The sequence below is a fragment of the Diuraphis noxia genome, unplaced genomic scaffold (assembly GCF_037042655.1).
Source record: "Diuraphis noxia isolate RWA-SAM2 unplaced genomic scaffold, SU_Dnox_SAM2 contig0003, whole genome shotgun sequence".
NCBI lineage: Eukaryota > Metazoa > Arthropoda > Insecta > Hemiptera > Aphididae > Diuraphis > Diuraphis noxia.
Window position 1 is genome coordinate 10103368 of NW_028301713.1, and position 72089 is coordinate 10175456.

Sequence of the window (72089 nt, forward strand, 5' to 3'; positions counted from 1 at the left end):
TCCAGTATCTACGTACGCTTGTACTGGTTTGTCATTAACTAAAACATCAAAAAAATACTTTTCATTAATTCTGTTTGGTGTTGAACTTACTAACGACACAACTTGGGTATTCGTGAAACAAACGTTTTTTTCATGACCATATTTTCCACATTTTTCGCACTTCGTTTTTTTTGGTTTTGTGCAGTATCTTGATACATGTCCATATGTAGAGCAGTTGAAACAGAGTGGCTCGTCTTTGTCATTACGCGGCGGTAATTTGGTAAATGTCTTACGGTTAGTGTCCTTAGATGCAGTAGGCATTTGAGACTTGGTTGTACTGGACGTAACGTGACTTACTTCATTGGTATTTGGACGTTGTGGCTTATCTTTTTTGAAATACTGTGAACGGGCATCATTAATCTGAGCAAACGACGTTAAATCGTAACACAGGTTGTCTTCATCAATGTGATTTCGAGCTAACAAATAATAGCATAAGTCTCGCGACTTTAACCCGGCGACAATTTGCTGCTTCGTCTCATCAAACGGCAATTCTAATTCACGACATAATCTAGCTTTATGGTGAAAATAATCGGCTACCGTTTCCGATTCACTTTGTACTCGTTTCAGCATGTTTTTCATACGTTCGACTATATTCAGTTTCGAACCAACAAATGTATGTTTAAACTGAGTTACGAATTCGTCCCAATTTGTAAATTTCCTACCGGTAAACCAATTGTTCGCTGGTCCGGTCATTCGCGAGCGCGCGCTTTCAATTCTGAACGCGTCGGGCCATCGATGTAGCTTAGCGACACCTTCGATAGCTGCCAACCAATCTTCTGCGGTTTGACTATTACCTCGACCATCGAATTCCGGCAACGTGTTGAGAAAATTTGGCATAACAAGATATTCCGAACTTTCCGACGATGTCGACGATCGATCTCGATATCTCTCGTTTGTAAACAAACCGTTTATCAATGTTTGATTTTGTTCAAGTAGTGCCTTTATCATCGGATCTAAGCCACTAGTAGTTACGGACTGGGTTGGTAACACTGTTTCATCCTTGGGTGTTTGGTCGTTACTTTTGGCGGCATAATTGTGATCAGCGTTTTGGTTCGATTTTTCATTTCGTAATTTTTGTAGGTTATGAGTACTCCCTGTATCCAGCTTTTCGTTGCACGAAGCACGTGACTCTTGTGAACTCGGTTGATCTCCATGGACGTTATGTTCGTTGTTCGGCATAATTGTTCTTAAATCGTCGTTCATTTATTGTTCATTTGTTCATCCCACTTCTGAATATTAACATACACAAGAACTTAGCTCACATTAAACTTTATTAAAGAAAGAAACAAATCGTACACGTACACATAATTTTACAACCGTCCGTCATAGCATACGGGCGACTACTGATAACTCTAAGTTACCCCGACTCCTCGTCTGTATAGTTATCAATACTACTTTTTCCCTTTCCATAACATACATAAACATAAATGATAGTGATAGTATTATATATAAACATAACAAACATAGTTTTTGACATTAGTTAATAATTAATTATTTTATTAATTTTATTTTTATAATTCTAATTATATTAATTGAATATCTTCCAAGGGAACTAGAAACAAATGGTATTATATTTAAATAAAAATAAATAATTATGCAATTAATAGTAAATAATTTATAGAAAGAATACAAGATCATTAGAATTTTATGCTCAACTATTTACCATCAAAGTAGAATATTCTCTTGGGGAACTAAAAAATAAATATAATTTTATTTAAATGATAAATTAATCAAAGGAAAATAAATACATACTTTGTCGAGCATAGTTATGATCCATTTTATCATAGACAAGTATAATATATTATATTAAAATTAAAATATTAAATGTTAAATAATTTACAGGTACTATTATAAATTATAATAATAACAGTGATTACGAGTACAATAATACGATATTTCTTTATATCCATTTTTAATAAAACAGAGGTTGGTGTCGTTAAACTCCCGCCTACTCTGTACCACGGCTATAGATAATATGGTTGCGGAACGAACCGTGAAAATGTGTATTGGCTTTTACACCAGCACACAGCGCTCTCTAGGTGATAAATTGTATGACTTCATTAATAAAATATAATTATTCTAATATTTTGTTTCTGTATTTCTATCATAAATCTTGTTCTTCAATTTATTTATTTTTTTTTATTTGAATTAAGCCTCGGCAACTATGGGCATTGGCAACAATGGGTTTAACTCTAAATTATTTACATGATATATAAGTTTACATTAAATACTATTGATAAGGTTGGACTTAGTAATAAAGGTTTTTATTTGTCTCTTCAATTTATTATACAGAAGTAAAATATAGTAATACAAAAATATTAATGTTCATCTATAAATTCTATATAAATATTATAAATAGGTAGGTCGTAGGTATGCAATAAATAAATATTCAGGTTTATAGTTTATAGCATGAACATTAGAGTACTCTAATGTTCATGGTTTATAGTTTACACAACAATTAGCCATAATGATATATTTTTAAAATACTAAATCAAATATTTATAGCCGTAACCGTAGTCAACTGGTCTATAAAAAAGGTTTATGGTCCGCAAATCTGCATAATATCATAGAACAATAATATAATGATAATATCACAGATTATATAAAATATTTATAAGTTTATTTATTTAAAATATTATATAAGTTTTATATAATCTGTGATAATATATGTACATAAATAGCCGTTGTACAATTAGTTCTATCCACGGCTATAGATAATCCGTGTGTTCCTAAATTCATCACTTATTCCAGCGGATTGATTGGGGTTTAGGAACACCTTTTTGGGGAATTACGTCGGAACAAGTTGGTTAATACATTTGACCACCATCGACCGCTATAATGTTATCATAATATCAATTATATTCAAGCAAGATTGTGATTTTGCATAATTTATTTTTAAATTTTAAAGTTTAAACATTTATTTAAATTATAAATAAAATGGATAATACTTTATCAAAATTTATTTTGTTATTTAGATTAAATCACCTAAAGTGTTTAAACTTTAAATAAATCTTTGGATTGAACTGCTTTTTCAGTTATATTTAAAAACATCAAAAGTGCGTATAAGAAATATTACAAGTTTATATGATGACATTGACTTTAAATGTTGTGACAATTAAATGACATAATATGTTATGATCAGTGACAAATTCAATGACGCTAATTTTGGCGCGAATAATTGTTATCAAATCCATCTGGTTTTATTTCAGTCCATCCGTAAAATAGTGGATTGCTGATAAGTCAATCGGCTTGATTACCTCCCCTCCAGCGGATTGACCAGCTGCTGAAATTAGGAACAGTCAAATCCAGCGGCTGACCAATCTGATGAATTTAGGAACACACGGAATATCTATAGCCGTGGTTCTATCAAATGCCGTAGTTGGCGTAACAGGCTCGTCATTTTAGTCACGTGAGTTTTCAATAAGATTCCGGCTCGGCTTATTGCGTTGTTTAGTATCACGATTTAAGATATCTTAAATCGTGGTTCCTAGCGATGATGGGCGGATAATCAAAATATATAGATAAAGCCACGATTTAAGATATCTATCTTATGACTCCTTGGGTGCCCTTAATAGCATAAAAAACCAGTTCAAACCCGGCGAAATAGCGACAAAAATACTGAACAAATTAAATGAAGCCTTGCATAAAAACAAACAAATCACTCTCATGTGGGTCCCCGGGCACATCGGCATCGAAGGAAATGAACTAGCTGATAAACACGCTAAGCTCGCAGTCACAAGCTCCGTATGTAAAATTATTCTTGGATCCACCTACAACGATCTCAAAAAATACATAAATGACATAACTAACACCAGATGGCTCAATACTTGGAAACAACAAAACACCAAGCTTAACAGAATTAAAAGCAGTACATTTAGGTGGTTAAACAGCTCTTTAAACAGAAAAGAAGAATCGGTACTCAACAGATTGAGAATAGGACACACGCGACTTACACACGGGCACCTAATGGCTAAGGAAGAACCACCATTATGCGAAGTATGTGGTGTCCAAATATCAGTGAAACACATAATAACAGAATGCCTAAAATACCAGCAAGAACGTCAAAACACCGGATTGGACACGACCCTCGACATCGCATTGGGACCCAATGCTGTGGAGAACAACAAGATGATCCTTTTTTTGAAGTCAACAGGTCTTTACAATTTAATTTAATGATTCACATTTGTTTTTTTTCTTTCTTATATAAATACTTAGAAACCATACTGTTATAACTTATCTTTAATATTGTAATCCCCTTTAAAAAAAAAAAAATGTTGTAAAAATCTTAAACCATGTAAACATACCACAACTGTAACTAATGGCCATGTAGTTGCCGAGTTTTTATTTGATCAATAAAATAAAAAAAAAAAAAAAAAGCTGAAGCTGTTATGAATTATGGTTAAAGGTTACTGGTTAGTGCCTAAGCAACTTTACTACTTACCAGCCACACACTTATGTGCCAGTGTGGCTCTTTAAGAAAATCTGAAGGTGGTTAATAGTTGCCTTGGATATAGCAGACGCTGGTACTATGGTTGCACAACGGCCTATATCAAGATTCCAGGCACGGATTGACGGATTGAGCCGGCGGGCTACCAGGCAAAACCCAGCGGGCCGTTAGGCGTTAACAATTTGAAAGATTTGGGTCGGTTTGTTGATATTTTAAATCAGTGGAAATATCTTATACATAGTTTATTAATTATAAATCTTTTTAAGTAAAAAAATTGTTTAAGAACGTGGGTCGGTCTGGAGAGCCCAGTAAGTAATTTCTTCCCATTCCGGCGGCGCTGCCTATATCGGATCACGACGTGGCTAAGCGCCGAATGTTCTCATCAAATCTGACAAAAAGCCGCATACAAGAGCCCTCTACGATGTTGGAATTTCATATTTTTGAAGTTATAGCTATTTCAAATTTGGAGTTGAGTGGTAAATACTAAATACATAGATGATATATTGTCTATGGGTGAATATTAAATAGTATATCGTAGATTCGTAGAGCTAGGCAGCCTAGGCCTTATATGAGAAGATTTTGAGGATTCGACTTCTCCCTCCTCGAAAATTGGTTTCTGCTACGGCCATGTAGAGTATTGATAAGGCTAGCAGCTGCTAGGGTCTAGATAAACGGTTCTCAACCTTTTTATATCTGCAATCTGCATTGACTGCATTCTGCCAGACTGCGTACCACCTGAACAATTTGAAAATTGTTAAGTACTATTAAATTTCGACTAAATAACTTATCTTTTATGTATACATTATTGACTTAATATATTATACTTATAAATATGTGCGATAATTATTAATAATATTAAATAAACCTAATATTAATTATTATAATTTGAGATACATAATGTATCATACATTCCATTTTTTTTTATGAAGGGAGATATTTTAGAGTAGGTATTACCCATGAGATTTTCGCGTACCATAAGTTGAGAAACGCTGGTCTTGGTTATATTTTTCTACTATTTCACATTATAATAAGTGTCAGTACACGTAATAATAATAATCTGCGTCACTTAGTTGACCTACTTGGCTAGTGGTTTCTAACTCAATACTATACATGGACCACTTGTAAATTATCCGTCATGGACCATGACTTTGTTTTAAAACATACAATCTGTAATTTAATATTAACAATAAGTATGTATTCAGTTCATATTAATTTAGACACTTGAAAAAATAAGTCATCCAATGGTGACACTTTATACAGAAATAAATTAGCTTAATTTTTAGAATATTTAACTTTGGTTGGGATCACGACATTATTGTCTCCACTTAACTCTTAAGAGGACGCCACACCCGCATGTGTTGTCTTCGTCGTACAAGTGCATAGCATAGCAAATTTTACGCTCAGCAGATCACGTTTATCTCCGTTATTTTAAAATTTAGAGTGAATTGACCTATTATAAAAATTAAAGGCAAGATTATTACCGAGTGCATCTCATAGGCTTTTTATTATATTTTAATTTTAAGCCGAGTTATGAGTATTTTTAGATATAAAAATTATTTACAATTTTAAAATACTCATTACTTGCTTTAAAATTAAAATATAATAAAAAGCCTTCGAAGGGGATTATCAGGAATGGCGTCAGATATAAGTGCAGAAATCAGGGAATTCGGGTGATTAGTTAGTCGTGACTTCGTGAGCGGAAACGTTTGAATGGTATTTACGCATTTTCATTTACTATGTTAATTCTCAGGTTAGTATGAATAGTGTAATTTGAAACATAGAATGGGGCGTTTGTAATTATGCGAAGAGTTACGGATTGGAAGTTTTGAATTTAAGTTATATTTGATGTTTGGCTGCCCCCATAGTTAGATGCCGACATGACCAGATAGGCATCAATAGCGTTTCTGCCTATAGTGTTTATGAGGATACGTTTAATTTTTATCTGGTTTGTCCAGGTTAGGTGTTGGTTAAGTATTAATATACGCCTAAGTAGCAAAAGCTATAAATATAGTGACTTTTAGGATGTTTTAGGACCGGTAAAAGTCAAATTTAATGATTTTTATTGAGATAAATTTTTTTTTTCTATTTCGTGAACCAGGATGACATGTTATGATTCTATTATTCCATAATGGTAACTGGCTACTATCAATATTATTGTAATCATTGGCATAAAATAAACGTTGAAATAATATTAATGTTTTTTCTATTGGCGAGGACCTCTAATTAGTATTTAAAATATTTAATATCATCTACAATGTTAAATGGTAAGAATTACGTATTAAGTTTACGAAAATTAAATGCAATTTAATTTAAATAATAAAGTAATAAATATAAACTTATAACTAATTGGTATCTAATATGGTACAACTTTAGTATAGTCATGGTAAATATTATGATCTATGGTGATGACGATGATGATTATATAAATAGTTATACTATAGTTTACAGTATTTCACGTCATATTATTCAAATTATATACTCAAAAGTCAAAAGTCAAAAGCATCAAAGCACTGAAAGTCTCAATTTCAATATAAGGTTGGCAATGTTACCTTAAAATATTGTTACTAACTTTACTATGCTAACTACCGTCTACCATCACGGAACAATAATTTACAAGTTAATAGATCTATGCCAGGGGTTCTTAATCGGGGTGAAATTTCACCTAAGGGTGACATAGATCCTATGTAGGGGTCGTAAGAGTACTGTATCAGCTCTTATTTATTAAACATTTATTATTATGATGTTAAGGAGACGTGGTATTATTGAGTTATCGTGGATGACGGTGACACAAACCCAAAAAAGTTGAGAACCACTGGTTTATGCTAACTACTGATAAAAACTTTTTTTAATCTACCGTTATCTATTTTATTACGAAGTTTCATTATTCCATCGTACACCATAATTCATAGATTAAAATTTTATGTTCATGTGATTGTGTCATCAAACGACAAACTTTGAAACTTGCATTAATTTTGTATCATAGATTTCTACTAACGTAGTATATTCATTTCATTTAATAATTAATACACATGTAGGTACTTATATCCCATACTATATTAATGTACTAATGTGAGTTAAATCGTTTAATATATTGTAGGTTTATGTTAAATTATATGTATGTTTAAATACTACCGTTTTTGTATTTTTTAGTTACAATATGTCTTACAATTTTTGATTTTAATCAATAATCTCAGAGATCATTTGTAATCATGGTATTTGAATCTTTGGTGGCTGATGTGCTCAACAGGTTCATTGGTGAATATGTCGAAAATTTAGATAGTTCTCAGCTGAATATTGGAATATGGGGCGGTGAGTATAAATTAGTGCACTTTTAAATAAATTGATTTAAGTAAAAATAAACATTCTGTTACGCTTTTTAACTTAAAACACAATTATTTACCTATTTTACTACTTCAAAAATATTTAGAACATTGAGAAACCACATTACTTTTTTGTTTGTTTAATTTTGAAGGACCTTATTTTTATAAAGCTGCTTTCAAAAGTTAAAAATTTAAATTGAAGTACCTAATGGCTAACACTATTTATTTAAAATATTTTTTAAATGTTTTCATTTTTGTGTTAGTATTTGGGATTAAAACACTTGCTAATATTTCATTGATAATTTTGTCTTAAAATTCATCCATATAATTGATTGATAGATTGATTTGTTTTGTTATTTTTCTAATAATATTATTATTTTTAGCTCTGAAACATGTAAAAATAATCTGTTGATTATTATATGAATTTTCATTTATACAATTATTATTATTATTATATATTAACAATTCAACATTCTTAATAATTTCTATGAATGAAGAATATTTTTCTATTCAGATGAATAGGTATTTTTATATAATAAATTTATCATTTATGATAGGTAGTGATTTTGATTTTAACAGGGAAAAAGGTAGTGATTTTAAAGTTTAAGATCGCTCAATTAAATTATCTATTTTTTTACCTAATAATAAATAAGTCTTAATAATTAATTACAATATTATTTGATTAGCACTATGTAATTCAATTTATTTTGATAATTTTAAATTCTCAAGTCCTGAAAATAATCTGTTTATATAATATAATCTATTGACTATCAAACTTTAACTTTAACCATCATTCATATAAAGTTTCACTGCCTAATGGCTTTATTATTCACTGTGTTGAAAAAATAAATTAATATCAAGCTATTATATTATGCTTGATTATAAACTTTTTTATGTTATATATTTTGATTACACCTAATAAAAATAATATATTATGTAAAAAAAACTATTGTGTTACCTAATTTATTTTAATTCTAAAAACATTATTGAAATGAAAAAGTGTAACTTTATACCCCATTAGGTATACTCAAAAATATTACACTTTTATCCAAAATTCCAAATGTATGAGACATGCCAATTATATATTTTACTTTACTTGTTGACTTGTTGATAGTATTTCTTTATTAATTCTAATAAGTAATAAATGTTATTGTTTTTATCACATTCATTTATTTAACATTTCAGTCACACCCATATTATTATACTACTCTAAATTATTGTTATTGTAGTACCTAAATAATAGTCCATTTATGATATCTGAAACATGTTGATAATTTTTATAAATATGTAACATTAAAGATTGTGTTAAATATTATCAATAAAAACTAATTATATAGTGTTAAAATTTATTTTCTCTTTAAATAATTCTTATCTTTATAAAAACTATTTTTATACCTAATTATTTGTTTCTATAGTTTTTATTATTAAATGCTATAAAAGTCTGTTTGATTTATACACATTAAATAGACTGGACATGGCAGTGCAGGATTTATTTTGCTGGTTTTGTCAAAAATCAATTACCTATCCTTTTAATCTGTCTTTGTTTTTCTAAAAATCCATAATTTTGATTTAAGAAAGCCAAAAGTGATTGTTTATATTATTCCTAGGGTCTGCTTTTAATGTACACTGTAGTATATGCACTGTAATGTTTCTTAACACTGACATAAAATTATGACATCATTCTTAATAAATCAGTGAAATTAGTAGCCTTCATGACTGTGGTTGAGTTTAAAATATATTTATAAATTATGTATAAATATTTAATGCATACAACTATAAGATAAATTGCAATGGTTTAATAAAGAATTATAAATATATTCAATGCCTAATACTTATAATATTTAATATTTATATGTTATAAATAATAATGAATGTTTGTTGTAGGAGATGTTGTTTTAAGAGATCTTAAACTAAAAGAAACATGTTTAGATAGTTTAGATCTACCAATCAGAACTATTTATGGGCATCTTGGTAATTTTAAATATTTATAATATTATATTAAATTTTATTGTATTAAGAACTTATTTAAGTTGGTGTTGTTGTTGTTTATTTTATTTTTAAGTTTTTATTGCTATTGTTTGTTACTTAGGCAAGTTGGTTTTAAAAATACCATGGAAAAATCTATATAGTGGTTCAGTAGAAGCATCCATTGATAGTCTTTTCTTACTTGTGGTTCCAACACAAGATGTTACATATGATGTGGAAAAAGAAGAGAAAAACAAGCAGACAGCAAAACAAAATGAAATTTCAAGAATAGAAAATATTAAGCTGTTGGATCAACAAAAAAATAGTAAGTGCAGTAATCAGAATATCAACTTAAAAATAAAGTATTTATGTTTAAATACTATTAAATGATAATTTGTGACAAACAATTTATTAAGCATTACCAAGCTGTTAATTTATTGTGACATTGAATGTTTCATAATATTTATATATTTATAATTTGGGGGATGAGTTAGGATGATTTATGTAATTCACTATTTCTTTTACATACAGTCACATACTAATGATCACTTTCTTTTTTGCATACATTTACAAGACCCATGTGCATGTAATTTGAAAATCGATTATTTCAAACTACTTAAAAATTCTTTATCACCAATCCCTTTAACTTAATCTAAGTTTTTGAAGAGAGTGAAGAATGTATTGGTGTTAAAATTGTTTATTTATTTTTTCATGTGTGCTACCACATTTTGAAGCTGTAAAAATGATTCAATCTTAAACATTAATGATAAAATGCTAAATAATATTTAAAAATAATTAGAAAAAATAAAAATAAAACAATAGAAAATCATAAATATATTATGCAAAATCAATGTTAGATATCAATTTTTTTTTGTTATTCAAACATAAACAGCGTGGACTTGAAATTTCTACTAAATACTAAAATAGATATTTTTTATAATTTTTAGAATACTATATATCTGTGTTTTCCAAACTTATACAGTTGAAGTTTTTTACTTATTTTTTTAGATTCTGAGCGGAGCATTGAATGTATTGATTTTATCATGATGTGTGTTTTTATTTATTTATTTATTTTTTGTTTCTGTCATCACGTTTTGGGGCAGTAAAAGTGCTTCGATTTTTGACTTCAGTACCTTACTCGATCAGAAAGTGAATCTAGTTGGTACTTTGAGGGGTCCACCTAGCATTTTTTAAAAATTTTCAACTTAAGTTGAACTATTTATAGGCATTTGCAATTTTTGATCATTATTAGTTTTTTTTAAATTAATATTGATAAAAATGTATTTGTTAGGAAGAAAAGCTTGAGAATTTAATGCAAGGCTCTTAACATATTGTTACAATAGCAGTTGAAAAATAAAAAAAATACATAGTCACAATTTTTTTTTACAAGCAATCAAATTTTAATTTTGACAACATACGTAGAAATCATGAAAATTCGCAAATTATTTTAAACTAGAAAATTCATTAAAATTTTTTATTTTAAATCTAAGATTTGAAAATTTTTAAAAATCTATACTATATCCTAGACAGATAAACCGTCTTCGCTCAGAATCGTTTTTCCTATACAATGATATAATATCATTGGATTCAAATTTAATTCCATCCATTACAGTAACCCACTTGTAACCTACTGTACAGCAGAACGACATCCACTTTCCAGCTTTTTTTTTTAAGTTCATGTTTGATTAATTTTTGTTTCTAGGTTATAGTTAATATAAATTGTAAATTAAAAAATATTGAAAATACATCTACAATTTTTTTTCTATAAGTGTTGAAGTTAAAATGTATAAGAAATTCTATAATATTACCTTACTTAATCCAAAATATTTTTAATATAAATCATTTGTATAGATTCATTTAGTTTTACAATGGTGATTCATAAACTAATACATTTCAATCATTTCATAGTTTATTACATTTGTATTGATATTTTATTATATAGTTTTGAAATGTATATTACTCATTAATTTATTATTAATACATTTTAATATTTTATAATTATTTTTTTAGAAATAGATCAAGATAATGTAAAAGATTCTTTTGTTGAAAAGTTGGCTACACAGATTATCAGAAATGTGCAAGTCAATATTAAAACAATCCATATTAGATATGAAGACCGAGTAACGTTTCCTAATAATCCATTTTCTTTTGGTTGTACACTTTATGATATAACTTCTCATTCAACTGATTCAAATTGGAATAGATTTATTGATAAAGGTCAAGATCCTCTAGCAATGATTTTTAAGGTAGGTACATTTCATTTCAAGAAGTATAATTGATAATAATGTATATTATAATGTTTGTATTTTGTTACTGTTTTGTTTTATACCGTTAACATTGACATTTAGATTACCAAAAATCAGTAGATCACAAGTTAAACCAATGCCTGTGTTATAATTTTGTATATGCATTCAACTATTTTATGGTATGTTAATGTATTAAGTCATTTGGAGTTCAACCAATGGCACAGTTATGATTTTTTTGACAATTGATCAATTTACTCTTATAATAAAACTAGAAAAACTTAGGGGCGAACTGGTGAATATAAGTTTGCAATGTTACGCAATTGAAAGACAAGCTGGTGTCTTTATAATTGATTTATTGTGATCATTAATTGTTAATCAATTCTATGGTTCTCTTGATATATCAACTATCCCAATACTTCTGTAGTCAAAATATCTAAATTTAATATGACAATGGTAAATAGGTATAATAACCGTAAAATTGCCATTTGTCAGGTACCAAAACATTCTATAATTTGAAAATTTATTATAAATAACAGCATATATGTAAATTTTATGGTTGCCAGTTAAGATACATTGTTACCTTAATCCCCCTCCATTCTTTTCTTTTATTTTTGAAGGGTTTGTAATTTATTATTATATTTATATAGATTATCTCTATGGAAGGGTATGCTGTTTATTGGAATTCTAAAGGTAACTTATTCACCGAACAACCAAGAGAAACATACAATGATTCTTTCATAAATGGAATACCAAAGAAAGATGTTCTCCCTGATGGTTATGAATATTGTTAGTTATTAAATAAATATTTGTTTATATTAACATTGGTTTTTTAATTACTTAATAATTATTAAAAATATGACTTATTATTTTAGTATTGGGTCCAATTAACGCTAAAGCTAAAATGAAAATGAATCCAAAACCAGAATTAGATGGCAGTGATTATAAAATACCAAAATATTCTATTTTTATTGACATGGAAAGCTTAAACATAAGTAAATTCAATATTTTTAGATAAACTGGTTTTTTATTTTAAACAAGATATTCATATAGTATTATTTTGTGTTTTAGGAATTAGTAAAACTCAATATCAACATTTAATTATGGCTGCAGAATCTTTAGATCGTTTGACTAAAGCAATGCCTTACAGAAAATACCGACCATTAGTTAAAGAATACAAAGGAAACTACAAAGAATGGTAATATTTAAAAACAAACTATATTATTATAAATATTTATTACTTAATGAGTACAATTTTTTAAAATAAATATAAACTTTTACCAAATGGTAATTTTCAGAATGTATGTATGTATATACTAAGATACCAGATGATAATTTTATCAAATAACACTAATTTATACAATTTCTTCTCAACAGCTTAGCGGTCTATGTGGGTCCATCGCTGCCACCACTATCTCATTCCATCGGATCCTATCATTCGCAATCTTCCATTTTTATGTTTTCATGAATCATTTTAAGATCTTTTCCTACTAAATCCTTACATCATGTTTAGGGTCTTCCTATAGGTCTTTTCTTCACAATTCTTCCTTCCATAACTTGTGTTTGTAATTTTTCCTTCTGTCCTCCAAACATTTCCAGCCCATTCTATCCTCTTGATTCTGCTAAACAATAGTATATTTAGTCTTCCATATAAACTTTATAAATCATTATTATGTCTTCTTTCGTATGTTCTCATTTCTATATTTTAGACTAGGCCGAATATTTTTCCGAGCACTTTTCTTTCTGTTGTACATAACTTAACGTAATCGCCTTTTATAGTAGCCCTCATCTCACATCCATATATCAACACAGGTTTTAAGTAACTTGTGTATAGAATTACCTTCGATTCTCTCCGCATTGGTATTCCCCTGATGATCTCTGTTGCATATGGGTTTATTCATTCCAGTTAGCTGTGTCTAATAATGATATACTCTTATCATTTGACACTAACATTGGATCTCTCTTCTTGAAGATGAGTCGTAGTATTGCTGTATTCCACTCCTCTGGCATAGTCTCTCTTTTCCATACTTCATTAATAATACCATATAAGGTGTTTATTAAGTCTTTTCCACCTTTTTTTTAGTAGTTCTGCTGGAATTTCGTTTTTGCTCCGTGACTTGTTGTTCTTCAGTGTTTCTATTATCCTTGCTACTGTTTCCTGTTTGGGTTCTCCAATGTCAGGTTCCATAGTGTGGTACGTCATGTACTTCATTTGTGCTATCTTATCCTTGTCTGTTTAATAGTATTTCAAAATGTTTTTTAAATAGCTCTACTATTTCTTTTTTATCCATAACTAATTCTCCTTTCTCATTTAATAGCATCTTTACTTGCAGTTTAAAACCTTTTTTTAATAATATGATGAATACAAACTGTAAAATTTTAACTATTATAAACTTATAGATAACTTAAATATTAATGTTTTTTTTTCAGCATATCATTATTGCACTTATTATTTGTATATATATTATTTTAATAAAATGATTTTTTATTTATTTAATTGTGTTTTTTGTTAAATTTAGGTGGAAATTTGCATATAAATGTGTATTGGAAGAAGATGTAAGAAGGATCCATAGAAATTGGGATTGGATTCATATGAGTTCACATAGAAAATTAATAAAAGAGTATAGTATTCTTTACAGACAAAAACTAGAATCAAAAAAACCGTCAACCACAACATTGAATAGAATATCTGAATTGGAAAATAATTTAGATGTGATGAATATTATTTTGGCCAGGCAAAGAGTAGAAAATATAGTAAGAATCTTATGTACATAGTAATATTCTTTAAATATCTTCTCCTTTGTCTTATTTTTTCCTAAAATATAATGTTAAATATTAGAGTTATATGTTTTGAATTGTTCTTTTTTGTGTTGTTTAAAAATAATTTTTATTGTTATTTTCTATACATAACAATAGACACATAGTAGCTCAAATTTATAAATTATAAATGTTTATGATTTATAAAATTTAGCTATCATTATTTATGTTGTCATCAATAATAAAAATTTACTCTTAAAATTCTTAAATTTAGTATATGAAAATATTTTTATTATTTTTATTATTCAATCCGTAGATTGGTCTACAATAAATTTTCTCCACGATTCTCTCTCTTGAACTTTATCTTTGAGTTGTTTGTTTGAATTGACTCTTGTATTTTTAATTACTTGACCTATATAACATGTTTTTGGCCTATCTCTTCCGCGTTTCCCTTCAATCATACCTTCCAATATGATGCTATGGAGTTCTTTGTTGTGTCTTAGTGTATGGCCTATCATATTCCAACGCCTTGATCTTAAATTATTTAGCAATGTTCTTTTTTCTTTGACTAAATCTTAAACTTCTTCGTTTGTCTTCATTACTGTCCATTTTATTTTTTTCATTTTACGTCAACACCACGTATCTAAAGTTTCTAGAGTGGTTTTCTCTTTTTTGTTCAATGTCCATGTTTTGCTGCCATATAATGCTGTACTCTATACATATGTTTTAATTAATCATTTTCATGTTCTTAGATCTATGAAAATGTTAAGTGTTTATATTTATATATATGTATATGTATGTATTTACAGGTGGAAAGAGAAGGAAAAATTCAAGAAGAAATAAAAAAAGTAGAATCAGAACGAGGCTGGTTTAGTTTTTGGCGTTCCAAAAATGATGATGATAAGGAAAAAGAAAAAGATATAAGTAATTTATGATTTTATTAAAAGTTAATGCTTATTTTAACTTATTTTTGTATTTCAGTTAAGCAATTTGAAGAAGTTATGAATGTGAGTGAAAAAGAAAAATTATATAAAGCAATAGGTTACCAAGAAAGTTCAGCTACAACCATATACCCCGAAACATTTGTAGACACAATATTTAAATTTTGTTTACATACATTTGAAATTTCTGTGTTTGACGAAGAATTTACATCTACTCAAAAAGTGTTGACAATCTGCTTTAAAGAATTTTCATTGGAACTTCAAAGAAGATTAACAGCTAATGCTATAAAGTATTACAATACAATTATTTACTTATATATTTCATTTATTAACAAAATATTATGATTTTTATTCTAGAGTGGAAGCTTCTGGAGAAACATTATCAGTATTAGGTTTACAACAATTAAATACTATACCAAAACTTATTATCTCTAAATCAGTTGATCAATACAAGAGCGCTCAGGATTTAGCATGTAGTCAAAATATTGATCAAGATACCATTGACAAACAAAAGTATTTATTCAGTTTGTTGTTTGAAACAAATCCTCTTGATCAGAGCTGTGATAGTAGGGTGATAATGTCATTCAGACCTTTAAAAATGGTCTATGATGCCCAAACAATAATTAAAATTATAAATATATTTACAACACAACAATCAAATGTTACAACACAGTATGTTAAGTATACATTTTATTTGGTTAATATTTTAATAGTTAATAACAAAATAATATGTGATATATATTGGGCATATTTACATTTCAATTTATAATATTATTATTTTTTATTATTACGAAGATTACAAGCAGCAGCTGGTACAAAATTAGCTGAGATCAAAGAAAAATCTGCTCTAGGTATGCAACATATCATAGAAGAACATAAAAGACTTGAATTAAAGATTGATATGATGCCATCTTACATTGTTATACCGCATGGTGGATTTTACAGAAAGTAAGAATTTTTTTTATCAGCCACAATCATAAATTTCTATTTCAACAAATATGGCCATTAGCATTTCATTTGTAAATTTTTTTTACAATATTAAAAAAAATCAAAATATTAACTAACATAGTTTTCTTTCTTATAGAAACCAGTCTTTATTGGTTTTTAATTTAGGTTGCTTAAAAATAAAATCCAAACCACAAACTATTGAGGATTTAGTAAGTATACATTCAATGCATAAAAAAGGAGCATCACAATCTGAAGTTTTACAAGAAATAGTCAATCGTAGCTATGATCGCTATTACATTGAATTAGAAAATGCTCAAGTAGGTGAAAATATACACTAAAAATAAAATGAATGTAATAATAATATTAATTATAATTTGTTTATTTTTAGATATTAATTGCTAATAAAGGTGACAAGTGGAAAAATAAATTTAATGAATCGTTTCAAAATGAACTTTATATTCTGAAACCAACCACGTTATCTATTCAAGTTGAAAAATGTTTAATAACAGATGATCCTCGTTTGCCATTACTGAAAGTAACTGGAGAACTTCCAGCAATTGATATAAAAGTTGCAGGTGAATATAAAATTAAAATAGCTTCACTTTTTATTCATACATTTTATTGTTTAAAAAAACAATATTAAATGTGTAGTAGGCGTAAAGGTAAAGCTTATATATTTTCCAACTTTCTACTTTACTTTTCAATAAATAAATTAGTATTAATGATTATTATTTCATTGTTAGTAGGTTTAGTAACACATTATACAACTATTTTATGTATTATTATATGTAATTTGAGCAAACCAACTCTTTACTTGAAATAAACTTGGCTTTTTTAATCAGCAGTAACATATATTAATTCAATATGCAACTACTAAAATATGTGTGAATAATACATTTTATTAAGAGTTTTTTAGAAGTGATAAAATAAAAATAATATATTTATTGAGTTTGTTCAAATAAAATTTATATATATATATATATTAATTTAAATTGATCAGTAACCAGTTTTTTATCTTCAATCCAACTTATCCTAAATTTATGGATATTTGTTTCATGATAAAATGATTAAAAAGCAATATATCTTCTCCAGATTTGTTAAATTCTTTAAAACTTAATGTTCTTCAATATACTGTCAAATATACATAATGTCTATATTTTAAACTCCACGTAATTGTAGTTCTTATGACTGTAATAATCCCTTAATAAAATTAATAATAAAATAAAATATTAATAATAAAATAAAAATAATATATTTATTGAGTTTGTTCAAATAAAATTTATATATATATATATTAATTTAAATTGATCAGTAACCAGTTTTTTATCTTCAATCCAACTTATCCTAAATTTATGGATATTTGTTTCATGATAAAATGATTAAAAAGCAATATATCTTCTCCAGATTTGTTAAATTCTTTAAAACTTAATGTTCTTCAATATACTGTCAAATATACATAATGTCTATATTTTAAACTCCACGTAATTGTAGTTCTTATGACTGTAATAATCCCTTGAATTGTATTGCTAGAGAATGTAATGAATTAAAAATCCTAATTTATCTTATAAATTATAATATTTATTTTTGATAGAGCAAGTTTCCTTAATATATTATTGAAATCTGTTTAAAACTACTAATTTGTCATTATTAAATTACAATTATTAAAAAATGTGTAATGTATAATATAGCTCTATTAATACCATTTTATGTATAATGTATAGTTAAGTTCAATTAATGTTAATTTTCCCATATTGCACTTGAGCCTTACAGATGTTCATAAGTAACCAATAATAATAGAACGTTTTCTAATTAATTATTAAATAATTGAATTTGAAATATTTATTATTTAATAGTAAAATAATATATATAATAATATATTTGCATCTAACTAGTTATAATATTATTTAATTATCTTAGTCTATTCTTTTTTTGTACACATATACATTATACAAGCATGTATATTGTTATTTTATTACAGAAAATCGAATTTTGGATGCTTTGTCAGTGTTTTTAAGTGTTCCTTTACCAAAAAAAACTCAAGGATCAGAAAATAACCCTCATGTAAGTATTTTAATAGATATTTCTCATTTTTTGTGGTAAATTAAATAAATATTATACCACATAAATTATAACCTTTTTTTTTTAACCAAATCTGTAAATTTATTTTTCTTAAGGATTTTGATATACTTGGTTCAGCAATGTCATTGCGTCAAAAAATTGATTCATTCAATATGACCAAAAATTTAACCAGTCAAAGAAAAGAAGCAGAAAAATCTTCTGATATAAATGTGCAATTTACATCATTAGATGTTAAATTAGTTCTTAAACGTAAGATTAATGTATAAAAATTTAATTAATGATATATTTTTTTTAAATTTAAGCTGGTTTGTTTTTTTAACTGGTGTTAAATGTATGTTTTAAAAATATTATTTCTTGTTTTTCATTTTTCTAGGTTTATCAATCAAAGTATTATCTTATGATGATAAAGGTTCTTGGTTAAGTCCATTATTAGACTTTAATTTACTTACCCTAGAACTGTCATTAACACAACAATCATTTAATACGAATATTGCTTTGAAATTGGGTAGACTATTTTTAGCTCAGTATTATAAAGACACCATCATACCTTTAGTTGACACACCAAATGAAGATGAAAACCAGTACCTTTTACTTATGAAGTATACTCTAGTGAGTACACATTTTATATTTAATAATTTTTCAAAAGGTAAACTAGTATTGAATAATTTATTTTTATAGGTCGATAAAAACTCTCCAGAATTTTATACTAATGATAATGTATTGCAACTACTTGAATTAAACTTCACTAAGTTATTAGCAACAGCCAATAGAGATGCGCTGCTTTACTTTTTTGACTGGATGAATAATGTCAGTTCTAATATAACAAACATGCAAAAACAGTATAATTATATCCCAGAACCTTCATTGCAAGTTCAAAAACCTAACAAACTCAAAAGAATGCATTTAGTTTCTAATGCATTGTCAACTATTCTTGAAGAATCTGCTGCAAGTAAAGTTCAACAATGTACGTATTATATCATTTAAATAAAGTATATAAACAATTTGTATTTATTATTTGATTTAAAAAAAAAAATTTAGTGAATAAAATATTAACTGAAGACAAAGATATCAAAGATTTAAAATTAGTAGCTAAAATAGGTGAAATACAACTTATCATTGTATCTGAAGCTGAAGATTTAGCTCATATGCTTATAACTAAACTAGAGTCATGTGTCGAAATTAAAAAATCAGATATTCAAGTTGATGCTAAATTACAAAATATTAGTGTTTTTGATCCATCATCAGATACAATTTATAAACACGTAAGTAACTAGTATTATATAAATTAATTAAAAAATATAGTTTTAATTAATTTTAATATAATTTGTTTAATAAGATTAAATGTTCCTCAGAATTAAAAAAAAACTTCTATGGTCTGTTAAGCGCGAGAACGGGCCGTGTGCTAAATAAATTTTGGTTTTTCTACGCATCCCCACATGACATCCAGCTATAGGGAAGCCAGTTTCAATAGCAGGGTGACGTTTGGGGATGTGAAAAATTAGCGCGTTCTCTCGCTGGACACAGCATATATTAGCAGTTGGTACGATTTCGCTTGTGAATTTTGAGAATTTTGAGAACCACTATTTTATTTTAATATTATGATTTACAAACAGTTTAACTCTTTCACATTTAGATTATTCATGTAGCTGAAAATGATGAAGCTTTCAAATTTAAAATGATCATGTATAATGAACAATATCTTATTGATTATGATTCACCAGAAATTTTTATATCAATTTCATCAGGATGTATAAAATGTGTATTTTTAAATCATTTTACGACCAAGTTATTAGTAAGTATTTTTTATTTTTTTACTTTTAATTAAATATGTATTTGTTATAAGTTTATCAAAAATAAAATGTTTTAAATAAACTTAGCGTTAAAAAAATAACTAGATTATAAAGTTGTTTGTAAAAATGTATTTGTTACTCACAGAGCTTTATAAATCATTTCCAAGCGGGAAAAGCTGCTGTTTATGAAGCAGGGGCTGCTGCAGTAGCTACCGCTAAAATGAATGTGAAATCTGCTACTCGTGTTGCTCTTAAAATTAATCTTAAAGTATGTATTTAAGTTCCTTTTTAATGTTTATAAGTTATTTTAATACTTTTTTTTCATTAACTTTTCTATATTTTTGCTAAAGGCTCCAGTTATTGTAGTACCACAAAATTCTTTTAGTTTGGAAGCATTATGTTTTGATTTTGGATATTTATCTATTACTAACTCATTTTTGGTTATTCCCAAAGGAACTGATCATATTCCAGCAGTTATTGATCAATTGAGCTTAAATTTACAAAATCTTAAAGTATCTAGGTATGATTATTTATAAGATTAAAATATATAGGTATAATAAGTGTTTTTAACATATTATTTTCAGAGTAAAATTGAACGATGCTATTAAATATTTTGTGTTTGACTGTCTATTGTTACAACCTATTACATTTTCTCTTATTGTAAAACGTAATTTGTCATCAGCATGGTATACTGATCATCCAGATTTTGATATTGTGGCTAAATTTGACTCCATCAAAGTATAATTAATAGTTTTCATATATATCCTACTATAAAACTTTTTGTTTAATGTTAACACATTATAACTGTCATAGGTAACTGTTAGTCATATTGATTACATTTTAGTAATGAAGGTATTAAATGAAAATCTGAATGAAGGAAAAGATGATGTGGCTTCTCCTGATAATCAACCATATTTAAGCACATCTCAAAATAATTCAAATGGTTTGTTGTATATCTTGACAATTTTGATATTTAATTTTGTAAATTAAAACATCTTACATATTTTAATTTTATTTTTATTAGAAATCAAAGTAATTGTCGATGTTGAAAAAAACAAATCCCAGTCTCAAGAAATCAGAACATTAGCAAAGTTTGAATTTTCTGTAAAAAATATCATACTAGAGCTATTTAAAGAAGGCCCTGATAAGGTAGTTAATAAATTAAACTCTTTTCATTAAATTTAACACTTTGATATATGTATCGTTTAATTTATAGGTTGTAAGTTTTAATTCTCAAAATAATTAGAATTTAACAGCTTTATTTATTTTAGATTTTATGAGTGATTATAATTTTACAAAATTAAAACTAACTGGCACTAAATAGTACACATGAGTTCTTTTATCTGTCAATGTTTCCATAAAATATGTTCAATATTTTATATTCTGACCGGTGCTATGAATTTATTGATTTTATTGTGGTGTTTTTTAAAATAATTTTTTTTTTGTACTGTCATCACTTTTTGAGGCTTTGATTTTATATTTCATTATATTTTCTATTAGAAAAGTGAACTTAAGTGTGGTAATCTAGGTTTTCATAAAATTAAGTTACGTACTTATCCGTTAAACATACTATATTATATTAAAAGAACGCTACACGCACATGTGTTGTCTCTGTCTTACAAGCGTGTAAATACCAAATTTTACGCTCAGCCAGTCACATTTAGCTTCATCATTTTAAAATTTAGAGTGAATTGACGTCTTATAAAAATTAAAGGTAACATTATTATCTAAGTTATTGCGTGGGCTTTTTATTATATTTTAATTTTAAAGCGAGTTTAAGATATACAAACAATTTACAATTTTAAAAATACTGATAAATTGTTTTAAAATTAAAATATAAATAAAACTTAGAGTAATATTACTTATCTTATAATATTATTACTCTATGAAATAAAATCTCATGTGATAACTTAGATAGTAATGTTATCTTTTTTTTATAAGAGGCCAATTTATTCTATATTTTAAACTAACAGAACTAAACATGACCGGCTGAGTGTAAAATTTGCTATTTACACACTTGTAAGACGGAGACAATACATGCGTCTGTAGCATCCTTTTAATTTTAAATTAAAAGTTTCCTAAAAAAAAGTCGAAAATTATTATTAATTATTATAATATAATGGGTGGGTTTATTTCACGGTAATTTCCCTAGTCAAAATTGTTAGCTTGTCTGCCATAGTTGGTATGTGACTATTTGTTGGCATATTTTTATCACTAGTGATTGATATTTTCTTAATAACATCATGATTTATAATTATAAAACTAATTATTTAATTTAATTATATTTTGTATCTAATTTTAAAAATTATTTTTATTATTATTATTATGATTATGGCTATTTTTTATTTTTATAGAATGGTTTACAAATTAAGAATAATAGTATGGGACAATTTATGTTTTCCTCATTAACTGTGGATGGATCTATGCAGACAGATCTTTCATTAGCTCTGACATTATATTTGTTAGATGTAACACTAGATGACACCCGAGTAAATAAATCTCCTGGAAATAAGGTAGTACGTTATATGGAGAGAAAGAAGAGTAATTTTGAAAATGAAAGTTTGAAAAATACTATTGACATGAAATACAAACAAACCCTTGCTGGATCTGATGGTAATTTTTAATCTTTAATAATCCCTTTAAAATCACTAATTTCCTAATCTTATTGATATTCTAGTTCAACTGAACATTTTTAGTTTTAACTTAATATTTAATGTGGAATATATTCAATACCTGTTGAATTTCTTTATATTGCCATCTCAAAATCAAGATTTAGTAACAAATGATGTAATAAAGAATGCCAAACAAAATATCACGGTAGTAATAAATACACTAAACCACAAATTTGGTAAATTGTTCATTTTTCTAATATGTTATAGAAAGAGAAACCAAATGCCATTCAACAAAAAGAAAACAATAAAACGCTTTTGTTGAAAGTACAATTAGAAAAACCTGATATTATATTGGTTGAAAGTTTGGATGACATTAATACAAATGCAATTATTATGAATGTAATATTTTAACAATATATAGATTAATAACTTAATAACTACCATAAATTAATTCTAGACTGAAGCCACATTGAAACTGCGCATGTCTACTCCAACTCGTCAAACTATAAATGGAGAAATTAAAGATTTACAATTATATTCTTGCTGCTATAATCCTATTAGAAGAAAAGACACAATGAATCAAGTTAATATTAATATTTTGTGTTTTTATAAATTTGTTTTAAGTTAATTTTTTTGTGTATAATATTAAATTTTTATGAAATAGATATTAAGGCCAGTCACCATAAATGTTATTGGTTCAACACCTGATGATACTTGTCTTAACATTGATGTGACAATGACTCCTTTAATAATATCAGTTACACCAGGTAATCATTTTCTAATGTAGCCATTTAAGCTAATTTTTAGTTTCTAGAATATTTTTTTTTTCTCAGCTAATATTGAAATGTTAAATCGTATAAATCAAAGTTTAACTGAAAAAAAAGAAAATTTATCTGAAGAACCAAAGTATGAGGAACAAAAATATGAAGATCTGTGGAATAAAACAATGTTTAATGATTCAGAATTCTGGTTTTTAAAAACTGGTAAGTGTATTATTCAAAGTTATTAAAAATTGTTTACTAATTGATATTACCACAATATTTCAGAGTTAGGTGTTGAAGCTAGTAATTTAGACAAAGATGATGTATTACCTGTATTAAAGAAAAGTGAAGTTTGTATTATATCTATTCCTTCTATAGTTTTTACCATTGAAGCAGGAATTGGTACTAAAACAATGCCAATGTTATTAACCGAGTGTACATTTAATGGTTCTATAAATAATTGGAGCTCAAAGGTAAGCTAAAAATCCTGTTAATTAATTAGACTATTATTTTTATATAATTTTAGTTGGTTATAAATCTATGATTCATTTATTGTGATTCAATGATTTTGATGATTATTTTAAATTAAAAAATTCTTCATATTTTGTAGTTATCTGTAGCAGGAGAATTGACAATGCAAATGAATTATTATAACAGCCGATTAGCTCTTTGGGAGCCATTTATTGAGCCTGTTGAGGTTGAATCTACTATTAGTACTAAATATAAACCATGGTTACTTGAACTGAAGGTAATCAATATAACTTTAAATAATTTTAAATGATAATTTAAATTTAATAAATATTTTAGTTGGAGACTTTTGACCAAAATCGAAGTCCTCAAGAAGAAGTATTTCAAAGGAAGCCAACAATGAAAATTTCTTTGATATCATATGTATGATTTCTCAGTAAATGTTTTGATGACATGAGTATAACAAATATTAATTTTGTTTTTTTTTTCAATTTCAGGAAACTATTGAAATAACTATGACAAAAACTGCTTTAGAAGTTTTGACCAGTTTAGGTAAAGCTTTTAATGAAGCAATTACAGCAGAAATACCACTTTCGAAAAGAATTGAAGCAGCTCCATACGTAGTGCAGAATAATCTTGGATTTGATATAACTATTATGATATCAAATACACCATTTAAAGTAATAATTGAATGTTAACAATTTTTTACATTATATATTCAAATTATTTAAATTTTTAAATTCATAGTTGTATAATGCAAATACCAGTGATGAAGTTGGTGATAATACTGTTCTAAAAGATCGAGAACAGATCAGTCTTTGTCTTAAAAATGATGATTCGGTATCAGATCATTTACGTCAGAATAGAATAACTGAAAGATCTTTAAAAATTAAGGTTTGAATAAATTATTTTAATAAGTATAATCTGAAAAGAGAATTTTAAAATCATACATTTTCTTTTTAGATTCAAGAAAACAATAATGTTACAGAATTTAGTTTACCACTAATAAAGGCAGACAAAAGATATTTTAATATTAAACATAAATTAAGTACTGTAAATGAACCATGGGGATTAGTAACTGACACTCAAGTAATTAATGGCAGCATGGTTGTAACACTGAGAAGTGTTGTACAAGTAATTTTTATATTTGCGAAATAAGATCTGATCATTTTAATAACTACTATTTTATTAATGTAGGTTCATAATCACTTCAATGAAAACATATTTCTTTATTATAAGAAACAAGGGAAATTGAAAATGATCGGTAAAGCAAAACCTAACAAACCATTCAATTTACCCGTTCATTCAATTTATTCACAAACCAAAGAAATATTATTTTGTCCAGAAAAGTAAAAGAATCTACAAAATATTTAATGACAATTTATTATATCAATACTTTTATCTCTAGATATCAAATATGTGTTAAATCTTTTATTTGGAAAGATATCCAACCAGTTATGAAAATACGTGCAATGCTGCAGTGTCCACCAAATCAAGTTGAAGACAGAGACCCATTTTTTATACAAGTAAAATAAATTATAAATATGTTTGAAATACCATTAATAATATTGTATTTTTATTATTAGTTATTAGGAAATATGGAACATATATATTTCGAACACACTGATCGATATTTGATGTCTAGTAATTGCTATAATATTCATTTATATCCTACAGTTATATTAGTCAATGCTCTACCAGTAAATTTGGATTGTTTAATGCAAGGTGATTCTGAATTAAAAACATTGGCTCCTGGAGAAAAAATAAACTTACCAATTGTAGAAATTGGCTATTCTTGTCTTACACTGCAGGTATTTCATATCTTTGATTTGGTTTAAGGTAAACATATAAAGCTGAATTAATTTAGATATATGTGTATAACTAAACAAGACAAATATTTCCAACAAGCATTTATGTGCAAATTAGTGTAGAGATGTATTATAAATACGCATTTAAAACAAATAATTCAGACACTTGTTTGTAGAATTAGTAATATTTTGCTTGCTACTGTATAATTAAGTGGTATGTTTATTCTTAATTTGGAATTATTGATATATTATCTCAGTTATGAATATTTCTTTCATTTGAATGGTTTTATTTTATCTATTTAAATATATTTTGTTTACAACAAAAAACATTAAAAAAATAACAATAAACTAGTATGTACAAAAAACACGAAATATGAAGAAGAAACCATTCATTAAGAGGATATGATACCCACATGAACACATAATCAGGGACGGATTGGGCCATCGGGAAATCGGGAAATTCCCGATGGGCCGCGTGCTAACTAGTTGACGGGGCCGCTGCATGCGTTACCAAACTACGGCTGTAACCTATCGCAAATTAAATTTTAAAATTTATAGATTTTCATAAATACGATTTTAAATTTTATTCATATTATCAATTATTGCAAACTAGAAAGCAATAAGTCAATAACCAAAATACGAATAGTAAATATTACCAAAATCTATGACGCATAATATTATTATATTAATTATTATATTGTATAACAGGATAAATTTTACAAAAACTGAATAATAATTTAAAGTTATAGCAATAATTCTAATCAAAAATAAAACAATCTCCGTGAACAGTAAATCTACAAATAATCTGATATTCCGTCTTTGTTTTGTCGCCTGTCTGCGGGTAACGACGACGAATTTTAACAATGCAAGTCGGCATGGAACTGTAGTCTGAACAATAAAAATGTTTTTATTTTATATTTAGATTATTTATAATATTGTAATAAGTAGTATCGAATTGATATAATTATAAATATACATATTAGTTTACCATCTAAACATGGGGCCGCTAAAAAGTTATTTTCCCGGGCCGGTCCAAAATTCCAATCCGTCCCTGCACATAATACTCCTTAAATGACATAAATCTAAATGTTTAAAATTATGCTCTTTAACTTGACTTAATATTCCTAAAAATCTGAGTTTAAATTAATTAATGATTGAATGATAATAAAAGAAAGATGTAAAGAATTAATCATTAAATTTTCAAAATATCATATAAATTTTTATATTAGTATAAAACATAAATTTGAAGATCTTAGTTTTATGTTTTATTTATTTTTGATCCAAAAAAATGATTTATTTTTATAGATAAAATATTTAGATAAATATTGGGATTGCAAATGTACAGTTGAAGAACATCCAGATGAATTTTCCATTTGGTCATTCTTAAATAATGAAGATAAACCCGATACAAATACAAATATTATACATTTTGGCGTTCGAACAGAATTTCACGAAGGAGGAACACATATCAAAACACTTTATTGTCCATTTTGGATGATCAACAAGACTGGAAAAATTCTTACTTATAAGGTATTGGATCAAAATTGTATTTTAGTATTTTATTTTTAATTAAATGTGTATTCTTAGAAAACTAATTTTGTCTCTTTTATTATTTACAGGCTGTTGATGATGAGGCAAACATGTTACAACATTCTTCAAATCCTACAGAACCTTTAATGTGGTCGTTTAAAAAAAAGATATTTTTTGCGAATAAAAAAGCTTTTGTTAAAATTGAATCAGGTCAATGGTCTGATAAATTTTCTTTGGATGTGGCTGGAAACTCTGGATCAATTATGTGTAAATCAAATAACATTCTATATCAAGTAATATTTTTGTAATACGTTGATCACTATGAATATTATTTCTAAGTATTTTTTTTTTTCAGATGGGTGTACATATCCAACTAACTAACAATTCTTTAACAAAACAAGTTACATTTACTCCATTTTACATCACATATAATCAATGTCCATTTGCTATAGACATTCAAGAAATGAATAAGTTGCAACAAAGTTGGATTAAAGTATACTAAAAATTAATATTTATTCTTTTAAATATTATAATTTGTGCAATTTATTTAAATAGGTGGATCCAAATAGTTGTATGCCATTTTGGCCTCAAAATATTACTGATAAACTGAATTTAGACAAAATATTTATTTTTCGTATAACTGGTACATTAGATGCTTCTACACCATTACCATATTATAAATCAAGAAGTGATTTAATACGGCTCCGAAATAAAGTAAATTATTAAAAATTGTTTTACTGATCAAAACGTTTGTTTTAGTAGATATTTTTAGTTGTTATTATAGAAAAATATTAAATAATAACAAATAATAATAAATATAATAATAGTTTTACTAAGAGGACGCCACACCTGTATGTGTTTTCTCCGTCTTGCATATGTGCAACACTGCAACATAGACTAAACGGATTTATGCAATCTGATTAAGACTCGTTCAATTTTGGTTCTAGAATAAAAATACCTATTACCAAATTGTATTGTGATAATATTTTTGAGGGCAAGACTGCGTTTAAAAAAAAGAAAAATATTTATATTTTAAAAAGTTAAATGTCTTTTAAATGTTAAATTTTTCAATATTTCTAAACAATATATTAAATATCATGATTACAATGCACTGTCTTGCTCTCAAAAATATTATCACTATTCAATTTTTTAATAGGTACTTATAATTTAGAACCAAAATTGAGTGAGTCTTACTCAGACTGCGTAAATACATTTATTCTATGTCATACATATGTAAGGGGGAGAAAACAGATGTGGGTTAAGCGTCCTCTTAATTTAAATAGTATTTAGATTTCTAATATTAAAAATATATTTATAGTATAGTGCTGTTCAAGTGGATATTCAGATGACAGAAGGTGGAACTTATATAACATTTAGTCCATACATGGAGGGGATGGCACCTGCTTTAATTATAAATCACACAGAAAGTTACCTCAAGTTTATTGAACACGATTTATCAGAATATTTAGATGAAATGTTAGCTGTACTTATTGCTTATAAGTTTTAGTGTTATATTGAGCATTTTTTAACCTCATATATTTTTTACAGAAAAATATTACCCCCTAGACATAAAATGTTCTTTGCATGGACTACTCCAACAGATAACCCTATCATTTATTGGAATATGATGCAGAATCAAGCGGATTTAAGAAAGGTTAGTAAAAGTTTAATATTTATTTAATGTTTAATACATATTAGTGGTCATGAATATAATTTTCTATTATTTTTACCGATAATGACAGTTAAATGTGTCAAAGTACCTCATATATACTATTTTTTTATGATTCAAAAACAGTCATTCTGATATTGATATTACCTACAGATAAACTACAAAACTAAGTTTATTATTTTAAATTTTTAGTTAGAATTTCCCTTAAAATCTATTTATATATATTCAACATAGAACACAACAGAAAAATTAAATATTAGTTATTGAGACAGTAAGCACAGAGTTCTATGTTTCAAGTTACTTTTGATTCCTTTGCTGTCGGTTAAAACAAACAAAAACAATGTTACTTTTGATTAGGTATTTTAATCAGATATTTTGTTTATATTTTTCCAGGATGGTGTAGGGACATTCAATCATGACGATGGCATTAAAGTGTATTGGATTTCGTTTTTAGATGGTATACAACGTATTCTTATGTTTACTACTGATGCTAGTATTGCCGAAGAATGTCAAGCTTCGAGCAAACTTGAAATAATAAATAGAGAAATACTAATTTCTATACATTCGTTGGGCTTATCATTGGTGAATAATGATATTTGTATGGAATTGATGTACCTGAGAATTGGAAGGTAAAAATTATGAGTTTATATTTTAATAATAAGTATTTTTTTGATTCAATTATTATTTGCATTTTGTTAACAGCATTGGATTTGTAGGTTTATAATGATGAACAGTAAACATTATACTTACTGAAAAATATACAGTTTATTTTTGCCATAATTTGTTATTATTTGTTCATATTTATGTAATAAATATAAATGTAAATTTTAGAATTTCAATTGTTTTAAATATGGTTTTTATTATAGTTCTGGAGTAATATGGGAAACAAAAAAATTAAATGGTTCTCGTTACACACCAATGACACAAAAAGAATGTGAATTGATTGAAACATCTTATATACGCTATACTCGAATGTTAGCAATTGGTGAAAATGAACCTATTGTCTTCATTAAAGAATTAAATATTGAGGTAAATTTTAGATAAATTATATTATGAAATTAAAAATATTTGTATAAATTGATATTTTTAGGTGAATTTTGCTGAAAATATTGTTACAAAACCTTCTAAAAAAAATATTAGACGAATTTACAATACTGGATTTTGGCTTAATTTGCAGTCATCTGATTATACATCTCAGATACATGCTAAAATAAATAACTTGCAAATTGATAGTCAAATAGACAATTGTATTTTTCCTGTTGTATTTGCTCCAGTACCACCACCAAAAACAATTGCACAAACGGGTACGTCTTCATATTCATAAAAAAAAAAATTTCATACAATTTATCATGGATTTTTTTTTTGATTTTGGTTATAAGGTGTATTTTTAAATGCTATATAGTATAATTCTTTTTGTTAGTTTTTTCAAAATCTGTACATGCTTAAAAGAAAAGCCTATAAAAAACTTAAATTTGATAAGTTATTTAATTGTATTCACTTCAACAGATAATGCTTAGTTAATGACCAATCATTAAACATAAAGATATAAGTCATAGGTTAGGTTAGGTTTACTCGGGGGTCTATAAGGTTGTAAGTGGCTGTAAGTTTTATTTTAAATAATATAAAAAATGAAATTAATTCATAATATTATTTGATAAATCTTTGAAAAAGAAACTCTACATTTATAATGTACATTGTACATTTTTATTGTGAACTTTATTGAATCAATATTTATTAACTATTATTATTATTATTATTATCAATATTATCGATTGTTCATATTTCTGTATGATTTTCAATAGCGTTTTTAAGATAACAATAATAATGCGGTACTTTCACTCAGCCACTTGAAAGACAAAATTTTTTTTACTTATATTTAAGTTATTTAACTTACTTAATCTATATACTTAAAAGTAATTTCAACATATAGTCATGTATGGATAATTTATGATTTCAAATTATTATAAACCAATGTTGTACTCAAAATTAACTTGTTTTGGATTAACTTGTATAAATAAAATTTTAAATCTAACTAACTAATAAATTCATGTTTTAGAACGAAAACCATTTGTGGAGCTTAGCATTGTCGAACGATTGAATAAATATAGTTCAGTTAAACAATATAAATATTATAAATTGCTTATTCAAGAATTTCATATTAAACTTGATATTGGTTTTATCAATGCTATCATAAAAATGACTGAAAAATATGAACTCTCTGAAGAAGAAAGGGTTTGCTTAATAGATTTTTTAATAGTAGAAATTATATAACAAATAAAAACTAATATTTCTTTTAGTTAACTATGTTCAATGAAGATTTAACATATGCCAGCAAGCCATTGCAATCTCAAATGATAACCCTCTCTTTACAAGAACAAAAAAATTATTATGATATGCTTCATTTTTCACCACTTAAGGTTTGTAATTTAAAACCATTTATTATTTTATCAATCAGTATGTAACTATTTCACAAATATTCTATTTCATGTAAATTTAATTTTAACTCATTTCTTTTTTGTTAAATTTAGATACATGTTACATTTTCATTAACTGGAGATGAATTAGAAAATATTCCTCCAATTATTAGTATTATCTTGCAAAGTATTGGTGTTACCATAACTAGTGTTCAAGATGTTGTTTTAAAGTAAGTGTTATAATACATAAACATGTCACGTTATATATTTTATTAAAAAAAAAACTGTTGAATATGTTCAAACATGGTAGATAATAGATGTAAAATTTAATTTCTATAAATTTATAATATTGTGTTATAGGTTGGCATTTTTTGAAAGACAGTATGTTTTGCTTAATCAGCGACAGTTAATGATGGAAGCTCAACATCATTATGTCAGTCAACTAATAAAACAACTTTATGTACTTGTCTTGGGTCTTGATGTGTTGGGAAATCCGTTTGGTTTGGTATCAGGCTTTAAGCAAGGAGTTGAAGATTTGTTTTATGAGCCTTTCCAAGTATATTCAACTTAAATATCAATTTTTTTAAGTTTTCTTACAAAGTTATCTAACTTATAGATATTTATAGATTTTTTAAATACTGTATCATAGCAAATTTGCATTTAGTAGAAACAAACCTATAGTTAAAAAGACTTTCCGTATTTCTATTATTTTTTTTTTACTGTATTTTAAATTCTCTTCGATGTATGAATATTTTACATCCAGTATTTTCCATAAAAATTGAAATATATTTTAAAAAAACTAATGTATACATCCTCTCAATTATTAAAGTTAACAATACAAAGTTTGTTTAGTTGAATACAAATTTGTTATGATTTGCTTGCTGGGTTCATTTTCTTAGCTGCTATAAAATCTAGTTAATGGAATATTAAACAATGATGATGATGCTAATAAGTAGATTTAAAATATTATTTTGGTAAATTTAACTTATTTAATTAATGTAGGGTGCAATTCAAGGCCCTGAAGAATTTGCTGAAGGTTTAGTATTGGGAGTAAAGAGTTTATTTGGACATACAGTTGGAGGTGCAGCAGGAGCAGTTGGAAGAATAACTGGGGCTATGGGTAATTTAAAAATCTTAAATTGTTTTTAACAATTTTTATATGTATACTTATATTTTAATATAAAAGGGAAAGGTATTGCTGCTTTAACATTTGACAAAGATTATCAAAAAAAACGGCAAGAAATAATGAATCAGCAACCGAGTAATATACCAGCTGGATTAGCTCAAGGGGGCCGAGGTTTTGTTTTGGTAATTTATTATTTTTATTGCTTTTGTGTATAATAATAAATTAATAAATAATATAATTATTGTCTTAAGTATTGGTTTAAATTTAATATAGGGTGTTGTCGAAGGTGTGGAAGGTGTCTTCGAGAAACCTATCAGTGGTGCTCGTAGTGATGGAATTAAAGGATTTTTTAAAGGAGGTTGTAAAGGAATGGTTGGCCTTGTCGCTAGACCTTTATCTGGAGCATTAGATTTTACTAGTGGAACATTGAACACCATAAAACGGTTTGTATAAATTGCATAATGTTTACTACTTATGAAGATATTTTACTGTTATTTTTAAAATAAGAGAAAACTGATCTATTATACATTTTAAAAGTTAGATTATTATGTAAAAAATCTCTTAGGTATTTATTTATATTTTAATTAAAGCAAATTTTGAGCATTTCAAAACTATACTTTTTTTGTATATTATTTTAAAACAACTATAGCTTGCTTCAAAATTAAAATATTGATAAAAGCCTTGGTTATTATGTTTGACGTCACGTCACCCAACATAATAATCTTACATTTATATTCTATTATAGATCAATTAATTAGATTGATTGTTTTGAACATAAAATGTGCGTTTGTATGTTTGTAATACAAAGACAAAACATCATGCAAGTGTATAGTTAAGGGGATTGCAAACTTATAATTTTTAATAGGTTCAATATAGACAATATTATAGGTGTTAACGTTTCGAGTTGTATAAGTGTGTGTGTAGTAAATTATCATTAGTGTGTGTATACTACCCATTAACCACCTACATCATACATATTACGCATCTGCATGCACATGTAATTTAGTCATTATATCAAAATACTCAAAACTGATTGATGAGTATGAATTTGCTATATACCTAACAAAAATTTTGTTTGATTTTAAAAATTTTAAGATGTTTGAATACATAAACAATTTTTTTTTATTATTGATCACAAAAAAACATTGATTGCAAAGGCCATTAGTTAAGACAATTTTACTTTGCATCAGTTAAAGCACTTTTTCTATTTTAGTAACATTTTGACATTTTAAATTTTATGAATTAGTTAATTTTTATTTATAATATATTAAAAAAATATTATAAATATGCTTTGACCTATGCAAACTAAACTTGTTTACTGATTCAAAAATCTTTACATTTTTAATATTGAATGAACCATTATAAGTATTTTTTTTTTTATTTTTTTTTTTTTTTTGGTTGCTTAGGTAGTTTTAATGTAATATTTTTGAAGCTTGCAATCCCTTTAATATAAAAAGACAATTTTAATTATAAGAATCAATAAAATAATATTTAATATTTGAATAATTAGGTACTTTGGAATGTTGATTAACTCTTTAATATTTTTTTCTTTTGAAGTTTTTAAATAGATTTATTTGTGATGCTATATTTTATTTTAGAATTAAAAAGGAACTTACAAAAATTGGTCTGAGAAATTAGTTGTATGCTAATTTAGTTGCGTGAATATGTTTAGCCCATGCCAGATGTTTGTTGCAAATCAGGTCTAGGTGTCTCTGTTAGATATGAGTTTGTTATTTATATTTACTAATACAGGTTGACTGTGTCATAGTGCAAAGGTAGTGTGAACGGATTTGCTTTCATTAATTTTTATTTGACAGAAAACCTTTGGCTAATATTGGAGTAATATTGAAGTGTTCTATTCCTGATCTAACCGAGAAGTAGCGTTTTGGTTAAGTATGATTTGAAAAATGAGTAGGTAATACAAAAAGATGGAATAGATATGACTTTAATTTTAAAAGAAGGCCCAGGTGTCAGACAATCAAAACCTAGTGCAATATATAGAAATATTATTGTGTTGTAGTTTTTTTTTCTAAGAAACTAAATTGTATTAGCTATTTGGTGTATTTAATAATTAGTTGAATGGCATTCTTTAATCCAAAATTAAGTTAACTTAAATCAGTTTAATTTTTTTAATTAGTTTCTTTTGTTTGTTGATTGGATAGATTCTATTTAATATACATTTTTTAGGGGTTTTAAGAAGAATTGTAATAAACTAATAGATGTGCATGAGAAGGGGTTATCTATAGGTTTTATTGGTGAATCATATAGGCTGGGCCCTTTTTAACATGCACAATTATACATATGTGATAACAGAAGTCATTATAAAATCAAAAATAGCTCTCAATGAAAATATATACTAACTACAATAGTCAATAACTCATAAAATATTAAATCATTAAAGGTAGGATCAGCATTTGTAATCACATTAAACATCTTATAAGCTCATGTTCGATATAGAAGACAGAAGTGTTTTTGATTTAGATGAAAGTTCTTTACAAACTGCATGACAAGAGCAAGAGTTATAAGAGTTAATAAACGTTGAAACATAATCGAGTGAGCAGTTGGGTTAAGATTTTACTTGAAGCTACAAAAAATGAATCAGTCCATAGCATGAGCAATACCAGAACCATTAAAAAAGCCATTAAAGTCATTAGGGGAAAGCGGGTTTTAGTGAAGATCATAATTTTGAATTAATCGATATTTAGTGATAAAATTAAAGTATTGAACTAAGTAGAAAAATAATTCAAATCAGATTGAAGTTTTGTCATCAGGTGTGCTTACATGCAAAAATGAGTTTAAGTCGACAGCAAAACAAAGAAAACGACAGTGGTGTAGTCCAATGGGATCTGTTAGTAAAATAATGAGAACAATGACAGATGACTCCCTTGAGGAATAACAGAGTCGCTAGAAATAATTTGACTTAACAACAAAAACTTTAACCCTTTGATACCTGTTATTTAAAAAGGATCTAAACCAAAACAAAATTGATGGCTAAAACCAGATGCTTTAAACATTTATAGTTTATACAGTACTTCTTGATTGACTGAGTCAAAAGATTTTTTTAAATTAATTTAGACTATACATACTAGTATCATTAGACATAGTTTAAGAAATAAAGAATACAAGATTACATGTAATAGTAGATTATTTTGGGTAAAAATTATGCTGTTCTTCCGCAAGAATAGAGTTTATGGTTGGTTGAACATTTGGTCGCATTTGGAATTAGGGATTCAAAATTTTTGGAAATATGTGATTGTATAGAAATTATTTTATGATGGGAAACAATGGTTTAAGAAAAAGAATAATTATGGTAAATTTCCATTGAATCTATAAGTAGAAGATTTGGAGGATAACATTAAAGATATGGTTTAAATAATTAAATTAAACATATATACATCACAATAATTAACCATTTATTATCCTAGTATTAAGAATGAGTTAGGTTCAATCCATAAAATTAAATTTTGAAGCAAAACCACATGTCTCATTTTTCTCATTAATGTTGTTTATTGCAAAACTGCAGAAGTATTTAAATAAATTACAAGTAACCAAAATTACAGAACCCAAGTATCAAAATATCAAGCTTAATATCATAAAACAATTTAACTAATTATTGAATTGAAACTATAATATATTAAAATATCTTTAATCAGGGTTACTGATACAACATCAGAAGTGCAACGTGTTCGTTTACCAAGGTTTTTCAGAGAAGATAAACAAGTGCGACCATACAATAAACGAGAAGCAGAAGGATATAAACTTTTAAAGGTGAACCAATCTAATGTTTTTAATTATATTTGAACAGTAAATATTTATATATTTTTAAATTAAATTTATGATTGTTTATTACCTTAGGGAGAGTAAGTAAACGGTGATAAAAAAAATAGTATTGTTAGATTTATTTTATACACAATAATTGAGATAAGTATATGTGTACCTATATTCTTCTTCTTTACTTCTGAATTTCTTATCACTTTTTGCTTACTCTTCATCTTTTGCTTACATTAATTCATTGAAATGCAACAAATTGTATTGACAAATTACATTTAAATGAAACAACTTGTAAATATTTCATAATATATATTAAAAGAACACTTTTTGAACTGTATTATCATTTAATGTGTTAACCTAACCTAACAAAGTATTTATATTTCAAATAATTTTAGAATAGAAAAAAAATTGTTTTTTAATAAAATGTTATTGAAAAAAACATGTATGTTAGTTTTTGATCTTTTTCCGTCTCCTGAAGTAATTTGCATTTTATTTGTACTATGTTTATAAAAAAAAATTTAGTATCTAATTAATATTGTCAGAGTTTTGATGCGTAATCAAACTAAGGTTCCCGTAAGTTATTAAAAAATTTATGGTAAGCAAGTTAAAATGTTTATATTATACTCGAGTTTACAAGATAAAATGTTACAGATCGCTGGAAAAGGGGTGTATAAACTATCAGATAACTATATTTATCACATACAAACTATGCCTACTGATAAAGAAATTTTCATTGTCACGTCACAAAGAGTAATGTATATTACTCGGAGTTACTGGACTGGCTCATATAAAGTATTTTTTATACAATTTTCTTATATTTTTCAAAATGTACATTTAATATGTTATTTCAATTAGATTCAATGGGAGTATGTTTGGTCTGCTATGACTAGACATCCAAAAATAAAACAAAATGGAATATCACTTTATGGAAAACATAATAACAATTTACATCGATGGTGGTGTTTCAAAGTTAAGCAGTCAAATGTTAAATTTATTTTGATATCAGATCCTGAACTATGTTCTGTATGTATTCATAATTAAATATAATGTTTATTTATTATTGTACCTAATTAGTATTTATTCATTTATTTTTAGTGGATAGTTGATAAAATTAATGAGCTTATGGAAAGTGATGATCCAGATATGAAATCCACACAATCTTCTAATGTGTCACTTATTAATAGTTTAGAAGATTAAAATTTAAACAATGATTATCTCTTAGCTTTTATTTCACGCTTTGAATTCCATATATTTTTATTCTACTATATTTCTATTATAAACCAATTAAAATGAACCAATATTGTCAATTTATAAAAATCTGTGATGTATTGAGCTTAAGTGTTTTGTTATTGATCATAAAAAAGTAATAATGGTTTATGTTAGTTTATAACATGTAATTTTTAAATGATATAATTGATTGTAGTTATATTTTATATTGTGTTGTTATTCATTTTTGTATCCATAGAAGTGAATTTGTTAAATATTTTTTTTTTACATCATATCAATGAAAGGTTTTAATTGTTTCATTACTTAAATTTTATAGTTAATACTTGAATTATTGATCCATTCTGGTATTTATTTTTTGTTACTTATATATTTTACTTAATTGTATATTGTTTAATTTTTAATTTTTGTAGTTTGCCATATTTATTATTTATATTTTACAATAAATTAACTTATTTATTGTAACAAATTTATAGGTGTACATTTCATAAACTTTCAAAATACAAAATATAGTATGCTTTAAATCAATGTGAGATGACTATTGTTCATCAAAAATGCTAACGCCTAAGTAAAATATAGAATTGATTGAAATATTTCATTCTATGAAATAAAAAAAATTTAATTTTTTTGGAGATTCAATTTGGTGTATTTCAAAATGACAATATATCAATAAAGCAATAAAGCTTTAATAAGATTTACTGGTTTGCAAAACATGAGAACGTCAATATCAGCATTTATTATATAATATATTATTATAAATAATCAATTTCGATTTATACACATTATGAAATGTGAAAAATACAAGATCACGTACAAATATGTTTACACTATTAAGCGAAATCACATTTCAAGAAGAAATTAATTTAATGAAAACTAAAACTACCTAATCAAAATATTAGAATCATCAATTTAAAAAATCATCCTTGTATGCCAATACAACAAATACGAGGTACAATCAAGATGTCTGATTGTTCAAAAAAAAAAAATGGGATTTAACATTTAAATTGCTATGACTAATTTAATAATTTTTTTTATTTAGAAAAATGTATGCGGCCCATGGACATTGACTACAACAAACATATATAACATATTATGGATTACAAATTACAATATATTGGTTATTTTCAAACACATTGAAATAAATTTGTGCAGGTAGTTATGTATTATTATATATTTATATATTGAAAACTCCAGTTGGTCTTCTATATTTATGTGTATAAGGGAGTTATCATCTGGGTTGGACTTAGTGACCAAAAGAATAAGGGAATATTCAAACATTTATCTGTTTGTGATTTTTGTAATTAAAATATTGTATTTTGATTTTCTAAGCTTTATGCAACTTGGTTATTGTGAGTAGGTGTGTATAGGAAAAATGTATCAATTTGTTTTAATTTCAAGATAATATTGTTGAGACTTGAAAGCTACCAGATGTAATTGTTCGTCAAATGTATTTGAATAATTTAAGTTTATATTATTGGTTCATTTTATTTTATTTAATGAACCAAATTAATATTTTATTTATAATATATATTTTATATACCTACATCCTGCATTACCTACATGGCTACACGGAATTAAAAACTCAAAGCTAAAAAAAATAAAATGTTTACAGCATCATCTAGTGATAAAAGTTATCATTTCTTCTGGCTCTCGATGGAAAGTTTAAAATGACCACGCTAGATGCCGCTGTAGTTATTGTCTGTTCAGTCGAGCAAAAATAATGAAAGCCAAATAAATATAATCGACTATATAGTTACGAGCGCTACCTACAAGCTTCAAGCATGCTATATGACGTATATTACTTTACTCTATAGTACTTATTCTTTATATTGTGCTAATAATATATTTTTGAAAATTAAAGGTATGTATTATAAGAATAGACCCATAAACCAGTTTACTGACTACTGTTTTTATTTATTTATTTTACTGTTCGGTGAATATACTGGGTGTCCTGTGAGCTGCCGAACAGGGCCGACCCAAGGTATGTTGACGCCCCGGGCAATTTTTTGAAAGGCGCCCCTAATCAAATGCTCCATAATACATTTAATACTTCTTATACTTACCTACATATTTTGTTTGAAATTCTTATATTTATGAATAGGTAAAGGACGGCCAAACTTATTTGGATACAATTTATAGACGTATCGGCTGTAACACATAATTTTTTGGTTTTCCCGAGATAATGATTATATTATATCATTGTATATTATTATTTAATTATTTGTAATATAATGATAAAAACTGGAAAGTGCAGGTGTAAAATCTATAAAAAAAATATATATATAACTGAATATTCCGTCATAGATAATTTAGTCATTTAGCTATATTATTGTCAATTTGAATAAATATTACGCTATAATTTATAAAATATTCGTATATTAAATGCGCCCCGGGCAACCGCCCGGTTCGCACGTATCTTGGGCCAGCACTGCCTGTGAGGAGTGAGGATATATGTATATATGGGTATACCCATTAGCCTTTGAGGAGGACTGGCGAGTGTGGGCGGCGGGCCCAGATAAAAAACAGTTTTATCTGTAAACTAAAAAAATGTATTAAAAATCATGTGATTAATGACAGTAAAATGTTGAAAGGTCAAAATTTTCAGCAAAATAAAATCTATAAAATAGGTATTTTAATTTTTACAAACATTTACAGATTAATAAAAGCGGGTAAGTTGTGGATATCGCTCTGCTGTATAATAGGTTACAAGTGGGTTACAGTAATGGATGGAATTAAATTTGAATCCAATGATACTATATATTATCATTGTATACGAAAAACGATTCTGAGCGGAAACGATTTATCTGTCTAGGATATAATATTATAGATAATTAAAAATTTTCAAATCTTAGATTTAAAAAGAAAAACTTTTATGAATTTCTATCTTAGATAATTTGAACATTGCCGTAATTTTTACGTATTTAATTAAAATTTAAACTTTAAATGCTTATATAAAAAAAAATCTTGCCTATGTACTTTTATTTTTTGTAACTGCTATTGTAACAATATGTCAGGTGTCTTGAATTAAATTTTCAAGTTTTTCTACCCAACAAATAATGTTTTATATTGATATTTATAGAAAAAAAAAACTAAAAAGTTGAAAAATTAAAATGTCAGTAAACAGCTCAAAACAAATCTAAATATTTTGAAAATTTTATCAAATATAGAATATGTCTATATAAACATTCAGTGAAAATTTCAAGTATCTGCGGTCATTTGTTTTAGAATTACACCAAAATAAGAAAATTGCTAAATAAGAAATCTAGTGAAAATCCGATGTTGTAAAAATTTAAATTTCAAACGCTCTTAAAAATTTTATTTAAATTTCTGGTGGACATTTTTATTGATAAAGATTGACAAAGTTGTCAGGAATCTTGTATTAAATTTTCTATGCTCTGGCAGTCTGGCGCAATTGATTTAAAATTTAAAGCCAAGAATTTTATCTAGAACATCTCGGATGATTTTATTGATATTATTATATTTTTTAAGTTAAAACAAATGCCCGATATTTCTTAGATCCATTAAAAGATCCGCTATCTGCATTTCGTATAGAGTTGAAGATTACCTTCTTATTCATTTGCATACAACATTCATACATAATTATCTTTATTTATGATACTTAACAGGTATTTATATTTTATAGCTTGATTGTTGATTACATCAAACATGGTTTCATGTGATTAATGCGCTATATATAATTTAGTTTATTAAAGTATAAATAATATTATATAGGTATACCTCCCAAATATAGGTTTAGACGGTTTGGTACCAATTTATAGGCATTAGATAGAATTTTGAATGAAAAACACAGTTTTCTGGATTGCGTGCAACAGTCCCTGTAGCGCAGAGGATAGCGCGTTGGACTTCTAATCCAAAGGTCGTGGGTTCGATCCCCACCAGGGATGCTTCGTGATCACTTTTTACAATTTATATATACTAAATTTATTTAAAATGTGGAATAATGTACATTTTACGTTTATATTTTAGAAAACAATTTTGCCGATTACATTTTTTCCATTAATTACAGTTTGATGAAAACAAAAATATATATTTGTTATTTTGTTATATTTCCTAGGAAATATATTATACAAATTTTATAGCATATTATACAAATTTTTTACAAATTTTTTTTAAAATATACTATATATTAATATGTATTATTTATATATATATATATATATATATTGTAATTAATTTACGCTTAACAACTTAATGATTTTAAAAATTCTTTATTATATCAATAAATTAGATGACCTTGCATGTCAGAAACACTTTAATTTAATAAAAAAAAAATTATTATATATATATATTTTAGGAATTTAATTTATATATATATATATATAAATTAAATTCCTATTTTGTAAAAATAAGCGATTTCGAATATCAGTGATTTCTAAAATTTAACAGTTTTTAACCATAAAAAATATGAATTAGTCAAATACGCATATACGTATGCGTAACATTATATAAAATTCATATTTCAATATTTCATTTACGTTAGTGTGTAAAAAACGAAGTCGTTCACTCGTTTGTGTTTTTTTTTTTTGGTATAAGAAATACATGGAAGGTTCATAATATAGTATCTTTAATCTATATAATATGAAGATAAAATGTTGAAGCAATAACATGATAATAATATAAAAATAAACTTTAATAATTAGGAATTTAATTTAATTTAATTTGACTATAAAAAAGTGTATGTTATATTTGTCGGTCAATATACCGGTATCAGTATGTCGTCTATATAGTAGTAATGTTTGAATTTCCTCGTGTTAATGAACGTTTTCTTTATTTGAACATATTATTTATTCAATCTTAATATTAATTTGTTAATTGATGAAATGATGAATATTAATATAACTAATCTTGTACATCAACAACGTGTTTTTTCAACTACTATTTTAACAGTCCCTGTAGCGCAGAGGATAGCGCGTTGGACTTCTAATCCAAAGGTCGTGGGTTCGATCCCCACCAGGGATGCAATGGTTGAATTATTTTTTGCACTTTTTTCCAAGTAATTTTTTATTTAACATTTTATTTTACTTGTTAGTATGATATTTATTTTATTATCTAAGTAAAAATTATTGAAAATATCAAATTTATTAATAGACATATATAATTTTCAATGGTTACTGATCGAAAATTGTGAAATAACCTGTAACCTATATAAGGAAACAAATCTGTCGTTCGTCAACCACGATAAATACTACATGGGTTAAAATGGTTAAATGCCAAGTACTGTGTATTATAGCTGTAATACTAGGTATTATCTGTTATTATAATTAAAGACTGCTCCATAGTATTAATTCTATCAAGATTCTTAATCGATGAGTCTACTAAAATTGTCGTCAGATTTTTCTTTTAAGTTATAACTCAACACTGTTTGAGGAATAATTATATTTTAATTTTTAACTGTGCGGGCTTGCTGATGTACCAGATACATAAACAGCTCTGTCGATACATCCATTACCTATACATAATATGTTATTTAGAATTTAAATAATATTTATAACTATAATTTAGTGAATAAAAATAATTTAGCATGATGTGCGTATATACTTATAGATGACCTAATAATTGAACCTGATTAATTAAAAAGAAAAAAAACCGTTCATCTATACCTAATATGTTTATACAATACAGGCGGATTTTTATTTTTATTAATTGACCGAACTGAACCGAACAATCAGTTTTTCTAATATTTTGACTTTTGATTATGGTAAGGAATAATTATAATTGTTATTATTTAGAATTTATTGACCAAATATGTCGATTAAATAGTTTTTTAGATTTATTATTAAATAATTAAAAATACAATTTACAAACTACTGTGATGAAAAAAAAGACGAATGAACGGGCTTAGAAATAAAACAACACCTAATGAAATAAATATAATTTTATAATTTATATCAATTATTCGTGACATCAGTGGTAGGTGGTATACTATAATATTATATAGAACATATAATAATATATTATATTAAATTTGTATTTTACTTACAGCCACCAATTCAATTTGATAATAAAGATAAACTCACGAACAGTAAATATGTATTAAATAATACTAAATATAAAATCTCAGATTATACTTTTTTACTATTCTAAAAATAAATTAATATTACGTTTTTATTTTTATTTGATCGTGATCTAATAAATAATAATAATAATTACACCATCTTAACTGTTGTCAGCTAAAGCATGGGATTTAAACAATAAACTACTTTCGATGATTTATATTAATTCTATAATAAATTATAATCATCGATTAATTATATTATCTACGATGTATCTAAATCAATAAATTGTTATTTTAATGAGAATTGGCAACAATTATTAGGCTACCATTTAGATTAGATAAACATAGTTATATTCAAAATATAATTGTAAAAATCGAAATATATTGATCTTCGACCGAAATCAACCCTAATAAACAGCGGTCAAGTAGATTATAGCTACGTGTTACTTATATCATTGCAGCTTTGAACTAAGTTAATACCCCGATTTTCTCTTATAGTACACCAAATAGACTCACAAAATAACATTTACACTTTAGTGTAGTAATTTAAATATAATTTTTTTTTTTTATTTAAAGAAAAACAGTACATGGCAACTGTATGTCCATTGGACGCAATATTACATTTATACTATTATATATGTACACTAGCTGAACCTGTGCACTTCGTAGCCCGTTAAAAATCCTACCCCTATAATATGTCTCAAACTATGTGTTAAATTCGTTACCTTTGGTTATGCTAGCAGTATATTTTTATATACATATATAGATAGATAATAGTTAAAATATTCTAGTAATAATCTTATACAACGATACAATTATTCAATTTGCATATGCATAGGCGTAACTAGATCTCTAAGATGTGGGGTGCTAAATCTGTGAATGCATCACAGAGCCGTGGAGGGCTAGGCCCCACACCCCTACACATAGACCAACATTAATCGATACATCGATACTTTAAAACACATATTAAGACATTTTACAAAAATAAAAAAATGAAAAACATTTATTTTATGGTACTATTTTTTTACCACAATATCAGTAGCATATTGAAACATTTTAATTTCATAATCTTGTTAAATAAATAATAATATATACATATTAAATCAGAATATTTTTTCTGGGTTTCATGTAATATTTATTCAGAATTGTTTAGGCATATAGGCGTGTCCACGGGTCATGCCTGTCATGCACAGGCATGACCTGCAAATTTGATCAAACTTATATTGTACATTTTGATGCATTCATCCTTTTTTTCTCAATTTCTTATTTCATATTAAATTTTTTGTTTTTTATCATGTGTTTGATTCAAGGCCATATCCCCAAACCCTAACAGAAATTTATATATATATATTTATTTTTTTTGAGGGGGAAGGATTGGCAGTTTCCCTATCTCCTAGATATACCACTGTTGTGCATGACCTGCGAATAAGGTCTGGACACGCCTATGAGTTTAGGTGTTTATCTGGATGAATACATTTTTTTCAATATTGAAAAAAGATAAATAACGAATTATATTATACGACCAAATACTTATACATTTTTTCAGGAAATTTTCCATCATTTAAAAACATAAAATACACAGTATTTCACTAAAATAATAATAGTTAGATATGAAAAACAGGGGGTGCTAAAGACCTTTTTGCACCCCCCTAGTTGTGCCACTGTGCATCAGAGGTTAAAGTGGGGAAAAATTCCAGAGGGGACTGATGTCTCCATAAAGTTTTAAGCGTTCCATATATAATTTTAGGTATAATGTCTAATGTATAAAATCCTAATTTGTTAAAGGGGACGCCTTTTAACCGCCGTCAGAGGTAAGGGGACTGAGTCCTCCTGCGTCCCCCTCCACTTTAACCCCTGCTGTGCATATGTATAAAAATCCTTCTTAGGGTTTATTTTGCATCATAAATTGAATTTACTGACCAAATTTAATACTCATAGCTTCAGTGGTACCAGCTAGGTGATTATTTTCATTTTCACCCATTTTAAACTTTTTGCCATGACGATGACGTAGATATTTTATTATATTCTGGACAAAATTATTTTTTCAATACGTTTTGACCAATAATAATTTATTAGTTATTATAAATTATTTATATCAAGAATGCAGTTTTACGATACGTATTGGTATGATAATTGATAATTTATAAATTGAAACAAGTAGTAAATATTATACAATATTAAATATTATGATATATAATATATATTATATGTTTGTTTTTTGTATGATTATTTATTTATGATATAAATAATTTCAGGGTGAACTGCAGATTATTGTTTGGCATGGTGTGGGCTTATGCTCTTTTTTATGAATAATCAACAAGGTGATTAGGGTGATTATATACCTATCGAAAAATATTGTATAATACCTACATAATATTAATTCACATGGCCCAATTATAATATATTTGAATTGTATATTATATTATTATAAATTATAATAATTATGTTATATAATTTTCAAACAGATATTTTATTTTAAACCGATTGGGAAACTGGTCGGTCTATGAAGAATCGAACTCGCTACCAAAAATATTTATAAAATCATATTATACAACAAATAACTATACCTATATATTATGTTAAGGCATAATATTTTAATTATTCTGCAGTCGGTGAAATAGGAAAGAAACCTTATTTTTAAATGAAAATAATTTTATATAATTATTTCATTCGTGCCTGCCTATAAGATTTTATTTTTATTTTATACGTACATAAAAAAATCTATTCAATTTTTTTTCTTAACTCATATTATTACTTGTTTGATGAAAAAAATATCGTTTAATGTGAAACCGCAAACACGTAGTTTCGATTTCGACATGCGTAGTGATTTATTGATACGTTACAATTGTATATTTGAATATTTTATACCGACAATTCCCGGTAATAATAAATACACAACTGAACGATCGAAATCCTCATCATTAAACTGAATGAACTAAAACAATTTTACCACAATATTTTATAAATTGTATAGTATTATTTTAGATTCTGCAAAGTAGAGCAATGAATGTATTTTTTTTTTTTTGTACATGACAAGTAGTCGAAATAATGCTTCTGGAGTAACATCATAAAATTACCGTAGATAAAAGAAGTTTTCACTTCTTAGAGTAGAAATCACTATAACGAGTATCGCTTAGAACGAGATGCTGCTTACTGCAACAAGTAAAATCTTAGGTCCAGACATAAGCCCATAAATTTGTATGTTAAAAAATACGTTTACAGCGAGTATGGTTATAACGAATTATCGGCTACAACGAGTAAAGTATATCAAATTATAAAAATAAATATTCGGTTATAACGAACTGGCCGTTATATTTTCCCTGTTAATAAAATTATCCTATTAATTGTGTCTACCTGATCGTTATATTGCATTTATATAAAAAGTATTTTATCTTTATCGTGTAGGTAGATATTGACTTCCTATACAAATGATTTATATCTCGATTTATATTAACAATACATATGATTTCTACAAGATATGGTATTTTCAAGTTTTTTAAAATATACGGCAATGCCAATTCAGTAGTATAAAAAAAATGTTCTACACAAAATATGAAGGAACTGATGATGAAAGAAAAGTGTTGGTCTTATTAGAAAATTCAGTTAACAGTAAATATGCTACGAAGCAAAGTTCAATTAAAGATTATTTAAAAAAAATTAAATTCAAGTAAATAAAAATGTTGAAATATATTTATGTAATATTAAATCTAATAATTGATTTAAGTATATATGTATGTATAATTATAAGCTTTAATTACAAATGATAATTAATAATAACAAATTTATAAAAATAACTTGTCTAGTAAAATAAAATCGTCTGTTTTTGTAATTGTATTTCCTTTTTCTAACCGGCGACAATGAACGCTCGTTCTAACCGTATATTTGTATACGAGCAATAGGTTACAACGTGAATATAGCTGGCCCTTAAAACTCGTTATAACCGATTTTCACTGTATTTATAAAAGCATTTTTTTTTTGTACTATACAATTTTTTTAATATTTCAACTTATGTATTAAGCATATGAAATTATCCTATTATTATTATAAATTTTAAAAATAAATTTAAATTAAAAAAATATACGCTCTGTCAAAAAATTGGAAAATGTAATATTAGGTTCCTCGTAGATTAATGTTGATTGAAATTTAAAAAAAAATTAATTAAAATTAAACAGTGTTGGATATTCATTTGATTTCTCATGGAAATATTTTCCTATATTTTGTTGTATATCAAAAATGAATAATTTTGTTGTAGATTCTTGTTGAAGTTTACACCAAACATTTATTTTATTATTTCAACACAATTTTATTCGTTGGATTAAAAACTTGAAATTTAATATATGAGGTTTCCTGATATATAATTACAATAGCAGTTGAAAAATCTTTAAAATACACATGAGCTCGAATTTTTATAGGCATTTAAAGTTAAAATTTCGACATCCTAGGCCAACAAATCGTCTCCGTTCAGAATCCATTGCAAATCGTCACCCACTTACCTGCTTTTTAAATAATTATACCCGTGTATTATTATGCCTAAAATTATTGATTTTTGTAATATTTGTTAGTAACTTTCTTTTATGACATATACGATGCACATATGCCAATATAGTCACTAAAAACAAACATAAGGGAAGAAACATATACAGGGTGATTTTTTAAGCACGATCGCCCCATTTTTATGCTTAAATTATGCATATATTCAAATTCTGATTTTTGGAATTTTTAAGTGTAGTTAAAGACGATATTTTTGAGTACTTAGATTTTTCACAACTTTTAAGGAGTATCCTGTAGCGATACAATGTATATAGGTACCTCAACGACTCAATATTATAAACTTATGTACTTATTACTTAATCACTATTGTACTTCCTGTAATTTTTAAGCTATAGACGATAGACGCTATTCATATATTTTGAATAACGATTTTTACCTTTTAGGTTTTGTAATATCTGATCGGATAGTAATAACAATATATTATTAATAATACAATACAATACAATAATAAAATAAAATTACTCTTTATACACCTACTACGAGTATAGTATACATATCCTTTGAAAATTGTATTACACTAGATACTAAAAATTATTAAAACTTTTTAGGTATATAAATGGTACTACGTGAGTAGTGAGTTATGACTTTTGGGTTATCCTGTGATTTACCAAATAAATAAATACGTCAGAGCTGTATATAACGAATAGTTCATTATTCAAACATTTTTATTCGATAATAAACAAATCTTAGAAATAAATGTCATTACCTGTTGACACACGGATATTTGATGGCAAAAGGTGACTTACCAATATACCAAAAATGTGGCACCACGATCTAAATTAAACATGTCTTATCGTAAAATACAAAATATATGGAAAACTAAGAGAAGAACTAAACACAAGTCATGACATATCGGAACAAGTCTTAGTCCAAATCCAAAAAATGAAGTATAAGCACCATACATTTTTTCAAAGTAACACAAACTCTCCAATTATTATGAGATTTCAAAATTGACAACTATATATTTTTTTTTTTACACATATTATGTATTTTTTTTAAGTATTATTATAGAAATGTAATGCTTATGGCCACAGATATTGAAGTAGAAATTATTAATAATTTCAAAATCAATAAAAAAATGACATTGTCGTTTGATCTGAATAAGAACGTTGAAAAACAGTGATTTTGAAATTTGTAAGTACCTTTTCCAATAAATCAATTTTTTTTAAACACACCCTTTATTTGCGATGGAAAATTTGATTTAAAATATGATAACCGGTTTGTTACATTTGACATGCAGTTTGTTATACCATACCTAAGAAACTATAGAAGAAGAATGTATAAATTACAAAGTGGTGGACTTGATGTGGATGTACGATAAGAAATATGATGTTAATATAATCCGGGTCGAGTTCACATTTTATAGCTATCGTTTTTTTATATTGAAAAATATCGGTGGGACCTAGTTTCTAGCGTAAAAGTTATTTCTGATTCTAGTGGTAACCGGTGTGTTTTTACAATCACTCGTGGCTACAGAGAAAACAGAGCTACGCGTGGTTACTGGTTAGGTTAGATAACAGTATAACCGATAAACTAAGTTATTTGTTGTTTTTTGTTGTCTTTATTCTCAACCGTGTAAGACTTGTTTGACTGAAAACAGAAATAACACTGAATACAAGTTCACTTAGTTTGTCTACACCACTACGCACCCCACAAGAGCTTATTTGATACTTTGATTTTATAGAAGATTTCTTGGCTATTAAATGACATACTCGTAGGTTGTAAGTATAAGTAAAATTTCTAGGAAAAGTCATTGAATATAATTATTTAGTTCAACAATTTGCAGGAGTAAAATATTGAAAAGTTCTTACCGCCAGTTGCTTTAAAATAATGTTAGCATCAGTGAATATTTTTATTGTTGATAACCAACTATTAAAGTTCTATTGCGGATATTGCCATCACAGACTGCGAAGATACAGTATTATAGTATATATTACTTTGAGTATATTATTTTATTTTAAAAATGAGTTTTCAGAAAAAATTGTTCTCACTGTACAATAAATTATTCTAAAATTTCAATTTACTTTTATTATTTTCGATGTCAAAGTATAGGCAGAAAATCATTACAATTCATATCGATTCATGTAATCATGTCTTATATTACTTGTTTTTAATATTATTCAGTTGATTTCATTACATCAATAAAAAAAAAAAAAATGAATAAAAATGAATTAAATACTATTATATACCTACAGAGGTATATAAAAACCTTTAAGAATCATGGGTATTTACAGTATTAAAATACAAACAAATTAACATTAAATCTAATTCTGCTTCCTTCCTTCGTCAATATACAATTATTTAGTTGAATTAGGGTAATATAAGTTATATTATAAAATTCTTGTATGGATATTATACATGTTTACCATTATATATGATGTGTCACAAGAACAGGGTTCGCCCTATAACTTGGTTACTTTACTGGGGATTTATTGATTCCGCCGGCTATTAATTCCGCCGTCTACTGTTTATAATATCTACACATTGATTCCGCCGGACACTGTTCATCCCCCCCCCCCACCATAAATCGTATGTCTATTTTAAAATGTATAAATGTAACTAATTTTGATCAAATTTTATAATATTTTCATACAATTTGATCACATGTCTAAATTGAATAAAACTATAATAATTATATAATTCAAAATGAAAATGCATAATCTAATTAATATGTGAATATATTATAAAATGTATAATCTAAATTTTATAAAATTATAATAATTATATAGTTTAAAATAAAAATATATAAATGTTACTACTTTTGATCAAATTTGGTCACATGTCTAAATTGAATAAACTGATGGTAATAATTGTATGCAGGTATAAAATTAAAATGTATACAAGTAACTACTATTGATAATATTTGGACACGTATTTTAAATAAGTGAACTTAGAAACTTTCTAATTAGACTATACGTTTTAAAATACATATACAATGGGGAAGGGAGGGGGGGATGAAAAGTGTCCGCCGGAATCGATGTGTAGATATTATAAACAGTAGCCGGCGGAGTCGATATGAAATCGGCGGAATCGATATACGCCCACTATACTCAGTACCCTATACATATTTTTAAATTTTGCCTGACAGATCTGAGACTGAACTATTGGATCATAAATTTATAAATCCTATAATTAACAATTTTCAACTATTGTTTTTTCACATGCGCAACACCTTCACTTTTTCTATATATCCTGTTTTCATAGATACACGCTATATAGTATATATATATATATATATCATAGGCGTGCACAGGGGGGATGCCGGGTATGCCATGGCATCCCCTGCAGTCTACTCAGATAGCTTGTTTTATGTTTTTACTTTTAATAGTGTAAACTATCAATATTATCATAATTTTTATCACAAACGTAACAGAGAGTTTTGTAATTATGTATTACATTTTTTTAGAAAAAAATTCTGATTTCTGTTTTTTTTTTTTTAAGATAAAAATTGAGTTATTTTGGATTATATTGTCATCTCTTGCGAATAAATTCTGCGCACGCGTATGATATTTATATATAAGATATAGTAAAATAGACAATAGTATGCATGTAAGTAAAATGCATATTACTACAATGATTTCATAATTTTATAACTAATATAATAATATAAGTATTATTGTATTTAAATTGTTGCTTAACAATAATAATTATAATATTTAAATAAAACATATAAGAAATAACTGTTGAATTGAATATACCCGTATAGTTGTAGTTACCGATTTCTTTTATGTTGTTGACTTATATACCTGTATATGGCTATATGTACTGTACTTATATATGGTTTTTATGAAAAATAATGTAAATCTTACATTTAAAATTGATGGATTAATGATCAATTAATTTTTTTAAACACGTCCTACTACATCAAGCTATTAAGTTTATTTTAAACCATGTTGTTTCAACATAATATCACTTGAACCTACACATTTTCAAGTCCCAAAACGCCTTGGTATAATATGTTCCGATATAATTCCATTTAGCTTGTAGATAAAGAAACTTCGTCATTGAGCTGTCATTGCAATTAATTTAATATCTATAGTATATTTTCTACAACTAACAACAATAATATATTAAAATTAAATTCATTGTTAAAATTACTAATTAGGTGGTTTTGCTTTATAGTTACACTGCAAATAGGTACCTATTAACTTTATGATAATCATAGACTGTAATATTTTAGCTAGTGATAAATTTGTATGTAGGTAATTTACATGTATAGTAAATAGTTAGTAGTCGGTAATGTGTTTTCGATAATTTGATAAGATCAAATAAGGAATCGGTTAGCCTACCGGTACTTACTCTTGCTCATATAGATTAAAATATGTAGTACCTACAGTAGTTATCAGATTTTTCGAACTGATTGATGATTTATAAGTTGCGTCTATTTATAAAGGTTAAAACCTATTGTGAAAATAATAATTAATATAGTTTTAAATAATAAGGTATCTCAAAGGTTTCATAAATATTTTTGGCGTATGCCTTGCAGCCTTTTTAAAACCAGACATCAGACATACCAATATTTTTTCATATACAGCCCCCCTAGAAAAATTATACTTATTGATATATTTTGTTTCGTTTAACAATTAAAGAATACGTTTTAGAGTTTGGCTATAATTTTTATTTTATGTGATTTATATTATATGTGATTTTCTTGGTAGCTTGGTCCACATTATAGGTATAATATTTAATATATAAATAAAATGGCTGACGAAATATTAGCTATTAAATTGTGTCTGACTGACTAAATGTGTCAAACAAAATGATACAAAAATAATAAATATTTGATTGAAATTAACATCAGGTATATGATAAAAACGGGCCCCGATCAACTGACTTATACTGCAAACTAAAATAACAATATATTGCCATGCAAAATAGTAGAATATGTAGAAATTTGTGATTTTCAGATTTACTGCTGTCTTTGAAACGTTGAAATTAAAATACCCGCAGGCCACTGTGTAAAGTTTGTAAATTGACATATTATTATATTATAATATATTTATAACATATATTTCCCGAAAAACAAATCTGCAGCATTGTAAATTCACGAAACATTATAGAAGTTGAAATCTAAAAGAATTTTGTTTATAGTGCACCGGATTATAATATGTTACATCATATTATTATATTATACATCAACTTAATGTTTTCTCTTTTTCTTTAATATTTGAATATCATTACATCAATAACAAATTATTACATAAATCTATAGCATTGATCAACGTTTGGGTTTTAAAGTTTTGTATATTAATTCCTACGGGCAGGAAAATACAAAATTAGGACGTGTTTTGTGCATAGGTATACGAGACAGGCTTGTTATACTGCAGCTGCAGTAGGTATAATCACTACGTGCTGCTTCCCACTATATTATGACTTTTATTTCGTTTATAATATAATATGGGTAAACATAATAATACGTTCTCGGTGAATGTTTTCTTTGAGATAAACATAACCATTAACCACTTGAAGGATTTTTACATTTTTTAATCTAAATATAATATTTTTTATCATAACTATATTATGCCCACATTATATCGTTCATCCAGTGTTAATCTAAGTCATATTCTATCTCTTCTAGACATTTATCTTAATAGTATTAAAAATATAAATCTAAAAGAATTATTCGTGGAGACTTAAATGTCAACACTCAACATATTTCAATGTAATCAGCAATCAGCAATCAGTAATCACTCAACACTGGCTACAGACTATTAACTTAATGACTAGATATGGCTTTATTTCTTGTATAAATTCATTTACAAGTGGTTCGCTAAATTCTAAATCTTGTATTGATAATATTTTTGTACAAGAGGTTTTTTAATTCCAAATATTTAGTATTTTGTTTTGAATTCTGATTTAACAGATCATTGTATTACTTTTTTATAAACTGCAATTTCTCAGCTGCAGGATAACTCTGAATTGAAAATTACTTCTTATTATAAGAAATATTACAACTACTGATTTTAGTTAACTCTTAGTATAATGTGATATGTCAATATTTGATGTGAAACTATGCCAGATATTAAATTTCATAGCGTAAATACTCCTGAGAACATTTTCATAGTGTTGATATTTATAAAGCAATTATCTCGTGTATAATACAGATTACGGTTATTGTAATATTATATAAATTTAAAAAACTCAAAGGACGTTTTTATGAAAAAAAAAATGTAAGTGCAAGAAGGAAACAAATATGAAACATACTTATTATAGTGTTGAATTTATGAAGCTATTGGCTGATATACAACTATATTGTTGATCAGAATATAGATTGTATTGAAAATTATAATTATATTATTTTATAATATAAAACTATATTATGAGGAAAAGGAGATCGCCAAGAGTTTTATTATTATTTTTTATAATGTACCTAGGTTAAAATAATTGGAAATGGATTTTGTAAAACTAGTTACAATTTATTATATAATGATTATTGATTATTGATTAAGAAATAACTTTTATTTCATTTTATGAATATATACATGTTAACCCTTTGAAAGGAAAAATATATACAAGCATATTCTAGGTTAGTTTAGTTATGGTTACAAGTTATACACGATAATTTATATAAATTATAATATATGTTCATGGAATAGGTACAACATTAACATAGGAATGGCATGTCTACATTGTCAGGAGACATTCATCTTCTGATGCATTATGAATTAAATAAATAATAGAGTATTTTAATTTAAATAGAGTCGAAAACAATTTATAATCAATATATATTATATGCAATTAAAATACTGTTGATCATAGAATATTAATTGATAAATTTAATTTTATGGTACACGAGGAAAAGCCTTAGACTTATTTATTTCATATCTTAATAATAGGTCAGAGATAATAAGGATTGACAATAATATACTTAGTACTTAGTAGTTATATATAACTATAGTGATAGTTTATGAACAGTGCACTGAGTACCACAAGGTACTGTACTTGGACTTTTCTATTCATAATTTACGTTAACGATGTTTTCCATTTAAAATTAAATGGTGATGCACAGATGCGTATATGTATATTAATATTAATAAATGATATTAATCCGTGCCGATTTGTATCACATTTTTATAAGCTTTTATATTTCAGAAAATTTCGTTAAGCACACAATTATAATATTATAACCATCGTATTGTGTAACTTCATCTGTAGTCTGTATATTATAGCTCACCTACATCAAACACAAACTAGGCTTAGGACGCTTATTGGATAGGTATTAAGCATATTATTATTCGCACATAATTTTGTTGTGAAATATTATTTGATGAATAAATAAACATAATTATTTTAATATGTATTAGGTAAATTTTATTCATAGGTACGTACAACATAACTTGTTCACAAATATAATATATGAACAGGTATGTTTTATTCGTGTCATAAATTATATCTGTGTTAATTGATTATATTTAGGCTTAAGGAGTTGATGCATAGTGACTATTCAAACATATTTTCGAGGACGTCTGGTTTTTGTTTCCAAAACGTAATTTCTTTCGGCATTGTCTTTTAGGAAAGCCATGACGATTTTAAATGGTGATGAGAAGATCTTCAATTTCAAGGACGTATTTATATATAGTACTAAACTTATCGTCGTGATACAATCACTACTTATCAATACTTATCCACACTCGTCACTCCAGGAAAATAAAATGTAAATCTCATTAGTACTTTTATGTCATATAAATAAGAAACACGAGCCACGAGTGTATAGAATATACGAACATATAAAAAAATCTGCTTATACGACTTTCACATGCAGTACACACCTATACGTTGCATGATATATATATTTGTACATAAATGTTGGAAGGTTAACAGTGATTGATTTATTAATTATTAAATCACAACTAATAAGTAGAAAATATGTCGATTTGTGACTGATGACAATATATATAAAATACGCATTATGTTTCTTATAATATTAGATATATTTTATTGGACAGATCATTTTAGGTATATGTTATAAATATGTACCTATAACCTATACTTACTTATGAATTTGTTTTTATTCTGTAAAATATTTAATATGTAGAAAAATACAACTTATTATTATTAAATAATTGTAAAATAATTATGATAGCGTCTAATGGAATGGGTAGTTTTTATCACCCACCAAGGGGGAGGCTAAATTGAGATTCAATTTTGAATATAGTTGTGTTTTTTATTCAAATCTAATGTAATGTCCGTCCTAAACATAGTATGATACCTATCTAAAATATCATGTTAATTTATATATGTGTATACAGTGAAACCTCCTTTAACGGACATCTCTAAATAGCGGACACCTCCAAATAGCGGAAATTTTGGGAACGGGGACATTTTCACTATTATTATACAGGAAAACCCCTAATACCAGAAACTCTAAATAACAGGCACTTTTATGGTAATTTAATTTTGATTTTGACAATTCTAAAATATAAATTAATCGTGGAATGCCTTTATAAAAATCTATCTAAATATTATAGTTTTAATTTAATCTTATCTGTCCATTATTGCGTCGATTAAAACATTTTTCTAGTTTATGTTCTGTGAAGTATCCTATATTTCCTACTCGTATTTAGTTATGTTTGTGATTCCATTACATACGAACGTATTCGTAAACGTATTGTCTCTAACGTAGTTGAATCAGAAAATGCCTTGATACACGAAATTACTATGCATCAAGGTCTAAACAAGTTAAATTGTAACTGAATTTTTCATATAATTTTAAATAATAATATGTAAAATTAATATTTGCATTAAAATAATAGAAATATAGAAATATCATTGATTATAAATATTATAGGTATAAGTAATAAAATATGTTGTAAATATGTAATTATTATTTTCTCCGAGTTATTTTCAAGAATTTACCCCCCCCCCCCCTAAACCCACACACACTAGTGAATATAGCGGACACCTCTAAATAAAAAATTACGGTGACCGAGAGTGTCCGGTATTAAGAGGTTTCACTCTATATGACGAAATCTTCCTGAGCGTTTGATTGTCTTACAAACATTTATGCTATTACTAACGAGATTATCGGTCCTGACTGTCAACCAGAAAACATCATAGCATTCCTCAAGGCATTAAAATTAGAAAAAAGCATATCATAATTAAATAGAATTAAGCGAGTAATAATTTTAAAACATGTGTATAGTATACAGGATGATTCTTTTATCAAACAACACTCATTATTTAAAAAAGTATTGACTTTTTTCAAATTTTTTTTTCCAAAATTGTAGATTTACACTCTTCTTGAATTTTTTATTTTTTTTATATTTTTCACCCTTATATTCATTAGATATACCTACCACTATCAACTTTTGATTTTCAAATGGTAACCTATACTTAAAATTTCATAAATTAATAAAGCTATTTTTTTATTAATTATTACGTTAAAAATTCGAATTTAGCGCAGGTAGTTTATGAGTTATAGGTATTTAAAGTTTAGATTGGCGGAGTGGAGTGGTACGGGGTTACCCCGCAAAATGTTTGTCCACTACTCCGCCACTTAGCCAAACTTTAAATACTTATAACTCATAAACTACTCGTCCTAAATTTGATTTTTATGTATCAAAATTTTTAGAAAAATATTCTACTTTGGAATATGAAATTAAAAAACTATGTTGCCATTCAAAAAATTAAAAAACTTAAAAAATGATAAAGATAAAAATTATTTAAAAATATAATTTTTTAACAAAAGCGTTGGTTTTTTAATAACTTGAAACTATGTAAAAAAATATTTTGAAAAAAGTCAATACTTTTTTAAATAATGAGTGTTTGATAAAATAATCACTCTGTATAATATATTGTATCTCAAAAGCTGATGGCCAATGTTGCCGAAGCTTAAATATTAAAAAAAAAAATTTACATATATGGCTATAGATGGTGGGTGCCCTGTGAATATCTGACTCAATAGAGTCAAGATTAATCATATTACAACATTTTTTAACATATACTATTATTTTTTTTATAATATTATAATATCTTTTAAATAATACCTATTTTAATTTTGATTACCATCATATTATCATATAGTACATCAAAGATAGTTTTGTCGGTATTATATTTTATATATTTTAATTATTATCTTATAAGTGAGTTAGGACCATAATGTAACATAATTTTATGATACAACTTAATATAGAGGCTGCAAGCGTATACTGTGATTTTAATTTATTATTTAACTATCACATTGGTCGTGTATGTTTGTATCCGAAGGTTATTGCTCTCAACACGTCTTTTATGTGTGCGTAATTGCATTCTCTATCAAAAGGTAAATCACGGAGAAATGAGAATTGCAGCTTTCGCGTTCGTTTTTGATTTTAGATAATTTATTATTCTAATGATTTTACTTGTTAAAACTCTCGATTATCTATACACTTCATATTTATTGTATAAAATTCAAGTAGTATTTTAGTATTTTACATAACGTAGGTATACAATCAACATTAAACAAGGGTCAACAAGTGACATAGTACGAGAAGTACGAAACACGGGCTCATTGCTATTATGACTTTGAAAGCAAAATAAACATAATTTTGATTCACATTATATAATATAATATAATAATAAAATATTCACATTCATGAAAAATAGGTCTTGTGCAAAGCTCTTAGTCTCTTATTAATCGGCTTGCATCTATATATTATGTATTATGTATATATATGTGTACATGGTGTTAACACTCAACAATATTATATATATTGAACCGTAGTGCTTCTGTACGCTATTCGCTTTCTTGATTCCCTTATTGAAGTGTTTAGGACATATGCAAACATTATCGACAGAATTATCAATGTAATTTTACGGGTCAAAATAACGATTATTGATGTTTTGTTTTTTAGTGGAGTGCATGCTCACGTGAATGATGTGTGACGCTTTCAACGTATAATAATATAAATAAGGATGCAGCGAATGTACAGCCATATGTCCGTGTGTACTATACCGTTGATTTACATACAAATAAATTGAATAATTCGTTACGGTCGACGATTACGAGGTACGACCAACTTCCTATTCTTCGTTTATGATTTTTGAACATGCCTGTGTGTGTGTGTTTTATAAATACGTATTGTATAGTACAATATAGTATATATTCACGTACTTGTTGAGTTAAGAGTGCGAGTGGGCGTGTGGCATATTTATACATGTATATATATATTGCATAGTTGTAAGCGAAAAAGTATCTACATAATGTGCGACATAATACAAATAATAACGTGAACAATAAATGTGATTATAGCTTTATGTAAATTATTATACCACGATAAACGAGTAGATTATAGATGAAAATAGTTAGAATGCGTTCAACTATATATAGCCTGTAACTATAATAATATTGTACTGTAAAGAATTTGATGGATAGATGACACTCGACCCTTGGAAGTTAAATAGTTGTAGTTATTTTTCTATGTTTTTTTTATAAAATCGTGAAACATAACCATTTAATTATATAAAAAATGTAATAAAACTGCTTTCCGTAAAAAGTTAGGTTCAACAAATAAAAAATATAATCCGTCTTGGACAAGATTCAGATACCTACGCTTTTGGTATATATGTGTATACTACAGGATTCTGTTACTCATGCACGTCTTGCTCTCTTCACGTGAATAGAATACTTAATTATGCAATATCCAGCCTGCACCGGTATAATATCAAACTTGATTTTAATAACGTCGTTGAATAATATTATACTTTTTTATACTTACAATATATTGTGCAATAATAATATTATTGGTATTCGCATATCACCAATGTTATTATAATTATGACGGAAACGTTGGAAACTTATGTTTATTATCGTGCATCGTCGCAAACTCGCAAGTACTCGATATTATAATAGGAGTTATGACAGTTATGTTTTTATAATGCACATTATAGAGTTAAGCCGTATAGTTTACGAAATAAAACAATATTGAGTAATATTATTATTATTGTGTATTATTATTTATAACAATATAAATAAATATTCTGAACTTCTGAAGGCCATGTTTAGCAAAATATAACGTTTCGCATTTCACAGCATTATCAGTGTGCATCATAAATTATAAAATATTATAATATTAAGATTCCCAGTATAAGCACGATCGGAGATAAATTTAACGGTGAACAAGTATCTCGTGTGAAGCATCAGTTGCATACTTGTGTGGAATAAAATATATCCTCTGATATACCTATGTAATAAAATGCATATTATTATACTCAGAATTATTCCTCTATTGACCTCCTCTATTGGTATAAATACCTATACCTATCTCATATCGTCATATCTGTTCACAGGAATTATTTGCAATATTATCGATTATTATTTATTACAATATTGTACATAGTTATAAACAACATGTTCTCAAAATCTTAAACATAGTTTACAATGTACACATATTATAATCAGAAACAATATTGGTGATTTTTTATACTTGAGGAAAATTGTTGACACCACTTATTATTATAACTAGATCATCTCCGAAAAAGGCATAGACTCTATAGCTATATATTGAATATTTAAACGAAAAATTACGGTTTTGACTAAATCGAATTCCAATTATTCGGTTGTGATTCAAAGAATATAAATTTTAGCGACTATTTATTTATATTATTTTTTATAGATGATTAAATGTTCAAAATACTAACACTAGTTTTAAGTTACGTATATCTAGAACCTATTTCTAGTTTGTACTATTATATGGTATTGATTTATAACTTATATATGTTATAAATTTATAATGCAATATATTATATGAAATTTTTTTAATGTGTTTTACTCATTGTATTAATTTTGGCGATTTAAATGAATATCATTAGAAAAGGAGCCGTATTTGCTTAAAATTGTTTTTTGTATTTTTGCATTCATATCATAAAATAACTCGAGGTGTTTTTGAAAAAAAAATGTATGTAACACAACCGTTCCCGTAATCTATTCTACTAATCAATAACGAAGCACACTCAAAACTTACTGCACAACAAAGTTACTTCATCGTTATTTAAAAAAAAATTATTTGTTAGCTTCGTTTAGACACGTGCAAAAAAGTCTTTGAGTAGAAACAAATATTATATGTGTACATCATAAACGTTTATCAACCAATTATATCGATGGTAACTAATTTGAGTTATCCACCATTGCGTGGTATATTCTGTATAACGCGTTACGTCCAAACTGCAAATACTTATACGAGAAAACCAAAATCCGTCGCCATCTGAACAGGTATAAGCGTATATGGTGTATATTATATAAAAAAAAATCAAAAATTATCACTACTATAACAAAATCGTTTGAACATGCTGTTTCTCGGAGTGTTATGGTATTGTTAATGGTGTTATGTTATAGCATGGCCTATACCTGAATACTCTAAAATCGTGTGGACATGAACATATTTTTGGATTTGAAAACACGAAAATCTCCCGTGGGAACAAGATTATAGGAGTGTACCTGTACACTGAGTCGTCGGAGTTAACATAATATGACAATGACGTGAGACTATATAATATAATAATATGTACTCTTGCAGCAAGTCCATGCATGGTGCGTGTGCCGAGTCGTCGCGCATATGCATTTAGAAAAAAAGAAAAGGTAGACTAATCAAGTTAATTATGCGTTAAATATATTGGGTACCTACGAGAAAATAATGATACGTGTGGTCTAGGTGCATTACAAAATAGTATGCAACCCGGCCGCCGTCGATCGGCTGGCGTGCGATCGCAGCGAAGTCGATCCTCGTCCGCTGGTCCGTCCACACGTCATATTATATCATCCGCGATCGTCCGCGCGCGCGTGTTTGCGGGAGAGTTCTGTGTTTGAGTTTCTGTGCGTGAAGCAGAGTGCGGTCGCGATCATGTCATCTGAACGATTACACTATTTTGTATCCACATCATCGTAGCCGACACAGCGGATTTCGGATTATATACCTGACCTACGTCAATGAATCAGTGACCAAAAACCGAGTTTAAGATTTAAGCATCACATGTTTAGGTAATACATCATTATCGTCCCCGCGGTTAACCGAATCCTACATTTGCAGTTGTCTCTGGACCGTATAAGAGTCGACATCACGCACCTCAACACAAATAACGCTTCGTAAATCGTACGTAAAAATGAAAATCTTACTATGATTTTTTGTACAGCATATAATTCATGTAATTTTTTTTTCACAACACTTTATATGAGTAATAAATACGTTAAATAATATGCAACACATATGTTTCCATGATACATATTGAGCAATACAAATAACAATAGGCACGTCGATCCGTATAATAATATATCAGTCGAATCTCCTTAACCCGAATAAAATATAGTAAAGATAAACTTATTTTGTGTTTGAGGTAAATAACTCTAAAAAATACAAAAGTCGAATTTACTTTTATTCCCATTGAGATTCGTGTCATCGAGACTCGACTGTATAACTAATATAGGAATCTAGGTATTTACCTTTATATAAATAATGTTGTATTGTAATCCATTGGCCAACGTATGACAGTCAGCATTCACGCGAAACGCTAGAGTGAATGTTTCGAGAGCTCTTTTATTTAGGACACTATAATACACCGTCAATGAATCATGATCCATAGGTTTTATGGATATTTACCCACACATAATGCATAACTATACATTGTACGTAGATATAGAGCATAGATTAAGATAATACAGACACTATTAATATTATAATAGGATATGTATCGACTATGACAATTTTAACTACTAAGTTATACAATAATAATTTATTTTAAAATGATGAATAATTGTTGTTTCCATTAAATTAGACGCAATTTCCATACGAATTTTCTAAATCCAAGCATATTATCACTGTTTAAAATATTACTTTTTTCTTGTTGAACTAACATAATAATATTATTTTTCAAAACAAAATTTGATGATTACAAATTTTATTGTATATATCTACATACTAATAGAATAAATATAAGCATAATATAATCAAATTCTAAATTTTTTAACTATTTAAATGGACTATAATAGGTACTAGCTGTATTTTAAACACACTTATAGTAAACGACTAAACTCATTCATTTTTAAGTTTCAAAACAGTTATTTACAACAATTACCACAATTTTTCCAAGTTAGTGGTGGTAATTCACATTTAATTGCCTTCAATACATTTGTATTACGTAAACAATAGGTATTCGATTAAGATAATTAACATAAATTTAATCAACTGTTAGGATTTAATATTTGTATAATACATTTTTTTAATTATTTTTAGACAATTTTATTTATTTTCCTGTATTGTTTAATATTATAGGTAGCCGATAACTTAATCAAATTAAACCTTATTCAAATATGTATATTATTGCGATGTGTACGTTCCATTTGAACAAACTTTATCATATTTCCTTCTATTCTGTAACATTTTTAACTGTGATATAAGTCACGATTAAGGATTTTCCGTTTTAAGAAAAAAGTCTATTATAGTTGTAATTTATGCATCGTCCTGACTATGTCAATAATGTCATATTATACGAGATGAACATATTTGCCATATTTTTTCACTATTATTTATTTACATCATCATTCATCAGGTTTCAAGTACAACAACAAATAAAAAGTTGTTTAGTGTTACTAATGAATAACTTAGTAGGTATACAATAGTCAATAACATATTAATTTAAATATATACGATACAAAATATTAAGATTGGTAGTAAGAACCTATAGCTTAAATATTTTAACTAACCATGATTTGTGGATACGTTTTATGAGACAAATTATGATAAATTTTATATTTTAGCCGAAAGATTACTCGTGTTATTATTTACATATATATATAGTAATAATGCATATAATATTATCTCCAATCAAAATTAATTTCGTTGGGTTGACTCAAAGTATGACTCATCTTATAGTCTAGATATTTTAATAATGCATTATAATATATTTTATTTAAAGTGATGATGTTCATTATTCATCCTGTTGTCTGTTGGGTACTTATTTTTTTATCTCTAAATATTATAAATACTTCTTCGAATTTTTATTTTATTTTACCGCACTATGTTATGTAACAAACAAGTTTTCAAATTTATTTATTTAAAATACTGATTGTATACACTTAATCAATATAAATGATGTTAATAATTATTAATTACTGTTGTAATAATAACGGAATAACATTGTATGTTCATAAGTTATAATTTTCCGATGCATATATAAAAAAATAAAATACATAATTTGCTTTAGCTTACCTATGCTTAGTTTTCAAATGTATAGAATTGAAGGATTTAATTAAAAAATATGTACCATATTATAATTAAACTGTGTTTATTTTATCGTTTAAATTCCATTGACAGACTACATAATTACTATATTGTATAAAGTATTCAAGGCTTATCCGTACATTTATAACGATTGATATTTTAGTATGGTGCTTAACGGCTTATAAATTATTTAAATGCACCGTAGATGCATCTCAATAACTATACCATCGATCGTTAACAGTTTAAGTAGATACCTATTTTAATTTTTAGATGATTTGGAAAAATACAATGATTGATAAATCATTATATTAGGTAGATTGTCGATCAATTAGTTAATTTTCCTATTAATAAGAATGACAAAAAATATCTGTGAAAACTTGTTTGTAATAATTCGACTAATAATTAATATTGAAATATTAATAAATTATAACACGAAGTATAATGAAACGTATAAAACTTAAGTTTTCAACTGGTCTACTGGTCTACATCCCATGACGCTTAATAATATGTTATGTTATTCCATGTAGTAAGTACCTATGTTTAATGTATATTGTACATTGTATAATGTAATAATTAGGGAGATATACTTATTATATTTTCGTATTGTTTGGATAAACAAATGATTTGAGGTTTTCACAGAATTTAAAATCAAATGAATTAAAACCATTATTGAACCATAATAACTTATCATTTTATTAAGTAGATACACATTTGAAGTCATGATTATATTAACTGCCAATTACGGGTTATAGGTATACACATCATCAATAAACTCATTAATGGTTTTATATGGTATAATATCATCATGCTTATCTACATCATAAAAAGTATAGAAATAAGGTGTTATTATCTACAGAATTAATTGTTCAAATGGATTTTAAACGTCAATCTTCTATGTAGTTTGTTGGAACATTAATTGTAGCATTTAGGTCCTTATGTATAACAGCCCAATTTGTTAGGCAGTTTAATAAATAATTCGTTATATTAACATTCTATTGCTGTGTTAATGTATTATAATAGTAATCCGCTGTTACTGTGTTACATAATACTTAAATTTAATTATTTTGAAGTTTGAACACGGTTTTTGATTATCAGAAAAGTTCCTCCATAATAAATATCTGTAATCGATATCCATAATATATGTGGATAAATACAGGTTTTTTATTTTTTTTTGCGTGATGACATAATATATATTAATATTTTGTGGTACCAAGTAGGTACCAACTACGGAATTATTACTTATTAGCCAACAAAATATAATATTAGGTATACTGTTACGATAAAATTAATGTGTTTGGTGAAATATGATACTATATAGATCTACGTGGGTACAAGGTACCTACTTTACAGTGATTTCATGGACTGTTTTCACAATAAACTATTTTCCTGATAGATTGTAAATTGAAAATGATATTCGTGACTAAAATAATTACAACCATCAGCGAGTTAAAGATTATGTTAAGAAGGCATACAAAATTATCGATATAGTTACATCGTAATTGCAGAAATCTTAATGACACCAGTTGAGTATATTACTATTTATACTTTTGTAATCATAAAAAATATAGATAAATATTGTATATGAAAGAAATATCATTAGAACATGCTATTATAATATTAAATGAACTAACATAAAATATGGAGCTATATCGGTGTGTCTCAGTTTAAATATATCTCGTTCTTAGTGTACATCAGACTTCGGTTCACGGAAAATCTCACTTTGTCAACTAATTGGACCAAAATATAAAATCCACTCGTGGTAAACACAGTTTTAACTATTTTCTTAAATTATTTTTGTTTTTAAGAATAATCTTAGAAATTTTTATCAAAATCCACATGAAATATTCTTTGAATTTATAGGTCATAAACATAAGGACATTGTTTTACATTGCCTTTTTTTTTATAAATTTGAATAACAAACAATGAAATGTATAAATTTTCTTTTTTAAAAAAATTGAATAGCAATGCATGGCATGGTGGTTCGTTTAGTCTAAATAAATTGTTTAACGTATAGATAATATGTTTTTAAGCTGGTACCTAAGATTTTTTTTTGTAATCGATTTTCATTAGGCCAACTATCATAACAATTTGTTTATTTCCAATATGCCATAGAAACAAAAATAATAATAACAAAAAGAAATTAATAAATTTAATTAAATTAAATTCTTAACAAAATGTAGTATCCTATACTGGCTATACTAGATAATTTTCCACCGCCTATCCCCAAAAACATTTTCGTCAGGCGTCAGCCAAAACGTATGAAATATAATCCGTCTTATAATAATAGTAGAAAGAAGTGACATACGCTTTCTGAGTCACGAGAAATCTTTTGATATAACTTTTTAGTATTAATATATTTAATGATATCTTCCAGTAGTTTCGTAGATTAGTCCATTCAAACATGCAAAATCTTAAGCTTTATCATATTAATATAAGTAGGTATAACACAATCGTATAGTGTATAGATATTATTATATTATTTACATTCCTATAAATAATCATTCAAATCCATACATCTTGTTATCTAAGTTACTTTAAATCTAATTAGGTACTTAAACATATTTATATATATTTTTTTATTGTCTATATAGTTACGCAGTTATAGAAAAATAAAGAGAAGCTTCGGCTTCCGAATATTTCAATAGTTGTATTCTTTATGCAGGTAAGCAACTAAGCTATTTTTTTTAAAGTTATAGGAAACTAAATAAAATTCTGATCACAAATTAAATTCAAATTTTTTTCTCGTTATGTGATTATACTCGATTGATAAAATTTGTCGATTTTAAATTTTATATATCATCCATCGTATTACATAGATACCGTAAAGCGAATCATGTAACCTTGACATAATTAATATTTATGTAACGATTATTATTATTTTAAAAATAATCATAATTATTAATTAACCCATTGCCCTGTTACTGAAGTATTAATATTAATTAACAAAAAAAAAACTTATCATAATTACAATGATCTTACCTGCATGGATAGAAATTCCAAATTCTGCGATGATTGATGAGTACCTAACAGATAATATGAGTAACCAATCTAACTATATATAAAAATTATCGACGTATCAAATTATCGCCATCTACCGAAAATTTGTTCTGTTTAATTACATTCACACTATATTTCCGTATCAAATGATTATTTTCTGCATGGGTCTGTGCGTATATACCTCTCATATCATAATTATATTATATTTATGTATACTAAACATATATAAATTCAAAGTACATAAACTATAGTTGCGTACAGATCTGTTTGGGTAAATATTAATTATCTACGAACAACGCACATCTTCACCTGAGAATAGTGATTTTACTTCTTTTTTGAGTAAATGTTGTACCTCGAAACCTTGGAAATTATAAAACTCTATTACAATTTATAATGTCTTATAATCATCCAAAATATTTGTCAGTGTACGTTTTTAAGATATCTACTACTGAGAATAGAAAAATTGTAATTTATTTTCTTCAAAGACACTTTTAGATACTTTTTACTTTTAATCAAAAAACCTAATGCGTTAATTCACCACAAATCCTTCGAAATAACAAAAAAAAAAAAAAACCATCGCAGTATTTACATTTATATGAATAAGTAAATAACCTAACCTAACCTTTTGATAATTGAGCGGCCATTAAAAAAACTGCATGGTTTGCAGTTCACGCATTATTGCATATTATGAAATCGATCGTTTTGTTTTAGAGTACTCAAGTATCGTCGTCATCATGACGATATACATGCCAAAACTCAAATCGTTCAAAACGTTCCGTTGCGCGGTGACGGTAGAGCCGATGCTGTTCTTGTATTTCGTGGCCACCGTACTGTCAAACAACGTGGGCACGAACATGCTGTTGCATAAAGGATGCAACCCGAATGCGACCGCTGCACCGGACTTACGCGTGTCGCCGGACTGTCTTCTGGAGAACGGCGCGCAGCACGGCGTTTCGTCCATCAACGTGTGGAAGCACATGATCCAGGAACTGATTTCTCTGGTGTTCATCATGTTCGCTGGCCCGTGGAGCGACCGGCACGGCCGTCGGCGCCGGCCGCTGATGTTCGTGCCGGTGATCGGACAGATGACCTGCGACGCGTTCAACCTGCTGTCCACCGTGTTCTGGGGCCTGTCGCCCACCGTCACCGGCATCACGCAGTCGCTAATCGTGTCCGTCACCGGGTCGCAACACTGCTTCTTCATCGGCATGTTCGCGTACCTGGCTGACATCACCGACATGTCCAACCGGACCATGCGCATCGGGTTCGCGTCGGCTGTGCTGCCGCTGGCCGCCACTTTGGGCGCGCTGTCCGGCGGTTACCTGAACGTGAGACTAGGGTTCGCCTCCGTGTTCGCCTTGAACATGGGTCTGAACGCGGTCGCCCTGTGCCTGGGCCTGCTTTTTATTTACGACACGTCCGAACCATACAAGACGACCGGATCGCTGTACAGGAGCACGTTCGATCCAAATATCGCCGTCGAGAGCATCAAGACTGTGTTCGTCAGGCGGGACAACCACAAGCGATTTATTCTCTTGCTGATGATCGTCGCCTCGCCGTTGACCGGTGGACCTTTTGTGGGTGAGATACACAAATATTGACATGTAACCTAACCGACCTTAGGAGTATCGGCAAAAGCTTATCGCTTTTGCGTTTCAGCTGCGCTGTTGGGTACTGTTTGGGTGCCTGAATTTCTATACTCAAAATATGGGAAAGATGTGTATAATAACAATGTTATGTTTATAATAGTCTGTAGGCTAATTTATAGGAAATTTATTATTATTAATCTAAGCAATATTTTTCTTTATATTTATTCGCAGGTGAAATAGGTCTGATGTATTTGTATTTGAGAAAGCAGTTTGGCTTCAGAGAAATTGATTTTAGTTTATTCAATGCTTACACAATGGGAATCATGCTATTTGGTAAGATTTTCAAGGTTATTATTTTTTTTTTTTGGAAAGTTTAATTTCAAGTAAAATACATTTTAGGATCACTGTTTTCCCTTGGAATTTTGAGTCGATACTTTAAAATGAACGATGCAATGATCGGACTAATTGCTACTTTCTTCGATATTGCAACTGCTGTCGGATTCCTATTAGTTACTAAGCTGCAATACATATTATTTGGTAAGTAAACATATTTTAATTACTGCAGTCTCTCACTTCTCCCCTGCCCACCACACACACCAAGTATAGGTTGTCATTTGAAAATCAAAAGTTGATAATGGTTAACCTGATAAATATAAGGGTGAAAATATTTAAAAAATATATAGTTCTAGAACAAGATGGTTCTAAAATTTTGAAAAAAAAAAATTTGAAAAAAGTCAATAGTTTTTGAAATAATGAGTGTTGTTTGATAAAAGAATCACCCTGTATAATAATATAATTATAATCAAGTAGAATTATTCATGCAAGTACACAATATTATAAGTACTTATTGGGTATATTATATTATAGATGATACTAGCTTAATCTTTTTATTTTTTTTTTTATTTTGAGTTATGAAGGAACGGATTTTCAGTTTCCGTTTGAAAAATAGTGAGTGGTATAATAAAAACCATCGTATAGGTACCTCTACCTACTGATATATTATATGCTTACGATAATGAATACTAATTATCAATACTAATTATTGCTATTTACTATATGTACACGCCACACCAATGAATCTTACACATTTACTCGATTATAGTCTGCTGGATTTAAACAAATACGTTATGTGTCAATGTTGTCTCTTGCCTACATCCACTACCTATAATTATTTTATATTATAGGTACACGAACAAACGCCAAACACGGTTTGTTTTATGTAATAAAAAATAATGTAAATGTTTATTTTAATATTCCGTACTTTTTTTTGTTGTTGTTGTAATGTGCAGTTAATTGTTAATTTATATTTTTCTTTAAACATTAAATAATACTAATAATAATAAAATCAATAATAAATATGATAAATAAATAGTTGTATTGTTATAGTAGATACTTGATTTTCTAATATTATTGTTTAGTATAAATTCAATATTTATTATACCTACCTATAATAGTACCTATAGTCATTATGAATGTTAAATGTCTAGTGCCTATCAACATTGAATAATCACATTGTAAATTATTGTTTACTTTTGTTTTGCAGTACCTCCGTTAGAACTGTTTCGTGGTGCAGCATTGGCTCTCTGTGGTGCCATAGCTTCGAAATGCGTGGAACCTCATGAACTAGGTAAGTAATCAATTTATAGCTAATTTCTAATGAAATCTCTACTACGTCTCAAAAACCAATGTTTAAAAACGTTACACATAAGCTTTTATTTCCTAGGACTATTTATAACACATTCCAAATTCCTTATGTATTTAGCAAATATTATCTATTACTATTCTATAATGACGTTGTACCTAAATGTGTTTTTGTGTCTATGCAATAGGATCAATGAACGCCGTGAGAATGGCTATGGACAATTTATCGAAAAGTGCAATCCTACCATTATATAATGTAGTGTACAACAAAACACTGGAATCTAATCCTAGTGCCTTTTTCATCATCAGCATATGTTTAACCATTCCGTTAATTGGATGTTTTGCGTAAGTTTTTTTTATTCGAATTTGGAAAATATAACATTAGTCATATTTTTTTTGATTTTAGCATTACTTATTATTTGACCCGAAATCAAGTGCCACCGGTTAAACCAATCCAGCAAAATAATTTGGAAGATGCATCAAATGATCTCAACGCTAATACTAATACTAATACTAATACCAATGAGATGAAATCCGACAACGTTGAAGGACTTGTTCATATGTAGATCTTTATTTTATTTATATGAGTATTAAGACGTACCTATAACATAAAAACACCCAAATTTGTTTAACCACCTATGGGCTAAGGTAAAAAATAAGTAACAGGGCATAAATTCATTAGATATTTGCATTGAATCAAAATAAACAATATTAAATGTGAATATAACATTTAGCAGACATTATATTATTACTATCAATTTTGTCCAATGATGTTTGAACTATTTTTAATGAACTATTTAGTACACCTATACTATTAAAAATGTATTTATTTTTTCTATTTGTATAGCTGCAGGCATAGGTACTTATAAATATATGTGTAAGTAATTAGTAATTACCTACTGCAGTCTTATTGTTGTTCGTTTTATTTTCTGTTGAGTTTTTACATTTTAATTTAATCTCAAAATGTGTTTTTTTATTACTTAAGTAATGTAGAGTTTTTTAATATATTCATATTGATAAGATATTTATTTATAAGTAATATGATTAATTATTATACAGTACCATAAGAATATACCTACCTAATGTGTGCATAATTTTTAATAGTATTATCGTGGAACTGTAATATTTGTTGGTCAATAAATTGACACTACAAATTTTGTGGTGAAAAACTCTACAAAAAGCTATAATTACTA

At 27.0% G+C, this 72089-nt stretch overlaps 2 protein-coding genes and 2 non-coding genes across 8 annotated transcripts; all 4 read left to right on the forward strand.

Annotated features, from left to right (window-relative positions):
- Window positions 1-7383: 7383 nt before the first annotated feature.
- On the forward strand, window positions 7384-38546 carry Vps13 (vacuolar protein sorting 13C). Of its 2 annotated transcripts, none has more exons than XM_015515009.2 (61): window positions 7384-7555; window positions 7637-7795; window positions 9691-9777; window positions 9896-10096; window positions 11782-12017; window positions 12665-12803; window positions 12890-13009; window positions 13086-13212; window positions 14534-14768; window positions 15581-15695; window positions 15753-16002; window positions 16070-16384; window positions 16508-16660; window positions 16797-16977; window positions 17049-17235; window positions 18639-18721; window positions 18835-18988; window positions 19113-19348; window positions 19418-19703; window positions 19778-20001; window positions 20373-20531; window positions 20675-20797; window positions 20880-21049; window positions 21114-21267; window positions 21343-21472; window positions 21554-21678; window positions 22884-23142; window positions 23207-23346; window positions 23409-23540; window positions 23599-23724; window positions 23806-23908; window positions 23975-24124; window positions 24188-24375; window positions 24513-24650; window positions 24710-24793; window positions 24868-25050; window positions 25118-25264; window positions 25334-25504; window positions 25568-25719; window positions 25779-25896; window positions 25957-26181; window positions 27484-27708; window positions 27798-28001; window positions 28064-28201; window positions 28264-28422; window positions 29027-29184; window positions 29257-29362; window positions 29771-30006; window positions 30244-30406; window positions 30468-30681; window positions 31434-31609; window positions 31675-31794; window positions 31906-32021; window positions 32152-32347; window positions 32794-32911; window positions 32978-33099; window positions 33191-33360; window positions 36571-36685; window positions 37340-37480; window positions 37544-37711; window positions 37784-38546. In XM_015515009.2, exons 2-61 carry the CDS (start codon window positions 7696-7698, stop codon window positions 37883-37885), a joined length of 9753 nt encoding a protein of 3250 aa, XP_015370495.2. In that variant the 5' UTR covers window positions 7384-7555; window positions 7637-7695; the 3' UTR covers window positions 37886-38546. The 2 variants fall into 2 exon arrangements, with proteins under 2 accessions (XP_015370495.2, XP_089078849.1); XM_089222723.1 differs by having other exon boundaries at window positions 7501-7517.
- A 3198-nt stretch (window positions 38547-41744) lies between these two features.
- TRNAR-UCU (transfer RNA arginine (anticodon UCU)) lies at window positions 41745-41817 on the forward strand. Its single transcript has one exon. It is a non-coding gene; the product is annotated as a tRNA-Arg (tRNA).
- A 1002-nt stretch (window positions 41818-42819) lies between these two features.
- TRNAR-UCU (transfer RNA arginine (anticodon UCU)) lies at window positions 42820-42892 on the forward strand. Its single transcript has one exon. It is a non-coding gene; the product is annotated as a tRNA-Arg (tRNA).
- Window positions 42893-62153: 19261 nt separating this feature from the next.
- Window positions 62154-72083, forward strand: LOC107166382 (lysosomal proton-coupled steroid conjugate and bile acid symporter SLC46A3-like). Of its 4 annotated transcripts, none has more exons than XM_015515024.2 (8): window positions 62154-62545; window positions 67261-67331; window positions 68378-69247; window positions 69487-69588; window positions 69655-69792; window positions 70799-70882; window positions 71085-71241; window positions 71303-72083. In XM_015515024.2, exons 3-8 carry the CDS (start codon window positions 68401-68403, stop codon window positions 71460-71462), a joined length of 1488 nt encoding a protein of 495 aa, XP_015370510.1. In that variant the 5' UTR covers window positions 62154-62545; window positions 67261-67331; window positions 68378-68400; the 3' UTR covers window positions 71463-72083. The 4 variants fall into 4 exon arrangements, with proteins under 4 accessions (XP_015370510.1, XP_015370509.1, XP_015370512.1 ...); XM_015515025.2 differs by lacking the exon at window positions 62154-62545 and adding an exon at window positions 66305-66428; XM_015515023.2 differs by lacking the exon at window positions 67261-67331 and having other exon boundaries at window positions 62155-62545.
- The last annotated feature ends 6 nt before the right edge of the window (window positions 72084-72089 follow it).

Bases quoted from the DNA above. Each gene is read 5' to 3' on its own strand.
- Vps13 (XM_015515009.2), top strand. From the start codon at position 7,696: ATGGTATTTGAATCTTTGGTGGCTGATGTGCTCAACAGGTTCATTGGT. The intron at 21,050-21,113 runs GTATGATTATTT...TATTATTTTCAG, and splicing joins CAAAATCTTAAAGTATCTAG to AGTAAAATTGAACGATGCTA. The intron at 23,909-23,974 runs GTAATCATTTTC...TTTTTTTCTCAG, and splicing joins AATAATATCAGTTACACCAG to CTAATATTGAAATGTTAAAT.
- LOC107166382 (XM_015515024.2), top strand. From the start codon at position 68,401: ATGACGATATACATGCCAAAACTCAAATCGTTCAAAACGTTCCGTTGC. The intron at 70,883-71,084 runs GTAAGTAATCAA...TCTATGCAATAG, and splicing joins CGTGGAACCTCATGAACTAG to GATCAATGAACGCCGTGAGA. The intron at 71,242-71,302 runs GTAAGTTTTTTT...TTTTGATTTTAG, and splicing joins CCGTTAATTGGATGTTTTGC to CATTACTTATTATTTGACCC.